The following is a 72,089-nucleotide window of genomic DNA, read 5'->3' as shown; positions in this document are numbered from 1 at the left end:
ATGTTATGTTTATTGACAGGGCTCTGTCTTACACTAGACTTAAGTTGCATGCTAAGGCTGGTTGGCCGGAACGGTCACAATGCACCTCCCATAGTCACTGCAGGGATGAGTTTCTCCTTACAGGGACTACTGGTCACATCCAGGAAGAGGGAAATATTTACTCCCCTGGATGAGAGGGGAGTGAGGACAGGCTTAAACCCCACTCAACTCTTTGGTTCATCAACACTGTTCAGTTATGTAATGACTATTTTCTTTATGTCTCTTTCCTTCTCTTTTTCTTCTTACTCTATTCTTTCTCCTAAGCATCTGATTACAGACCATTGCAAGCAGGCAAGGGAGTCTGACCATTACAGAGACGGGGGGCCCGGACTGCAGGGGAACACTGGCATCTGTCATACCTTCTGGAAAACTGGCTGGGGTAAGATACCTACCATTTTAGCGCTCTCAAACCTCACTCATCCACCACTACACAACCCGACCCTGTCCATTATTTCTCATAACGTCCAAGGGCTGAACTCCGTGGTTAAACAGAGAAAGATATTTCAACTTTACCACTCCATGAAGGCAGACATTGTCCTCCTCTAGGAGATGCACTTCCCAGCTTCATACGCTCCTACCTTCCTACACCACCAATTCTACCTGGCTAATGCTGAGAATAAAACAAGAGGGGTAGCCATCTGCTTCTTGCGCAACCTTAACTTTACAGTGACAAAGTAGACCCGGAGGGGAGGTTCCTCCTGCTTGAAGGGAACATAAACGGAGGGACGTACACTTCTGTGACATATTATGCCCCCAATAAAGGCCAGGGAACCTTTTTCAACACTATGATGTCCAAACTAGCACCACACTTGAGGGGAGCCTTCATCTTGGGGGGAGACACTAACTTGCCTTTTTATCTAGCCCTAGACAAATACAGTGGGAGATCAACTACTGCCAAACACCCACCAAAACAGAGCTTGAAAGTTGCACAATTATTAAACAAACTTCATCTAGTTGACATATGGGAGGGAACTGAACCCCCACGCCAAAGATTTCACCCATTTCTCGGCCCCACATCAGACCTATGCCAGGATAGACCACTTTTTTGTATGGGCCTTTACAATCCCCCTAACCGTCACCTCAAAGATCAGATACCCCACTTTCAGACCACTCCATGATGTCTCTATCCATGCAATATGAAGGAGATTCCAAGAGCCTTTAAATGGCGTCTCAATGAATCCATCCTGAACAACCCTGTTCACTGCACCATCCTTGAGAAATCGCTACAGGATTATTTTCTAGAGAACGATGCTGACAATATCTCCCCGTCCACACTCACACACACACTGGGCAGCACATAAATCAGTAATGAGGGACATACTACTACTTCAGGTGTCCTCTCGATTAAAGAGGGAACGCAAAGCTGAAATCGTAAGATTGAATAGAGTTGAGTAAAGCACATAAATGCAATCCCGCGCCTACCTCTTTACACACCCTGAAGGCAGCTAAAATTCAACTCAATTTGTCCCTCGCCCCAGACGCCGAGAAATTTCTCCGCTGTTCGGTGGCAAAATTCTACTACCAATCCAATAAAATAGGATCCAAACTGGCAGCAAAATTAAGCCCCAAGATGCGAACCCTAGTCCTCCCTAAAATTAAGACTGCCACGGGAGATCTGACCCAAAACCTGAATCGCATCATGGAATCTTTCCAGGCATACTACTCCAAACTATACTTGGACAATAAACCCCCAGCCACTAATGAACAGGACTCCTTTCTTCACAACATAACACTCCCTAAATTATCGGACGAGCATAGGGACCTTATGGACAGCCCGTTCTCCACGGAAGAAGTTCTGGGGGTAATAAAATCCCTGAAACTTGGCTCAGCACCAGGCCCAGATGGATTCTCCAGCGGCTATTATAAAAAATTTGGGACCACTCTGGCTCCGTACCTCACACGTTTTTTTAACTCACTGAAGGGGGGTACCCCGATTGATAGCGACTTGAACAAAGCTTTTATTTCGGTTACCCCTAAACCAGGGAAATATGGGAGTAATGTGGGAAATTATCGCCCCCCTCTCTCATCAACAATGACATTAAGAATATGACCAAAATCCTGGTGAACAGAATGTCTGACTTTATAGCGAAATACATCCAAAGATAAGGCAGGCTTTATACCAGGGAGACAGGGCCCGGAACAGGTCAGAAAGGCCATAAATGTTATTTCACTACTGAACTCCAATTGGGCTGGAGGGATCCCACAAGAAGGCTTTTTGGCATCTATTGATCTACAGAAGGCCATCAACACAGTGTCCTGGCCTTATCTCTTTGACGTAGTGAGAAGGTGGGGTTTTAGTCCCAACATTCACTCTCTATATTCCTCCCTAAGTGCACAAATACGCCTCATGGGACACTACTCAGACGGGTCCAATATACATAAAGGCACTAGACAGGGTTGTCCTCTGTCACCACTCATATTCGCAATCATCATCGAATCGCTAGCTGTAGCCATTAGATCCAACCTGGACATTAAAGGAGTTCTCTGCGGCCCCCAGGACCAACAAGTGGATCAACTTAAAAGACATTTCCCCTTTCCTTGGGCTAAGGACACTATATTATACCTGGGTATCACACTCTCCAGTAGGGTGGGCAGACTCTTTGCTGAAAACTACCCCCAGATGTTCGAAAAATTAGAGAGGGACCTCAGGGCCTGGTCTAAGTGTGGTCTTTCCTGGCTGGGTAGGGTCAATGCAGTCAAGATGACCCTGATGCCATGTATATTATATCTCTTCCCATGCCCATGCCAAAAACTCAACAGAACAAATTTCAATCACACATCATGCGCTTTATCTTGGGGAAGCAAGGACACCAATTCTCGAAGGAGGTCCTTTTTAGGCTCAAAATGCAGGGGGGACTGGGACTCCCAAATTTATGGTGGTACTACCAGGCAGCTCAACTAACCCAAATTTCTTCAGTATACTCTAAGGGGCCCAGGCCAGACTGGCTGTACATGGAGAGGCAGGCAGTCCCACTCCACACAATTGATTACTTGATGTTGTGCCTCTGGAAACAGAGACCCCCCCATACTGGCCCCGACTCTCTCACATTCGCTGGCGCTTTGTGACACACTCCACAAGCAGAAATTGCTGGTTTCCTCCATTAGACCATTAGCCCATATTTTCCACAATCAGGAACTTATACCAGATTTGAACATTACAGCCTTCAAGTGGTGGTTGAATAAAGGCATGTTCAGAATAGGACACTTCTTCACAGCGTCGGGCCCACTCACACTGACTGACTGTTCCAACAAACTTGAAAAGCCGAATGCTGAGAAATTTTGATTTAGTCAAATTAGGACCTTCTTAAACACCCTATGGGCAGACAAACCCATCCCCCCAAAGCCAACAGCTTACGAACAGTGGTGTTGTGCCCTCATGGATCAGAGGGGTGGAATTTTGCTTATATACGCCTTATTGGCGGATAAACATAACTTGCCTCCCTATGCCCAAGCTTGGGAATTGGACCTGGACCTGTCATGGGATCCGGATAACTGGCACTGCTACTTCGTAAAAATTTTCACTAGATCAGTGGTTCTCAACCTTCTAATGCTGTGACCCCTTGATAAAATTTCCCAAGTTGTGGGGACCCCTAACAGTAAAATTATTTTCGTAGCATGGGTTGTCAGCACCCAAGGCAAGACAAGTAATTTGCGCCCCTAACCCACTGAGACAGTTAGCGCTCCCTCAGTCCTTTTAATGGCAACTATAATCACAGGTAGTGTTACTCACTGTGTCTCCAGCTTCACTGTGTCTCCGACTTTGTGGTTTCTTGTAGCAGTGACACCTATGCCGAAATTAGGAGATAGGGTCTCCTCCAGCTCCTCCCACTTCACATTCCTCACCAGTCAGCTGACCTCTAGTCTCTGCCCCCCAGCCCTGCCATGAACTGAATGGGCGCCTGCGAAGAGGCTGAGTGGGTGGCTGCGGGCTCCAGGAACAGCCCAGCTGGGCGGCCACAGCCTCCAGGGACAGCCCTACTGGGCTACCACAAAAAGGCTGGGAGAACAGTGCGGGCTTCAGGAACAGCCCAGGATTCGGGGACCCCCGGCAAATGATCATTCGACCCCCAGGTTGAGAACCACTGCACTAGATGGTATTTTGTTCCCTCCAGACTTGCTAGAATTTATCCAGACGCCTCCCCCCTCTGTTTTCGGGACTGTAAGCAGGTGGGTACTATGCACCATATATGGTGGACTTGCCCACGTATCAGAGGCTTCTGGAATGGGTTCTTCCATCTGGTACGGAAAGTCACAGGAATTCGAATCCCACAAAACCCCACTATTGCTCTACTGAACCACAGAATAGACAGAGTCCCCCAAACACACCAATAATCTAATTTTCTTCATGCTCCTAGGACCAAAACTTACCGTAGCAAGGGCGTGGAAAACGAACAAGGTCTCTTTAATGGCCGCAAAGCACAACATTTCTTGGATTTTGACCCATGAACATATCACTGCAAAACGGTTAGACAGGGTGCCCAGGTGTGAAGCGACTTGGGAGCCCTGGGCACGTTACATCAAGGTTCCCCTGTATCCTGGTCATTTGACTCCTACCCGGGTACTCTTCTTCTCTAGTCATACCACAGATGCTTTCCCTCTTCCTATTATTTCCTTTTCTATTCTTCTCTTTCCTTACCACCTATTATGGCTTTAAGGTGGCCCCGCAGGGCCTATCCTGTGGAGCACAGCTTACCTACCCCCTGAATGGCTGAGTTTCATTAAGTGAAGATCACTTACGGTTTTCATCCCTTTATATATTTTTTTTTTTGTTTGTTGCCTTTGCGTTTAATATGATCAAAGTCCTCTATTACTGACTACATTTGGAGCACAGTCACAAGGCAGTTCCCACATTTACCTGACAAATGGAAATGGTTGGGAGGGGAGGGGGTGGAGTGCGGGACCGGAAATCCAGGATAGGCGGGGGAGGGGGGCACATGCAGGCCACAGCATGATCCCTTTGGGGTGGATGGTATGAGTCCCCTTGAGCCAACCAGAAGAAAAGCCAAAAGTGATCCTCCGCTTGCCAATGCTCAACCCTATAGCACTTCGGTATGCAGAGAGTCTACTGTTGCTCTAAAGCTCAGACTAGCAGTTTATATTAAGCCTTCAAGGGGCCAGGTCTCACCGATGTATGTTATACATTCATTGTTACATTTTGTATTGCTCAAACCCTACCGAAGGGCTATGTTGGCTTTCGGATGGGAATAACTGTTATAACACTACTTTGTATTATTGACAAAACTTTTCAATAAAGATATTGAACAGGAAAATCTGTGGTCAGACTTAAAGATTGCTGTTCACAAGCGCAAACCATCCAACTTGAAGGAGTGGGAGCAGTTTTGCAACCAGGAATGGGCAAAAAACCCAGTGGTAAGATGTGCAAAGCTCATAGAGACTTATCCAAAGCGACTTGGAGCTGTAATAGCCACAAAAGGTGGCTCTACAAAGTATTGACTTTAGGGGGGTGAATAGTTATGCACATTGACTTTTTCTGTTATTTTGTCCTATTTGTTGTTTGCGTCACAATAAATAAATAAAAAAAAAAAGACATCTTCCAAGTTGTGGGCATGTTCTGTAAATTAAATGATGCAAATCCTCAAAAAATCTATGTTAATTCCAGGTTGTGAGGCAATAAAACATGAAAAATGCCAAGGGGGTGAATACTTTTGCAAGGCACTTTATTTATTCTATGAAACCTTAGACCTTACTCACACTGGTACTCATACTTCTAGCTTCTCTAAATGCAGGCAAAGTTGACTGGAAAGTATACACAACTTTTATGCGTCCCGGACCACTTTTTTTCTGCACTTAGGTCCCAAGCACACTGAGAATTTAGCCCCGGTGCATTGGGCTCTGATGTTAACTACAGGCAGGGGGCACAGATGAATAGTGGACCTAGCTGTATGAACAATTAGGGCAGTTTTTGGCCAGGAACCAATGTCTGGAGTGCAGACTTATGCATTCTGAACAGTCATCCCTGGGCACACACTGCCCTAAAGACCCAGTGTGTATGGGGCCTTAGATGGTCTGTTTTGAAGCAAGTTTAATCACAGGTGTTTAGAATATTTAAAGGGATATTAAAGGCAGACACTTTTTTTTAACAATAACAAACTCTGGGGTTAATATTGTATCAACTGACACTACAGTTGGGAGATTATTGCATCCTGACACCAATGCTGGGGGTTATTGCATCCACTGAAACCAATGTTGAGGGGTAGGAGGAATACATTTCACAAGCTTTAACCACCAATGTGGGGGTGGGGGTGGTTAATAGTACTGACACCAATATTGGGGGGGGGGAGGGGGTGCTTTGTATCCGCTGACACAATGTTGGAGGTTTTTATTCTGTCCGTTGACACCAATGTTATGGGTTATTTTTGCATCGACTGACACAAATGCTAAGGTTTATTACTGTAATCACTGAGACCAATGTTGGGGAGTTATCATTGCCTCATCTGACACCAATGTTAGGGACTATTACTGCATCCACCGATATCAATGTTGGAGGTTATTATGGCATCCACTGATACCGAAGCTAAGGGTTTTTATTGCAATCACTGACACTAATGTTAGGGGGTTACCATTGCCTCCTCTCACATCAATGTTAGGGATTATTATTGCATTTACTGACACCACTGTTGGGAGTTATTATTGCATCCACTGACACCAGTGCTGGGGTTATTGTTCTCCAACTTCTTCAGTGCGTGTTGCGATACACTGCACAAAATACAACTGGACCAAAATTTTGCATCAAGGTGTAATATAGTCCATACATTTTGAATAGGTTGCCTAACCTAACACAATACACCTTAATGCATGAAAATGTACTGCTATTGGGTGGCCCTCTGCATGTGTCGAGGGCCACACTTGAGGCCCTCCATAATTTTCAAGTTGACCACCACTGTTGTAACATACTGTATGTGTTGGAATGCTCAAGATGTGTCAGTGCAGTATGCAAAGCAATAGAAATCATATCATCTGTCAATCTGTTTGCTTGATATGTGAACTGATACTTACAGTATCTAGATCAACATCGATACTTGCCATGATAATACAAGCCTCTCAAAGCACTTCATAATTATAGGAGAGCAACTGGACGATAATCATGTTACTGGTGATTATTTTTTAGGTATTGGGACAATGGTAGTAGGTTATAAAACAAGAAGGTACTACAGTTTGTCACAACAAATTAAATACAGCAGGGAAAACCCTTGCTAACTGATCTGCACATGGCCTCAATATACTGTATAGCCTGACACCCTTTCTGGTCCTGCTGCCTTTCTGATGTCAGTCTTGCTCAAACTTATTCTGACCTAATGTGTTTTAAATACCTATAAATGCTCCTCCTTTACAGGTTCTTTACTATGGGTTTCAAATCTTAGATTCTGATCCTCAAAGCGAACAAAATATTGGTTTACTGTATTGGGGAGTCCTGAGTTACAAACAGTGTATTGCTAGATTAAAAATCTACCATTGTTTAATCCTTTTTCACTACCACAGTGAATGCCGTAACAATCCCTAACATTGGTGTCAGAGGATGCAATAATAACCTCCAACATTGAGGTCAGTGGAGGCAGTAATAATCCCTAACACGTGTCAGGAGGATGCAATAATAATTCCCCCAACATTGGTGTCAGTGATTGCAATAATAACCCTCAGCATTTGTGTCATGGATGCAATAATAACCCCTAACAATTGTGTCAGCAGACACAAACAACCCCACGCCACCCCCAATATTGGTGTCAGTACTATTAACACCCCCCCCCCCATACACACACATTGGTGGCTAAAGCTTGTGAAATGTATTCCTCCTACCCCTCAACATTGGTGTCAGTGGATGCATCAATAACCCCCAGCATTGGTTTCAGTGGGTGCAATAACTCCCAGCATTGGGGTCAGGACGCAATATTAACCCCCCAACATTGGTGTCACTGGACACAATATTAACCCCTAGCATTGGCACCAGTAGGTGCAATAATAACCCTCAACAATGGTATGTCAGGGGACACAATAAAATACTCCAACATTACTGTCAATTATTGCAATAATCCCCAACATTGGTATCAGTGGATGCAGTACTAATCAAAAAAAAAAAAATTAGTGTCTATCCTGTTTAAAAACCAGGAATACACCATCTCACCCTGCTCTGCACATACTCAGTTGCTCTCTATATTTTGGCACTGTGCCAAAAATCAGAGCCACTAGAGGCCATATTACCTGTGTTTGGTATGGTCAGTTTTGCTGCTTTTATAGAAAAAATAATTCTGTACGTCGAGGATAAGATTAAAGTGGTTGTAAAGGCTCAAGCTTTTTTTCTTTTACCTACATGCATTCTCTGCATGAAGGTAAGAAAAAAAAAAAAAAAAACAACCCTTCTGGGTGCAGCACCCCCCCCCTAAAACTTACCCAAGCCCAATCCAGTGATGTGCCTGTGAGCCTCAACTCTCACAGGTCGCTTCCTCCTCATTGGCTGAGACAGCAGCTGTAGCCATTGGCTCCTGATACTGTCCATCGCAGTCAGCGAGCAAATGAGGGCAGAGCAGGGGCGGACTTGACCCACGCTCCGTGTGTGAATGGACACTCAGAGCAGCATCTCAAGAGTGAGCCTGCTTGGGTGCTCCCATAGCAAGCAAGCTGCTTGTTACTGGGGCACAAGGCAGGAGTGAGGGTCCAGGAGCACCAGTAGGGGACCCGGGAAGAGGAGGATCGGGGCTGCTCTGTGCAAAGAGCAGGTAAGTATGGCATGTTTGTTATTTAAAAAAACAAACAAAAAAAAACTGCCTTTAATATCCCTTTAAATATTCTAAACATGAACATGAATAAACTTGCTTTAAAACAGACCATCTAAGGCCCCATACACACTGGGTCTTTAGGGCAGTGTGTGCCCAGGGATGACTGTTCAGAAGAGAAAAAAAAAAAAAAAAAAGGAAGAAGGAGAAATGTCACGTTTTGTGACGCTTTCAAAGTGCTTTTAAGGCACTTTGGAAGCGCTGCCCATTCATTTCAATGGGCAGGGGCGTTTTGGGAGCGCCATTTATAGCGTTCCCAAGTCACCCCAAAGATGCTGCTTGCAGAACTTTTTGTAATGTCCCGCAAGCGCACCACCCCAGTGTGAAAGCACTCATTGCAATGAATGGGACGCAGTTTTCTGGAGCATTTTAGAGGCCATTTCTAGCGCTAAAACACCTGAAAACTGTCTCAGTGTGAAAGGGGTCTAAGTGCAGAAAAAAAGTCGTGCGGCAGGCATAAATGTTGTGTATACTTTCCAGTCAACTTTGCCTGAAAAGCTAAAAGTAGGAGTACCAGTGTAAGTGAGGCCTAAGGGTTCATGGAATAAATATGTATGCTTATATCAGCCTAGCATATGTTTATGCACTGAGCAAAAAGCCCTGGTGCCAACCTTATTGCAGAAGATCAACCTCAGGAGATCAACTCTTATGCCCTGTACACGCGGTCGGACTTTGTTCGGACATTCCGACAACAAAATCCTAGGATTTTTTCCTACGGATGTTGGCTCAAACTTGTCTTGCATACACACGGTCACACAAAGTTGTCGGAAAATCCGATCGTTCTAAACGCGGTGACGTAAAACACGTATGTCGGGACTATAAACGGGGCAGTGGCCAATAGCTTTCATCTCTTTATTTATTCTGAGCATGCGTGGCACTTTGACCGTCGGATTTGTGTACACACGATCGGAATTTCTGACAACGGATTTTGTTGTCGGAAAATTTTATCTCCTGCTCTCCAACTTTGTGTGTCGGAAAATCCGATGGAAAATGTCCGATGGAGCCCACACACGGTCGGAATTTCCGACAACACGCTCCGATCGGACATTTTCCATCGGAAAATCCGACCGTGTGTACGGGGCATTAGTCTGAGAGTGAATGGCTAGAAGGTTTCTGCGGAGCTCTAATATCTGATATGTACAGGTGCATATATTACCCATATGGACTCTTATTAACAGCGCATCTACCAAGTAGCTCTGCTGCTTCCTGCTGAGGAAATATAGCAAAAATTACTGCCCTCTTCTGTTACCACTGCAGATTCACCTAAGATAAAGTGCCCATTTCATCTCCTGGTAGAAGCACTCCCAGGGGAGGATTAGGAAAATTTGACATGGGGGGGGGGGCAAGCACAACCAACTAGCTCCTTCATGGTAGAGGGAGACATCTGTGGGCTCATAAAAAGCATACCACACAAAGTGTGCCATGATGGCACAGTGATTGGTGGACATGAAAGGTGAGTGTTCCTAAAGGAAGGGATTTATTGCAACACCTTTTTAAATCTTTTGACATCAGCTATCTTTGTGTCTGCTGGCATTCGGTCATAATAAATCTCAGAGCCACAAAGGAAGTTGGCGCTGGAAGATTTTCTGCTGTAATGGCAGGCCTGAACAGGGAGCAGGTAGCTTCTTAATGCTCAGCAAGTATCACAGAATACAGGTTCTACACTTACCAGTGTCTGAATGGTAAAGTACCTCTACTTAGGGCCACCAGTCAAACATTTATGGATTCTGGCCCTTTCCTCCCCTAAGCACACTGAATATCACTATTGTATTTTCATAGATGAAATTACAGTGCCTTGAAAAAGTATTCATACCCCTTGAAATTTTCCACATTCTGTCATGTTACAACCAAAAGCATAAATGTATTTTAATCTGGATTTTTTGTGATAGACCAACACAAAGTGGCACATAATTGTGAAGTAGAAGGAAACTGATACATGGTTTTCAACATTTTTTACAAATGAATATCTGAAAAGTGTGGCAAGAATTTGTATTCAGTCCCCTTTACTCGGATACTCCTAACTAAAATCTAGTGGAACTAATTGCCTTCACAAGTCACCAAATTAGTAAATAGAGTCCACCTTTGTGTAATTTAATCTCGGTATCAATACAGCTGTTCTGTGAAGCCCTCAGAGGTTTGTTAGAGAACATTAGTAAACAAACAGCATCTCATGGCACACTGTTCAATCCATCATCCAAAAAATGGAAAGAGTATGGCACAACTGCAAACCTACCAAGACATGGCCATCCACCTAAGCTGACAGGCCAGGCAAGGAGAGTATTAAATCAGAGAAGCAGCAAAGAGGCCCATGGTAACACTGGAGGAGTTGCAGAGATCCACAGCTCAGGTTGGAGAATCTGTCCACAGGACAACGGTTAGTTGTGCACTCTATAAATCTGGCTTTTATGGAAGAATGGCAAGAAGAAAGCTATTGTTGAAAGAAAGCCATAAGAAGTTCCGTTTGCAGTTTGTGAGAAGCCATGTGGGGGACACAGCAAACATGGAAGAAGGTGCTCTAGTCCGATGAAATGAAGATTTAACTTTTTGGCCTAAAAGCAAAATGCTATGTGTGGCAGAAAACTAACACTGCAAATCACCCTGAACACACCATCCCCATCGTAAAACATGGTGGTAGCAGCATCATTTTGTGGGGATGCTTTTCTTCAGCAGGGACAGGGAAGCTGGTCAGAGTAAATGGGAAGATGGATGGAGCCAAATACAGAACAATCTTATGCCACGTACACACAGACTTTTCAACCGGACTGGTCCGGCGGACAATTCGACCATGTGTGGGCTTCATCGGACCTGCAGCGGACTTTTTCGGAGGAAAATCTGACGGACTTTAGATTTGGAACATGTTTCAAATCTTTACATCTGAACTCCGCCGGACCCAGTTCCTATCGAAAAGTTTGCTCGTCTGTATGCGACGGACGAAAACCGATGCTAGGGCAGCTATGGGCTATCAACTTCCTTATTTTAGTCCGGTCGTACGTCATTACGTACGAATCCGTCGGACTTTGGTGTGATCATGTGTAGGCAAGTCCGTTTGTTCGGAAAGACCATCGGATAGACTGTCGGACCAGTCCGGTCGAAAAGTCTGCTCGTGTGTACGCGGCATTAGAAGAAAACCTGTTATGCCGCGTACACACGAGCGGAATTTCTGTCAGAAAAAACTTGGATGGTTTTCCCGACGAAATTCCGCTCAAGCTTGTCTTGCATACACACGGTCACACAAAAGTTCTCTGAACTTTCGACTGTCAAGAACGCGGTGACGTACAACACTACGACAAGCCGAGAAAATAAAGTTCAATGCTTCCAAGCATGCGTAGGAATTTTGCACGTCAGAATTTGTACAGGCGATCGGAATTTCTGATGAGAGGGAACTTTTTTCCGACCGAAAAAGAGAGAACATGCTCTCAATCTTTTGCTAACTGGAATTCTGCCAGCAGAAGTCTGATGGAGCATACACACAGTCAGAATTTGACCAAAAGCTCTCATCTGACTTTTGCTGGCAGAATTTCTGATCGTGTGTATGGGGCATTAGAGTCTGCAAAATACTTGAGACTGAGGCAGGGAGGTTCAACTTCCAGCAGGACAACGACCTAAACATACAGCCAGAGCTACAATGAAATGGTTTACATCAAAAGCATATTCATGTGTTAGGATGGCCCAGTCAAAGGCCAGACCTAAATCCAATTGAGAATCTGTGGCAAGACTTGAAAATTGCTGTTCACAGATGCTCTCCATTCAATTTGACAGAGCTTGAGCTATTTTGCAAAGAAGAATGGGCAAAAATGTCACTCTTTAGATGTGCAAAGCTGGAAGAGACATACCCAAAAAGACTTGCAGCTGTAATTGCAGCGAAAGGTGGTTCTACAAAGTATTGACTAAGGGAGGCTGAATACAAATGCACGCCACACTTTTCAAATATTTATTTGCAAAAAATTTTGAAACCATTTACCATTTCCTTCCACTTCACAATTATGTGCTACTTTTGTGTTGGTCTATCACATAAAATCCCAATAAAACATATATTCTATTTTTGGTTTTAACATAACAAAATGTGGAAAATTTCAAAGGGTATGAATATTTTTTCCAGGCACTGTATATAACATTGTAAATTCACAAATCACACTACACCATTTTGAACACATTTGACTACTGAATACATATAGTTAAGACAAGTGAAAGGCTTTATTAACAGCATGGTAAACCAGGTTTTATTTTAGAATATTTGTGGTCGGAAAACCATTACACTGTATATGATAGTTACAGATGTCAGGATTCATTTATTTCAAAAAAAGGTAAATAAATAACATCATTATATTAATATAATAAAACGGTTTTAACACTGGAATGGAAGACATTTGTAATTAACAATAAACCTGTTAGAAGTAGGTGCACTATTTAAAGACCATTGGTTTTCCATAATATAGAGCATATTTTAAAAATATATATATTTTTAAATATCTTTATCTAACCTGTCCCCTGACAAGAACACCTTCAAGTATTAAAGTATTGCTTACAATAACAAAATTCTTTATTTCATGTTTCTAGGATAGTTCAGAAATGAAAGAGAATGTAACTAGTTAAAAGGCTAACTTTTTTTTTTTAGACTGGGTTCACATAGAACACGCAGCAGCTAACAGCAGGAGTCCGTAGTCCGGTGCGTCCTTGTTCACCGATTTAGGTCTGATTTAAGCCCGAATTCGTACCTGAAACAGACTAAAAGACACACAGGACTCCTGTGCAAATCGCCCAGGAGTCGCTGCAGAGATATGTGAACCGGCTCCATAGAGAGCTGGTCACAATCTCCAGCTGTGCGAATTGGATGTGGAGAAATCTGCACTAGTGTGAACCCAGCCTTACATATCTAGATTAATATAAAATTATTATACAGTATATATACACACGCACTTATTAATATTGACACTATTTTCAAATTGTTACACAAGATGTTTGACATTAATTAAGTTGAGAAACACTTCATAAGTGGATGTTAAAAGAGGCTTTCTAGTGAATTTGTGGACTTATAAACCCATAATTTCATACATGAGTCTCAAACAGGGTGTGAGATAATATTGCAGATTCCAGCTCATGCCGACTTCAACATAAGGCTTTCCCATTTGCTTCATCTGTTTTTAGTAAACCGATCCATATTGTGAAAAGTCAGGACTTTCTGCAACATTTAAAGTGGCTAGTACATACAGCTCACACATTTGTTTGCTTTTCAAAGGTTAATAAACTTGATAAAGTACATTAAATAAGAGGATAAGTATTTGTCATTCACAGAAGTGTGTTTTAAAATCATAATGCTTCCATCAAGATTTTGTTACACTAGATTACCAAAATTCTCACACACTGGGCTTCAACAGACACACAGACTTTCTCCTGCTCTAATGTAATACTTAACCCTTCCCACCACCACATTGGGAAACTGCTTCAGTGTGTCCCCTACCGCCAACAGAAAAGTGCCATCAGGGCACTGTACTATGTGCTCTCACCCTATGACAGACAGCTATGATAAATAACCATGAGAGTGCAAGCTCACAATACAAGTCGCATTGCTGCATTTATGCAGGATGAGAGATATATCAAAACAGTTAGGCTTCGTTCACATCATATGTGCATAAAAAGTGATGGAGAAAACACGCAGATTTGACTTGCATAGAATATTTTGGACTTGTTCACACCGTGTGCATTCTTCTAATATAGGTCTCTGAAGGAACATAAAGAAAACAATTGTTTCCTATGTTCGCTGTTCCCACCATAATGTCGGCATCATGTGAGTTTTTTTTTCCTGTGCAGGAAAATGTAAATGCTGCACATTTCCACACAGAAAAAAAAAAAAAAAAAAAAAAGAAAAAAAAAAACCACACACACACAAAGTTGTGGAGTGAACAGGGCACATAGTGAACAATTGTTTTCTCTGTGTGCTTGCAGAGACCTACAGTGCCATGGAAAAGTATCCACCCCTGGCTTTTTACCTATTTTGTTACATTACAGCCTTTAGTTCAATGTTTTTTTTTAATCTGAATTATATGTGATGGATCAGAACACAATAGTCTAAGTTGGTGAAGTAAAATTAGAAAAATATATACATAAAACTATTTTTCAGAATTAAAAAACTGATAATTGGCATGTGCATATGTATTCACCCCCTTTGTTATGAAGCCCATAAAAAGCTCTGGTGCAACCGATTACCTTCAGAAGTCACATAATTAGTGAAATGATGTCCACCTGTGTGCAATCCTGTGCAGAAAAATGTAAATATGCTGAACATTTCCACAGAAAAACAAAAACACACACCACTAAAAGTTGTAGCGTGAACAGAGCACGTAGTGAACAATTGTTTTCTCTGTGCCCTTGCAGAGACCTACAGTACATTAGAAAACTCTGCACATGGTGTAAACAAAACCTTAAGCAGGAAGCGGATAACTCTCGGCACGTGTACCGCGGTTTGTTCAACAGAAGGCGTTCTAACGATTGGCTTCTGTCAAATGGAAGGCCAGCATTTGATCAATGCTTGCAATACAAACTACTGTATATACACAAACTGGAGTACCATAAAATGCACAAGCTATATAACAAAACTCATGTTTTCCAATTTATATACACCAAATAAATAGATGTAGAAAACCAATAGTGTCTTTGTCTGTTTCACTTCAATATGATAGAGAGGCTTATTTGATTCAAGAATGACCAAAAAGTTGCTTCAGTTATCCAATCATGTGCACACAGAAAAGATAAACAGGAATTCACTTAGGATAACTAATGTGAATCTTCAATCTTTTTTGCATAAACATTGTCAGCATCTTTAGCAAATGAGTCTCTCTATGTATTATATACTGTAAATATTTGTCAAGGGCTGGTTCACACCGTGTGATTCCCGTACAAATCTGTGTGGTGTTTTTTGGCAGCACATTCATTTGAATGGAAAAATTACACTGGACTGTGGCAAATGTAGTGATTGCAATACTTTTAAAAACACACTGGACCAAATATGCAGTACCATGCGATTTGGGGCCCGCAAACGCACTGCATTCGCGATTTGCATTGGGGTGCCATTAACAATACACTGGCAACCACATGCAGATCACATGGGCACCGTAAAAAAACAAAACGGATGGAACACGTCTTACCAGCACCACGTTCTGGTGTGAACCAGTCCTAACAGTTTTTAAGTAAACCTCCAACTCAATAGCAATACTCTAAGAAAAAAAAAATAAAAAAAAATCACAGGGCTTTCCTGGGATTAATAAGAATATTTTAATACATTTCGTATTAAAATGTCACTAGTGGATTGTATTGTGAGTCATTACCTTTTTTCTTTTAAAATTGATCCTCATGCTTTAGAAAAACAGTAGCATTTTAACAAATTGTTATAAGCAAGCAAAACAAAAGCATTTTGTTCCATTAGGCCCCTTTCACACTGGGGCAGGGGAGGCGGTAAAGCACCACTATTGTAAGCAGCGCTTTACTGGTCGTATTCGGCCGCTAGCGAGGCGGTTTTACCCCCCCGCTAGCGGCCAAGAAAAGGGTTAAATACCAACGCAAAGGGTGGTATAGCCATGCTGTCCCATAGATTTCAATGGGCAGGAGCGGTGTATACACCGCTCCAAAGATGCTGCTGGCAGGACTTTTTTTCCCGCCCTGCCAGCGCACTGCTCCAGTGTGAAAGCCCTTGGGGCTTTCACACTGGAGACAAAGCAGCGGCACTTTCGGGTCGGTTTGCAGGCTCTATTATTAGCGCAATAGCGCCTGCAAACTGCCCCAATGTGAAAGGGCCCTTAAACATAATTGAGCTAAAATACTTAAAAACGGCGATTTTCTATCATTTGATTCATAATTTTTAACCTTCAGGCAAGCCTTACAAGAAAAAGACTTGTGTTGCTAAAAATTGTGTTATTGCTGCAAGTTATGTGCTGCGGTCATACATTGAACAGAAAAATGAACTCCAAGAAGCAAAAACAAACGAATGCAGTTCTGTATCTATTAATACATTAAGGTCTTGTCCACACGATCAGCAAAATAGGTGGTTGAGAGAGTCAGTGTTTTATTGTCCCTTGATCACACCCTACTCCCCCTTAAAGGGATTGTAAGGCTTTGTTTTTTTATAATAACAAACATGTCATACTTACCTCCACTGTGTAGTTCATTTTGCACAGAGTGGCCCCGATCCTCGACTTCTGGGGTCCCCCAGCAGCACTGGTAGCTCCTCCCCACATAGTATAACCCCTTAGGAGAAGCGCTCTCCCGGGCGTTACCTTGCGGGTGAACTCCCGAGTCCAGCATTCAGCATCCATAGACGCCGAATGTAGGACTCGGCCCCAACCCCCGGCACCCGAGTCATTGGATTTGATTGACAGCAGCGGAAGCCAATGGCTGCGCTGCTATCAATCTATCCAATCAAGAGCCGAGAACCCCGGGCAGAAAGGAAGAGTGCGTCTCCAGAAGGGGAATACAGGACTCAGGTGAGTAAAATGGGGGGCTGGTCAGTGACATGTTTTTTCAGCTTAATGCATCTTATGCATTAAGCTGAAAAAACTTCTGAGGGTTTACAACCCTTTTACCTATAAACGGAAGGGGGTTGTTCACATGGCGCAACAATGTACAGACAGTCCCGGGTTACAAACAAGATAGGTTCTGTAGGTTTGTTCTTAAGTTGAACTTGTATGCATGTTGGAACAGGTACATTTTTTTTTAAGTGCAACTCCAGCCAAAAAAAAATGTTTACTTTTTTTGGATAGCATAGGGAAGGGTTATCACCCCTGTAACATGTAACATTTGTTTTGCCGTCTGCGCCCCTATTCAGAAGATTTCACCTCACTTTCTGTCTCAACGACAAGTGGATTTTGAAAATTTTGGGTTGCTGTGGAAACAAGCCTTGGTGATAAAGCTTCAGTGGAGACACTTTTACATGTGTGAATTTCCCTTCCTAGGGGTAGATTTCCTCTCACTTCCTGTTGTCTCCCTCCGTTTGTAAATATAAATTGTATGCAAGTCGAATGTATGTAACTCTGGGACTGCCTGTACTACTAAATGCCATAAAAGCTGGATAAATTAGGGTCCATAGAGAACATGCCTAATGGAAACCAGGTTTCTATATAACCTGTATGTCCACAAAACCAAGATGTCTGGCCCATCTGCAGACATCGGAAACAAAGGTAGCGAAAATAACCTTCTGCAAAGCAAAGTCTATGTGTATTAGAAAACCAAGAGGACACAAAGAACAAATGCTAACATACATTGACTTTCAAGGGAAATCAGAAAACTGTAGTTGCAGAGGTTCAGTGGAAACATATTAAAACAAAATAATAGTATGAATAATTATGGAGTTAAACTAAAACTGGATAGTGCAAAATCTGGTGCCGCTGTGCGTGGTAGCCAGTCAGCTTCTTCAATTAATTTTTGACAAAAAAAGCGGATTGATTTCTATGCAGAGCTGCACCAGATTTTGCACTCTCCGTTTTAGTAAATTACCCTGTGTTTCCATTAGACATCTACAACAGCATTACCAAGCAAATTAAAGGAGAATAATTAGTGGAAGGGTGCCTTGGCTTGCAAAACCCAGACTGTGGAGCAAATCTACTTTGCAGTGTACAGCTGGAACACAGACTCTTGCTCTGAAAGCGGATGTCCTTGGATACTTCTCTTAATAAATAGATCTGAAATGCCAGACTACTGCGAGGACAAAAATCGCTCTCATTTACTCTGGTTACCAGTAATTAAAGTGGTTCTAAAGTCAAAGTTTTTTTTTTTTTTTTTTACCTTAATGCACTCTATGCAATAAGGTAAACAACTTTAACCACTTCAGCCCTGGAAGGATTTACCCCCTTCCTGACCAGAGCACTTTTTGTAATTCAGCACTGCGTCGCTTTAACCGACAACTGCACGGTCGTGCGACGTTGCACCCAAACAAAATTGACTTCCTTTTTTTCCCACAAATAGAGCTTTCTTTGATCACCTCTGAGGTTTTTATTTTTTTTTAAACAACAAAAAAAAAAAAAAAAAAAATAGTATTATTTTTTTACATGTGGTATAATAAATATCCCCAAACAATAAAAAAACCTTTTTTTTTCCCCTCAGTTTAGGCCGATACGTATTCTACATATTTTTGGTAAAACCGCAATAAGCGTTTATTGATTGGTTTGCACAAAAGTTATAGCGTCTACAAAATAGGGGATAGTTTTATGGCATTTTTAATAATTTTTTTTTTTTTTTTTTTACTAGTAATGGCGACGATCTGCGATTTTTACCGTGACTGCGACATTATGGCGGACACATCGGACAATTTTGACACATTTTTGGGACCATTGTCATTTATACAGCAATCAGTGCTATAAAATTGCACTGATTACTGTAAAAATGACACTGGCAGTGAAAGGGTTAAGCACTAGATGGCGCTGTAGGGGTTAAGTGTGTTCTAGGGAGGGATTCTAACTGTTAGGGGGCGTGGCTACGAGTAACACGTCACTGATCACCGCTCCCGATCACAGCTCCCGTCACTGGGCAGAACGGGGAGATGCTTGTTTACATTAGCATGTCCCCGTTCTTCCTCACCGTGAGACGATCGCGGTCACGGAGCTCCGAGCGGGCGTGCGAGCCGCCTCTTAACCACTTGCCGACCGCCTAACGTAGATATACGTCGGCAGAATGGCACAGGCAGGCAGAATCACGTATATATACGTGATCTGCCTCCCGCGGGCGGGGGGTCCGATCGGACCCCCCCCCGGTGCCAGCGGCGGTCGGCATTTGACTGGGAGCGTCGGGAGGCGAGGGGGAGACCATCCGATCGTGGCCCCCCCCTCGCGATCGCTCCCAGCCAATGGGAATCCTCCTCTGCCTGTGTGTAGTTTCACACAGGCAGAGGATGTGATGTCATCTCTCCTCGGTCTGGCAGTTTCCGTCCAGCGCCGAGGAGAGAAGACATGTAAGTGCACACAACACAAACACACACAGTAGAACATGCCAGGCATACCTTACACCCCCGATCGCCCCCCGATCCCCCCCCAATCACCCCCCCCCCGTCACAAACTGACATTAGCAGTATTTTTTTTTTTTTTTTTTTCTGATTACTGCATAGTGTCAGTTTGTGACAGTTACAGTGTTAGGGCAGTGAGTGTTAGGCCCCCTTTAGGTCTAGGATACCCCCCTAACCCCCCCTAATAAAGTTTTAACCCCTTGATCACCCCCTGTCACCAGTGTCACTAAGCGATCATTTTTCTGATCGCTGTATTAGTGTCGCTGGTGACGCTAGTTAGTGAGGTAAATATTTAGGTTCGCCGTCAGCGTTTTATAGCGACAGGGACCCCCATATACTACCTAATAAATGTTTTAACCCCTTGATTGCCCCCTAGTTAACCCTTTCACCACTGATCACCGTATAACTGTTACGAGTGACGCTGGTTAGTTCGTTTATTTTTTATAGTGTCAGGGCACCCGCCGTTTATTACCGAATAAAAGTTTAGCCCCCTGATCGCCCGGCGGTGATATGCGTCGCCCCAGGCAGCGTCAGATTAGCGCCAGTACCGCTAACACCCACGCACGCAGCATACGCCTCCCTTAGTGGTGTAGTATCTGTACGGATCAATATCTGATCCGATCAGATCTATACTAGCGTCCCCAGCAGTTTAGGGTTCCCAAAAACGCAGTGTTAGCGGGATCAGCCCAGATACCCGCTAGCACCTGCGTTTTGCCCCTCTGCCCGGCCCACCCAAGTGCAGTATCGATCGATCACTGTCACTTACAAAACACTAAACGCATAACTGCAGCGTTCGCATAGTCAGGCCTGATCCCTGCGATCGCTAACAGTTTTTTTGGTAGCGTTTTGGTGAACTGGCAAGCACCAGCCCCAAGCAGTGTCGGGTTAGCGCCAGTACCGCTAACACCCACGCACGCAGCATACGCCTCCCTTAGTGGTATAGTATCTGATCGGATCAATATCTGATCCGATCAGATCTATACTAGCGTCCCCAGCAGTTTAGGGTTCCCACAAACGCAGTGTTAGCGGGATCAGCCCAGATACCTGCTAGCACCTGCGTTTTGCCCCTCCGCCCGGCCCAGCCCAGCCCACCCAAGTGCAGTATCGATCGATCACTGACACTTACAAAACACTAAACGCATAACTGCAGCGTTCGCAGAGTCAGGCCTGATCCCTGCGATCGCTAACAGTTTTTTTGGTAGCGTTTTGGTGAACTGGCAAGCACCAGCGGCCTAGTACACCCCGGTCGTAGTCAAACCAGCACTGCAGTAACACTTGGTGACGTGGCGAGTCCCATAAGTGCAGTTCAAGCTGGTGAGGTGGCAAGCACAAGTAGTGTCCCGCTGCCACCAAGAAGACAAACACAGGCCCGTCGTGCCCATAGTGCCCTTCCTGCTGCATTCGCCAATCCTAATTGGGAACCCACCACTTCTGCAGCACCCGTACTTCCCCCATTCACATCCCCAACCAAATGCAGTCGGCTGCATGAGAGGCATTTTCTTTATGTCCTCCCGAGTACCCCTACCCAACGAACCCCCCCAAAAAAGATGTCGTGTCTGCAGCAAGCGCGGATATAGGCGTGACACCCGCTATTATTGTCCCTCCTGTCCTGACAATCCTGGTCTTTGCATTGGTGAATGTTTTGAACGCTACCATTCACTAGTTGAGTATTAGCGTAGGGTACAGCATTGCACAGACTAGGCACACTTTCACAGGGTCTCCCAAGATGCCATCGCATTTTGAGAGACCCGAACCTGGAACCGGTTACAGTTATAAAAGTTAGTTACAAAAAAAAGTGTAAAAAAAAAAAAAAAAAAAAAACACATACAAAAATATAAAATAAAAAAAAATAGTTGTCGTTTTACTGTTCTCTCTCTCTCTATTCTCTCTCTATTGTTCTGCTCTTTTTTACTGTATTCTATTCTGCAATGTTTTATTGTTATTATGTTTTATCATGTTTGCTTTTCAGGTATGCAATTTTTTATACCTTACCGTTTACTGTGCTTTATTGTTAACCATTTTTTTGTCTTCAGGTACGCCATTCACGACTTTGAGTGGTTATACCAGAATGATGCCTGCAGGTTTAGGTATCATCTTGGTATCATTCTTTTCAGCCAGCGGTCGGCTTTCATGTAAAAGCAATCCTAGCGGCTAATTAGCCTCTAGACTGCTTTTACAAGCAGTGGGAGGGAATGCCCCTCCCCCCCCAACGTCTTCCGTGTTTTTCTCTGGCTCTCCTGTCTCAACAGGGAACCTGAAAATGCAGCCGGTGATTCAGCCAGCTGACCATAGAGCTGATCAGAGACCAGAGTGGCTCCAAACATCTCTATGGCCTAAGAAACCGGAAGCTACGAGCATTTTATGACTTAGATTTCGCCGGATGTAAACAGCGCCATTGGGAAATTGGGAAAGCATTTTATCACACCGATCTTGGTGTGGTCAGATGCTTTGAGGGCAGAGGAGAAATCTAGGGTCTAATAGACCCCAATTTTTGCAAAAAAGAGTACCTGTCACTACCTATTGCTATGATAGGGGATATTTACATTCCCTGAGATAACAATAAAAATGATTAAAAAAAAAAAAAAATGAAAGGAACAGTTTAAAAATAAGATAAAAAAATAATAATAATAAAGAAAAAAAAAAAAAAAAAAAAAAAAAAAAAAAAAAAAAAAAGCACCCCTGTCCCCCCTGCTCTCGCGCTAAGGCGAACGCAAGCGTCGGTCTGGCGTCAAATGTAAACAGCAATTGCACCATGCATGTGAGGTATCGCCGCGAAGGTCAGATCGAGGGCAGTAAGTTTAGCAGTAGACCTCCTCTGTAAATCTAAAGTGGTAACCTGTAAAGGCTTTTAAAGGCTTTTAAAAATGTATTTAGTTTGTCGCCACTGCACGTTTGTGCGCAATTTTAAAGCATGTCATGTTTGGTATCCATGTACTCGGCCTAAGATCATCTTTTTTATTTCATCAAACATTTGGGCAATATAGTGTGTTTTAGTGCATTAAAATGTAAAAAAGTGTGTTTTTTCCCCAAAAAATGCGTTTGAAAAATCGCTGCGCAAATACTGTGTGAAAAAAAAAAATGAAACACCCACCATTTTAATCTGTAGGGCATTTGCTTTAAAAAAAATATATAATGTTTGGGGGTTCAAAGTAATTTTCTTGCAAAAAAAAATTATTTTTTTATGTAAACAATAAGTGTCAGAAAGGGCTTTGTCTTCAAGTGGTTAGAAGTGTGGGTGATGTGTGACATAAGCTTCTAGATGTTGTGCATAAAATGCCAGGACAGTTCAAAACCCCCCCAAATGACCCCATTTTGGAAAGTAGACACCCCAAGCTATTTGCTGAGAGTCATGTTGAGTCCATGGAATAATTTATATTGTGACACAAGTTGCGGGAAAGAGACAATTTTTTATTTTTTTTATTTTTTTTTGCGCAAAGTTGTCACTAAATGATATATTGCTCAAACATGCCATGGGAATATGTGAAATTACACCACAAAATACATTCAGCTGCTTCTCCTGAGTATGGGGATACCACATGTGTGAGACTTTTTGGGAGCCTAGCCGCGTACGGGACCCCGAAAACCAAGCACCGCCTTCAGGCTTTCTAAGGCCGTAAATTTTTGATTTCACTCTTCACTGCCTATCACAGTTTCGGAGGCCATGGAATGCCCAGGTGGCAAAAAAACCCCCCAAATGACCCCATTTTGGAAAGTAGACACCCCAAGCTATTTGATGAGAGGTATAGTGAGTATTTTGCAGACCTCACTTTTTGTCACAAAGTTTTGAAAATTGAAAAAAGAAAAAAAAAAAATTTTTTTCTCGTCTTTCTTTATTTTCAAAAACAAATGAGAGCTGCAAAATACTCACCATGCCTCTCAGCAAATAGCTTGGGGTGTCTACTTTCCAAAATGGGGTCATTTGGGGGGGGTTTGTGCCACCTGGGCATTCCATGGCCTCCGAAACTGTGATAGGCAGTGAGGAGTAAAATCAAAAATGTACGCCCTTAGAAATCCTGAAGGCAGTGATTGGTTTTCGGGGCCCCGTACGCGGCTAGGCTCCCAAAAAGTCCCACACATGTGGTATCCCCATACTCAGGAGAAGCAGCTAAATGTATTTTGGGGTGCAATTCCACATATGCCCATGGCCTGTGTGAGCAATATATCATTTAGTGACAACTTTGTGCAAAAAAAAAAAAAAAATTTGTCACTTTCCCGCAACTTGTGTCAAAATATAAAACATTCCATGGACTCAACATGCCTCAAAGCAAATAGCTTGGGGTGTCTACTTTCCAAAATGGGGTCATTTGGGGGGGTTTTATGTCATCTGGGCATTTTATGGCCTTCAAAACTGTGATAGGTAGTGAGGAGTAAAATCAAAAATGTACGCCCTTAGAAATCCTGAAGGCAGTGATTGGTTTTCGGGGCCCCGTACGCGGCTAGGCTCCCAAAAAGTCCCACACATGTGGTATCCCCGTACTCAGGAGAAGCAGCTGAATGTATTTTGGGGTGCAATTCCACATATGCCCATGGCCTGTGTGAGCAATATATCATTTAGTGACAACTTTTTGTAATTTTTTTTTTTTTTTGTCATTGTTCAATCACTTGGGACAAAAAAAATGAATATTCAATGGGCTCAACATGCCTCTCAGCAAATTCCTTGGGGTGTCTACTTTCCAAAATGGGGTCATTTGTGGGGGTTTTGTACTGCCCTCCCATTTTAGCACCTCAAGAAACGACATAGGCAGTCATAAATTAAAGGCTGTGTAAATTCCAGAAAATGTACCCTAGTTTGTAGACGCTATAACTTTTGCGCAAACCAATAAATATACACTTATTGACATTTTTTTTACCAAAGACATGTGGCCGAATACATTTTGGCCTAAATGTATGACTAAAATTGAGTTTATTGGATTTTTTTTAGAACAAAAAGTAGAAAATATCATTTTTTTTCAAAATTTTCGGTCTTTTTCCGTGTATAGCGCAAAAAATAAAAACGGCAGAGGTGATCAAATACTATCAAAAGAAAGCTCTATTTGTGGGAAGAAAAGGACGCAAATTTCGTTTGGGTACAGCATTGCATGACCGCGCAATTAGCAGTTAAAGCGACGCAGTGCCGAATTGTAAAAAGTGCTCTGGTCAGGAAGGGGGTAAAACCTTCCGGGGCTGAAGTGGTTAAAGGACAACGTACAGGTACGTGATTCTGCCTGTACGTGCCCCTCTGCGTGAGGCGGTCAGGAAGCAGTTAAAGTGATACTAAAGTCTTGTTTATTTTCGTTTAAAAATAACAAACATGTTATATTCACCTGCTCTGTGCAGTGGTTTTGCACAGAGCAGCCCAGATCCTCCTCTTCTCAGGTCCCTCCCTCCTGCCGAGTGTCACCCACAGCAAGCAGCTTGCTATGGGGGTACCTGAGCCAAGCCGCTGCTCTGTGTCCATTTAGACATGGAGCCGTGGCTCGGCCCCGCCCCCTCTCTCCCCTCATGGGCTCACTGATTGACAGCAGCGGGAGTCAATGGCGCCCGCTGCTGTCTCAGCCAATGAGGGAGCGTCCCAGACAGCCGAGACACTCATGCAACATTGCTGGATCAGGTAAGCATTAAGGCTGCTGCACACAGTTTTTTTTTTTTTTTTTTAACTCCATGCATAGAACGCATGCAGATAAAAAAAAAAAAAAAAAAAACACCTTCTGCCTTTAGAACCACTTTAAGTCTCTGTCCCCCCCCCCCCCCCAAATACTTGGCTGAGAGTAGCAGGAGCCATTGGCTTCTGCCCGTCATCACAAATCCAATAAGCAGAGAGTGCGTGACAGGGCCGAGCTGCTTTGCATGTCAATAGGCACACACAGACTGGCTCGAAAACCAAGCCCACACCACAGAGGAAGAAGAGACTATAGTGCTGGTGGGGGTCCCCAGAAGAGCAGGTGCCAAGCTGCTTTGTGCAAGCTGCTTTGAGAACATTTTTATATAACTATATATAAATTAGTAATATAATCACAACAAAGTCCAAGCTTTCCTTAGGCTATAAGAGCTGTCAGCTCACAAAGCTTGTTACAGAAAAAAATGAACATTCGTGCACATGACGTGACAAACAATGCTTTTGGCTTTGGGATTTATAGCACTAGAATCTTTAACTGAATTAACCACCCCATCAGTCAAGTTGTTAGATATAAAAACCCTCATATTTGTTTTTACCTGCTGGGGACAAAAGTGTTTCTTATCAATTAAACCTCTACCCCTAGTTGAAAGACCGCTATCTAATCCAGACTTCATTAACGTGATGATGCCATAGGAACCACCTGACATTCTGCCTGTGTGTACTGGAGGCGGTTCGATAGAATCCAGCTTCTGTCGAAGGGTCATGACTGAAAAAGGTCTGCCGACTGGTTCCCGCTCAGCGCTCTCAGCCAATGGCTAAGAGCACTGACTGGAGTGTTCTGGTGTGGGGGGCGACAGTCTCCCTGTCAGAACACAAAAGCACAGCAGGGGAGATTGCTGTACTAACATCGGATCGTTATTACAGCAGCTCTGACCTGAGCTGTGACTTGGGCTGAATGAAAGACTAGTATATGGTGTAAAAGGCTTTAGTCACCAACCTCATAATGCTGTTTGGATTTCAAAATTAGATGAACTGAATAAGAATTAAGTGTAGTACGTGCAACAGTTCACATATATTCATTTTATCTTTGTGCTTAGCCGTTTCCCTGGAGTTCAGTTTTAAAATTAAAATAATTGTTAAAAGTTTCCCCCCCCCCCCCCCTTCTATATTTTAGATAGAATAAGGAAGAATTATAAACAGTCAGATTTTTTTTTCTTGCCATCTTGAGGAGATCACGCTTCACTTCCTGTTTTATAGCCAAAACAGGAAGCAAGAGGAAATCCCTCCAAAGTGATGGAATCCCTGGTTGTCACCAGAACTAACTAATGTCCCCTTTAAAAAATTCTACTGTTCTGGGGACAACCCAAAATATGGGATTTTCCTTTATCATGATAATAATAATAAACAGGTCAAATAGAGAGGGTGAATCTCCCTAACCAGGACACAGACAGCAATAAAAACTGACAGGGGGGCTAAACGTCAAAAAAAAAAAAAAAAAAAAGGAAAAAGAAAGAAGGATGAAGGCTTTGCCTTTAGTTATACTTTCACTGCGTTTGTACCATACAAAAACCTTTTCAGGCACTGTAAACTTTATTAAAAAAAACCCAAATGGGTATGTACCTGAAAACAGGGTGACACTGTAGGTACTATTAAAAATTGTGTGCCAACGTCCCTGTGATATATATGTAAAGTATGGGAACTTGCATAGATTAGGCATGAGCTACAAAGCATTTGAGATCACAACATTGTAGCTGTAGTCTCATAAAGTTAGTAATTTGGGAAATGATGCACTATTATATTTCCCATAAGATCCTGAATGCTCTTTTTTTAATTTTTTTTTTATTATTAATGACAGATGTCTGAGCTGCACCAAGCAATCATATGCCTCTTACGTTCTCTGAAAGGATCCGATTTGTTGCAGTGAGAAAAATAACAGAGGAAGACAGCTACAAACATCTACTGTAGAAGACAATATTAGGAATAATTTCCTAAAAGCATTCAAGCAACTATGTGTCATAACGCATGCGTTACAACAAATCAAAGCGCATATTATATGACATCTCATTGTTTTTAATGGATCTAGTTCACATATATGTTTTGCAATAGGCCATAAAGAATAGTTCAAGTATGTTGTTTTTCATCACTCAATGTACATCAAGGGGCCAATAGAGTTTATCGAGAGTACATGAAAATACATATTACCCTGACCCCTCCCTGTACTCTTGGCCTAGACAAATTCAGAAAAAACGGAAGTCTATTCCTACATCTCCATCTATGCTGAGCACATAATCTGAGAAAACTCAGAAAACACTCATTGGAGAAAAAAAAAAAAAAAAATCACCATGGCTTGATTTTTTAGTTAGTATATCTTTTTAAAATGAAAATTCTCTGTCAATGCAGTTATAAATACCTAGGCTGTGTTTATGCAAATGAATACGAATAAAAGGTTTAAAAACACTGAATGTGTTAAACCACAGTGCAGTTTCTGTAGTAACTGATAAGCATGGAATAAATACCATATGGTCACACACATACATTTTGAATACCAATACTAACAATATGTTCCATCATAGTACTACATTAAAACTGTGGTCTTTGTAATATCATACAAATTTGCTTTGTGGTTTATTACTTATTCTTCTTTAAAGTAACTCCACTATTAGCGATCACCTTTGCCTTTGACGACACTGGTACAAAGTTCCAGTCAACAGGAGTCAACAGTTGGTGGGTCTTTTTGTAGGTCCAATATGGATTCAGAACAAGAGTCACTAAAGCTAAGCCAGTAAAGAAAAAAACAATATATGCCAATGGTACTGAAGTCACCAAGCGATCCCAGTTATAAAGCAATACCCACCAGAGGTGATAAGTAAGGACCATACGGCAGTGGAACATGTGAATCATAAGCCACTGATTTGCCTTCCAAAATAAGGTATATGACCAGCCCGCCTAGAACCGCAAAGTTGCATAAAGAGAAGAGAATTAAATTAGCACCAAGAATTTCACCTGATTAAACGAAAATAAATATTATCACTTTGAAAAGTTGACATGAAATCCATAAACATTTAAAACTATTTTTTTGTAATGAATATCTTTTAATGGTTTGAATATGAAATATAAATGAAAAAAATGCTGCTTCATCAAACCTGAAGGTGAAGTTGTCAGCTATTTACATGTTAAAGTGGATGTAAACCCCATCCATGAAATCTGAGCAAAGCACATATATCTGTAGTGGTTACTTATCCCTCTCCAAAGCTCCAAGTGTTGTTTCTCTCTGGAACAAAACACAAGTAGAGAGGCGCCTCTGAGTGCAGTATTTTAGAAATAACGCATTTAATAATAGATGTAGATCAACTCACATATTGTAGGAATAAACAGGCATGGTATGAATACAGTGACGCATCCCCAGGTCCTAAGCAGTGCGGATTTCTTGCTGACAACTGTGAGATCTTCCAGCAGATGGAGGACGCCGGCTCCGGAGAGAGTCCTCAGAGCGAGGCATGGAACACACAGGACAGTTTGCTGCGGACGGATGACGCCATCAAAGCTGGACGCGTTTCGAGAGCGTGCGCACTTGGCGATGTAAGCAAGTTGCGCTCCTTTGTCAACAGATTCAAATAGAAATATCATGACTAGACTTTATAGAGGGCCGACGTGGGAATGTGGGCGGGGTCATGTAACAAGCAAGATAAAAGGGGCGTGTATATAAAACAAACAACACAATGAAGCATTGTGTTGTTTGTTCCCCCCCTTTATATCTTGCTTGTTACATGACCCCGCCCACGTTTCCATGTCAGCCCTCTATAAAGTCTAGTCATGGTATTTTTATTTGAATCTGTTGACAAAGGAGTGCTACTTGCTTACATCGCCAAGTGCGCACGCTCTCGAAACGCGTCCAGCTTTGATGGCGTCATCCGTCCGCAGCAAGCTATCCTGTGTGTGCCACGCCTCGCTCTGAGGACGCTCTCCGGAGCCGGCGTCCTCCATCTGCCGGAAGATCTCACAGTTGTCAGCAAGAAATCCACACTGCTTAGGGGATGCATCACTGTATTAATACCATGCCTGTTTATTCCTACAAAACGTGAGTTGATCTACATCTATTATTAAAAGCGTTATTTCTAAAAAAAAAAAAAAAAAATGCACTCAGAGGCGCCTCTCTACTTGTGTTTTGTTGCAGCTGAGGAATTGGTTTCTACCCTATCATGATGGCAGCCCTGTTTGCATTTTTTGGATGCTTTTTTTCCCCCCATTTTCACCATTCCTAAATAGACTCTTTTAGCCATTATTTTTATGGACTGACCAGACTCTATTTTTATCATTATTTCCTTTTTTTTTTAGCATATTTGTATCAGAATGTGTATGATGACTGACTTCTTGTTATATTGTTTCTCTCTGGTGCTTGGTTGCTCTGTTATCAGCATGAGCCACTTCTGAGAAGCTTTCCTGACACATGAGATAACTTTTACAGGAGGGAGAGCTCAGAACTTAATAAGGTCCTCCAGTCCCCATATTAATTTTGTTGCCCTTCTCTGGACTCTCTCTAGCTCCAGCACATCCCTTCTGAGAATTGGTGACCAGAACTGAACAGAATATTCCATCCAGATGTGGCCGAACCAAAGTCTTATATGCTTGGCCTTTATGTAATACCGGACTCTATAAATGGAGGAGCTTGGGTGTAAAGGGCAGGCACTCTTGATTAGTGCCTTTCACAGCTCCCTCAGTTTTATTAACCCACACGGCACTGGAAGATTATGGTGGCAGGGGTAAAGGGGCATCAGAGGTGGCAGATTTTTGCTAAATCAAGAAGGCACATATCATATGGAAGGCGAGCAACAGGCTAAACGAAAAACAAACCTAGAGATCATACTAACACAAGCGTTGTTATTGTGGCGATCTTCCACTCTGAGCTATTGTAGTCTGACGGGGGACTGCCCCCCGCCAGAACACACTGATTGGATGCTGGTTTTCCAGCATGCTCTTTTACAACCTGCTTCTGTAATGCAAAGGGCTGTACACACAGGCCATAGACGTTTCGAATCCTGCTGAACCGACAGAGATTCGAACCATGTATGGGCAGGCTGAATGTATCCAAGTTTATCGATCAACTTGGATACACCCAGCCTGCCGGATTTTACATGTGATTATTGCTAGGGGCTGGTAGCAATTATTATAGTGTTCTCTGTGAACACAATAGCTCCACAGGAAGGGATTCCTGTTAACAGTCTGTGTTGATGGGGGAATTGTAGCTGCAGGAAAGAAATTTGCTTTATCTATGGTTGGCCCCAAGATTCTAATTTAATACAACATCATCAATATGCAACACAATGCAGCTAATTAATCTGTAGTGTCCTGGTCCTGCCGATGATAACAAATCACGACCGCTGGAGGTGATGTATAGGCAGGTCTGCCCCCCAAGCTGACATCACTTCCACCCTATAACCACAGGGATCCCAGAACTTTGCCTCCAGCGGCCATGATTTTCTATCATCCGGGGGACCGGGACACTAGGCAGATTTTGCATTTGACCAGATATGTACTTAATTTGAGCTCTAACATTTCTTATTAAACTGCCCACTAGATGGTGCTTCCCTTTCTATACACACACACGAGAGCAGAGGAGGAAATCACACGCAATTCTTTGCAGTGCGATTTGCGCCCATTTATTTTGTATTGACGCAAATCGCACTGCAAAGTATCAGTACTCGGTATCGGTGAGTACTTGACCAAAAGTAAAAATCTAGTATCTGTGCAACCCTAGTTTAAAGGCTCTCAAGAAATACAGATTAAATCAGAGGGGTCACAAACACTAAAACAAAACAATAATAAAAGGGGTTTAATAATTTAGTGGTGCACTGCTCCTTTAAAAAAAATAAATAAAATTTGCAGGTGGGTTTTTTTTTTAAAGTAGCAGTGTACTGCTAAATTTACTAAACACTTTTTGCTCAGCAAGTGTGGTAGTACACTTTCAAGTGATAGCAGCAGTTCCACACGCATATATATTCATATTATAGGTAATTAAAGGGTGGCACCGCAGGAGTAATTTTAGATTAATAAAATGTGAACTTTTGAAAGTTAACATAGTAGCCCACATGATTAAAGGGCTTTACTCATTCTAATTAGTCTTAGCTCTGAATGTTTACCTTTAGCAGCATCCATGAAACGCAGGTAAAAGGAGTGCTCATTTCCAACAATAAAGTAACCATGGCCAAATAATGTCCAGCTGTTGTGCAAAAGATCACACCAAAATAGCCCAGAAAAGCAAACAAGTGGTGGGTAGCCAAAAAAGCATCAAACGTCCAAAACACAAGATTAGAGACATGCAGGGCTATGTTCTCAAACAGGAAGAATCCAATTGCTGTTAAAATGGTGAACCAAGCCCATCCCCTCTGTGCTGTGATCTGGTCAGATGCAAGAACAGGATCAATGAGTAACGCAGTGAGGCCGGCAATGATACACTGTACTCCAAAAACTGCCCGGGTAGCCGCAAGATCCCAAAAGACTTTCTCCTGGGTAGAGAGTGCTCTGTAGGTGGCGAAGAGAAGTACTGACACAAGGTGGCAAAAAAGAAAACAACTTAAGTAAACTAGAAAACCGCCAAATATTAGCTTTAAGCAAATGTTCCATGATGAATATTCTAAATCAAAATCAAAACTATTCATAGTAGCCAAAGAGGAGCACAGTCCACTTCTCCAGCCAGCACAGTCCACTTCTCGTGCAGAAAGTTTAGGATAATTTTTTAAGTATTTGTTTGTTATACAATAAGCATCTTCACCTACAAGAATAAGAAACAAAAAATTAAGCAAATCTACACACCTATTTTGCTTCTGCTCTAGATTTTCATGTTATTTTCAGACCATCTATACCTTGGTATATACCTGTGAATGTTCTAAAGCAAAGCATGCAAAAAAAGAAGAACAAACCAAGCAAGGTAACAGTTTATATCCAGCAGTGGGAGGAGCTGTTCACCATTTGCATTAAACCATTTCACCAGTAATTAGTTTTGCCAGCCAGCTGGCAGAAATACATGTTCATTTAAAACAATAAAAGCATTTAAGATATTTGACGTTGGTTTACACAGGTTTAAGTGATAAACTCCAAACGGCTAAGTACACAGTAAGGAGTTTGTACTTTTGACCAGCCACTTACACAGTCCTGCTACATAGAACAGTTGTGCATGGCAGCTGATACCCCACTGAAGTTTTCAAATGAACAAATGGGAAACCGTGCCCTGCACTGTAAAAACGCAAGGCACCACTCCCCAGCTGCGATCACTACCCTTAAGGCCTCATGCACACTGGACGTTTTTACAGCTGCTGTTTTTGGCTTCAGGCGTTTATAAGTCCTTATACTCACCTCTGCAGCAGCCTGCGTCTCCTACTAGGGATGAGCTTGGGTTTGATTTGAACTCGTTTTTGAACCAAAACCAGAAAGAAGCTGTCACTTCTGAACAAACAACTGCAGCCAGTGTGTCTGACTACCCATGTACTGACCCTGGCTTCATTTAACATCTGTGCTTGTTCGCTACCCTCCCTGACCTCGGCTTGTCTCCTGGATCTCCTTTTGTCTGCTGCTTGTACTCTGCACACGTGAGTGGTCTCCGCATCCTCAGCTGGGCGTACCTGGGGGCCGCGACCTGGTCCCAGCTTGCTGCAAGTCCATCCCCACCATCAGGGGCTCTGGTGAAGAAGCAGGCTGGGGCTCACTACCACAGACGATTGACAAAGTGATACTAAAAACACACAACAGCCTTTGGAATACAGTGTAAAAATAATATCAATAAATTGCTTTAAAATTGTCAAATATATATTTGAAATCAAATCTATTATTTTTTCACAATAACATGAAGGGATTTCTGCCAGCCACAGGATGTGTCACACCCCTCCAGCCTGTGCCTTAGAATAAGAGGGAGGTGAAGCCTTCAGCAATCTACATGTAATATCCCACCCCCATTGTGTTTAGATGGTTAGTGGGCATGGAGGAGGGAGGGAGTGGGCTGTCATTTACCACTGTGTATACACCCTCATATGCAACTCTATAGTCACATGGGCTGCTGAGATGTGATAGAAAGGAAATGCTCAGGGTAGGAATACTCTGAAAACTGAGCATGTGCAGAGTTGCCACCACTGCTCTGCAAAATCCTTAGCTGCATTGGGGACATGGATAGAAGGGGGAGATAAAGAACAGCAGGATCAACCAGGTTTTTGCAGAATACAGAAGACAAATCTCATGGTGACTGAGGGACTATGTACAGCATATAATACACCATTTATTGATAGTTTTGTTATGATGTGGGTTTATTGACACTTTAATACAGCCTGTCTCAGACTCTTCAGCACTTGATGCTCTCAGGTACATGACTCCCTCTACCATGCTATGGTTTCTTCCTCTGGCCCCATGTCATTATAGTACACATCAGTGATTGAGGGGTTGCTGGATGGAACCGCATCACGTGGTCAAGATCCCAAGCATCTAACATTCCTGAAGTGTCAAATAAAGATGATTCTGAAGGAGCTGCAGCACTTCAATGTAGTGAAAACAGGAGACATAGGATGCTTAAAAGATGAGATTAAACTATGTATTGAAAGAAAGTTCCATTAGGGTGTTTTTTTTTGTTTTTTTTTACTGACTGACATGGTCACTTCAATCATTTTCGAACCACCACATGTACTTTTATTGCGGCAGGGCAGTCTGTCAGCGTGAAGTCACGTACCTGTGTGTCGCGGCTTCTTCCGGGTCTGGGGCGTGCATGCACGCCGCCGATGACCAGCTCTGATTGGCTTCTGCTGTGTCCAATCAGTGGGTCTGGTGAACGCGATGTTCGCCAGCACCTGGCGATCTCTGCCAAGATAGGCAGAATGGCTGTCTGCCTATCTAAAAAAAGGCAGATTTCCGTTCTGCCAGAGGGGAGGATGGAGATCTTGTGTTTCTGGAAAGCAGGAACACGGATTTCTCTCTTCCTCCAGTCAAAGAATCCCCCACACAGTTAGCAAACACTCCCTAGGGGAACATTTAACCCTTTGATCACTGCAAGTGCAGTCACTGTAGATCTGAGGGGGACATGCAAGGAAACTAAAAAAACGAAGATGCATTGCACTTTGCATCAGGAACAGTCGCTTCAGGTCTATTAGGGTGTCTCTAGTAAACTTTAGGGGTATTCATTTAAAAATGTCACACAGGAAAAAAAAAACCTGAAAGACAACATGCAAATATTTCATAGGATAACTGCACTTCAATGTGTAACAAATGTATCATATTTAAAGTTTACTACACTACAGGCGACTATTAACTGGAAGACCAGATAACAACTTTGTTTATATTCCTATAAAAACCCCAGGTACAGCACTACAAGTCATTTAACAGAACACTGTGACTTCCATGTGTTAAAGTGGTACGAGGCAGAGAAATAAAATCTCAAAACGCCTGTAAAAGCAGCTTTTTTTGAGCTGCAGGGTGCATGAGTCCTTAAAGGGGTTGTAAACCCTCATGGTTTTTCACCTTAATGCATTCTATGCATTAAAGGTGAAAAACCTTGTAGTGCTGCAGCCCCCCGTTTTACCTACCTGAACGCTGTCATCCTCCGTCCGGGAACGAGTACATCAGATCTAGCTGATGTCTCCTTTTCTGATTGGATAGATTGATGGCAGCGCAGCCATTGGTTCCCGCTGCTGTTAATCAAATCCAATGATGCGAATGGACACAGATGCGGGACTCGGGAGTGCGCCCACATAGGTGTCCATCAAGGAGAGCGCTTTTCCAACCTAGACACTCGATGCGGGGAGGAGCCACCGGCACCGCTGAGGGACCCCAGAAGAGGAGGACTGGGGCCACTCTGTGCAAAACAAACTGCACAGTGGAGGGAAGTATGACGTTTGTTATTTTAACAAAAAAAAACAAGGGTTTACAACCCCCTTTAACGCTAGGTTCACACATGTGCAAATTTCCCTTCCGTTTCCACTGCAAATTTTCAAAGCAGCTGTTCAGCGGTTTAGATGCAAGCAAAAAAATTATGGAAAAAAGCGTAGGAGTCTTCCCCCCCAATCCATACCAGGCCCTTTTGGGTGTTGTACAGATTTTAAGGGAAATCCCACGCTATATTACAACCCCCCCCCCCCCCCCCCAAATCCTTAGGTACACCCACACCAAAATTAGAAAAAAAAACAAACAAAAAAAAAAAAAAAAAAAAACGGTGAGCCAGCCTAAAGCACTTTGTCCCCATGTTGATGCGAGCGGGGGGGGCTTATCGGAATTTAGACGCCCCCTTTAACAAGGCCCCCAGATCCTGCCCCCCCCCCCCCCATGTGAATGAGTATGGGGTAAATGTGTCAAAAAGAAATAAATACACAGAGTTTGACAATTCCTTTATTAGGAATGAAAAAACAAAAAACAAACAAAAAAAAAAACAAACAATGTCCCTGGAGTAGATCCATTGTCAAGCACGACGCCTGCTACCACCGACCCGAAAAAAAAAGGAAGAAACAAAGAAAACAAAAGTTCAGTTTTTGCCGTCTGACAGTTCTTAAATAGTTAAGGGGTGGGGCCACCTGACACCTGGTGGCACGCCCCTTAGCTATTTAAGAAATGTCCAACAGCAGGAGCCTTTGTTGCGAGCAGGGCTTTTTTTTTCCCCCTGGGTCGGTGGTGGTGGCGGGCATCATGATTGACGATGGATCTACACTGGGGGACATTGGTTTGTATTTTTAAAAAAGGAATTGGGCACTATATAAAGCCACGTTTAATGTGGCCTTTAAAAATTAATGGCACCCAAACATGCATGGTGCGCTTTACCACTATTGCAGTGCGATTTGGAATGATGGGCAGAATCCTGGCGATTCTGCCCGCAATCCTAAATCAACAGCTCTGAACCGTTGTGTGTAACAGATATAAAGTAGACATTATTCCAATTTGGTTGCAAGAGTGGAAATACACTTTACAGTGGCTCTAAAGGAGAGGGTTTCTTACCTTAAACAGGAGCTCCAGACTCCCCCTGTACTGTATACTGTAGCCGTTGACTATTAATATTAGGGCACTTACCTGTCCAGGCATCCAGCCGACTTTTTAACCAGCTATCAGGTGCTGGTGCCGCCATCTTGACGAAAGGAAGCCTTGTATCCAGCTTCCTACTGCGCCATGCTTTGTGAATGGGCCGCAGTCTTCTGGGACCTGTGAAGTGTCCTAGAAGGCTGAGGGGGGCAGAGCTGAAAGTGGGAGTGGGTACCAGACCCAGGTACCCGCTCCCCCTTCCCCCCCAAAAAGGTGCCAAATGTGGCTGTGGAGGAGGCTGACAAGCGGAGCTTCTCCTTTTGGGTGGAGCTCTGCTTAAATTCATTCTATGCATTAAGGTAAAAAAACTTTCTGGATGCAGCTGCCCCCCCCCCCCCCTTATACCTACCTGAGCTCTATCTTGATCCAGCAATGTGCATGAGAGCAGTGGCTTTCCCGGGTCTCTCTCACACAGCAGTGGGAACCATTGGCTCATGTTGCTGTAAATCACAGCCAGTGAGGATAGAGTGGGGGCAAGCCGCGATGTGTGTGTGAATGGACTATGTCCATTCACAGGTAGGTGCGCAGCTCGGGTGGGAGCCTGCTCGAGTGCCCCCATAGCAAGAGACATGCTATTGGGGGCACTCAGCAGGTTGAAGGGGCCAGGAGCACTGGTGGGGACCCAAAAAGATGATTGGGGCTGTTCTGTGCAAAACCATTACACAGAGCAGGTAAATATAACATATTTGTTATTTTTTTTAAAAGAGAACTTTTAGAAACACTTTAAGGGCCCTTTCACATTAATGTTCAGCCTGGATGCATGCGACAGTTTTTTCAATGGGTCCAGACTGAATCACAAGGTATGCCTATGAGTAGGTGGATGTAAGTGGACTTGGATTCTTGCATGCACGCTAACATCCAAGTCCTTGTTAGGGTGACAACACTCTGCTGAAGTCTTCTAACTGTATCCTGTGATGTCACACAGGTTCCCAAAGGAGTCTACATTTTAAAGACCCATCCACAGTTGTCACTATCAGAAAACCCTCTGGACAGGGGCGTTGCTAGGTGGCAAAAAGACCAGGGGCTTCAGCCCAAAGTCCAAGGCCGGCACGGGGGGGGGGGGGGGGGGCCTCTAGTGGCACTGGGTTTTTTTGGTTGGGCAGAGGGGTTGTGTGGTGACCACATGCTGACCACTAAACTGACCTACCTACCTGACATACACACACTGACCTACCTGACATACACACACTGACCTACCCGACACACACTTACATACCTGACGGTCATACACTGACCTACCTGACACACACCGACCTACATACACTGACCTACCCGACCGTCATATACACTGACCTACCCGACATACACTGACCTACCCGACCGTCATACACTGACCTACCCGACACACACTGACCTACCTGACCTACATACACTGACCTACACACACTGACCTACCTGACATACACTGACCTACATACACTGATCTACCCTACACACACTGACCTACCTGACCATCACACACTGACCTACCCGACACACAATGACCTACATACACTGACCTACCTGACTGACACACACTGACCTACCTAACCGTCATACACTGACCTACCTGACCTACATACACTGACCTACATACACTGACCTACCCGGCACACACTGACCTACCTGACCATCATACACTGACCTACCCGACCTACATACACTGACCTACCTGACTGACCCACCTGACCGTCATACACTGACCTACCCGACACACACTGACCTACCTGACCGTCATACACTGACCTACCCAACATACACTGACCAACCCGACCTACATACACTGACCTACCTACACTGACCAGGTACCTGACATACACACACTGACTGACCTACCTGACCAGAAGGAAACAGACTTCAGACTTCATGTGTCCAGGTCCTACAGCAGCAGCTCAGCCGTGGTGCTGGTGTGTGAGGCAGCCAGAGTAGAGGAGGAGAGCCGCCCGCCCGAGCGCCGATCGATCCCGCCTTCTTCCTGATTCCTGTCACAGCACGCTGATAGGTGGAGTGCAGGCTCTGGGAGACGCTGGGGATGCTGCTCAGGGTGGCGGTGTCTTCTCTCTCTCCCTCCTGGGCTCTTCCCGGCTGCCGAGGTATCCCCATCCCTGCTGCTCTGCACTGACGCCGCCACCGAAGGGACGCTCAAGTCGCAGGCCCCATGAGCACTATCGCGGAGGAGGAGGAAGTGCAATCCTCCTCCGCTTTGACTGCTGGGCAGTGACGTCACTGGTTGCTAGCCGCTAGGTGGCTATAGCAACCAGTGACCAAAAGTAGAGTCAGGCGGGGGCGGAGCTGGAGCCGGAGCCAGCGCTACCACGGCTCAGTCCGCCCCGTCCCCTGCATTCTGGACCAGGACAAGAGACTCGGGGCTATTGGCCCCAGGCTTGGGGCTGTAGCCCCAATAGCCACCCCCTGGTGATGCCTCTGCCTCTGGAGTTGATTTACTAAGAAGGGAAGTGTGCAGAATCTGGCATGTTAGCCAATCGGCTTCTAACTTCAGCTTGTGCAATTAAGGGATTTGTTATCCCATCCATGTCTTACTTTATATAATTTGCACTGTCTTCTAAGGATATATTCCCCCTGTGTGTGTTGTATAAAAAAAAAAAAAAAAAAAAAAAAAAGCCGTATATACACCTTATTTGTGAGTGTTTATCAGCAGTCACGTGACGCACTGTTCCTCTCCTCTCCCTGTCTGACAGATGCAGTGGGAGGGGCCGAGATTCCCCTGCTGACGTCAGTGGGAGGGGCCGAGATTCCCCTGCTGACGTCAGTCTGGAGGGGAGGAGGAAAGAGCTGGCATGTCACATGACCGCTGATCAGCGCTCACAAATAAGGTATAGACAGCTTTTTTTTTTATACAACACACACACGGGAACATATCCTTAGAAGACAGAGCAGATTATATAAAGGAAGACATGTTATTACAGCAGCAGCACAGGAGCCAACAGACAGGGAGGGGAGGGGGACACAGGAGCAGAGGGGAGAGACAGCAGGGCAGCAGATGATGGAGGCACGTACTCTGACCAGTGTCAGGGCTCAGCAGCCATGATTACCTTGGTCAATTTACAGGGGGGAGGGCAGAAACTGTCAGGATCAGTCAGGTATTTTAGGTGTTACAGGGGGCCAAATTACACAGTGCCAGCACTGTGCTGTATAACATGCTTTAACCACTTCAATCCCCCCTTCCTGCCCAAGACAATTTTCAGCGCTGTTGCACTTTGAATGACAATTGTACCCAAACTAAATTGTTTTCATTTTCTTCCCACAAATAGAGCTTTTTTTGGTGGTATTTGATCACCATGGGTTTTTATTTTTTGCTAAACAAACTAAAGACTGACATTTTTGAAAAAAAAAATATTTTTCTTAGTTTATGTTATAAAATGTTGTTTTCTCCTTCACTAATGGGCACTGATGAGGCGGCACTAATGGACACTAATAGATGGCATTGATGATGAGGTACTAATAGGTGTTACTGATGGGCATGGTTGTGGCACCTCTCATGGGGGCTGCGCTGATAATCAATGTGCTGATCGGCTCTCCCTGTCAGCGTGAACCGAGGAAAGCGGTTTAACCATATATACTGGTTCACACTGTGATTGGTCACAGCTGATCGTGTGGTAAGGCGCCTCCGTCAGAGGCGCGTTACCAGGATCGGAGATGCGGTGAGTGTCAGTGTGACACACAGCACCACTGATCGCTGCATGCCCCCCGCGGGCTGGCATGTTGTCCTGCTGGATGTCATATGACGCCCAGTCAGGATAACTGAACCACCGCCCGGCCGTCATTCTGCTATAGGCCGGGAAGTGGTTAAAGGAGCAGGATGTATGTTTTTGGGTTAACATACGCTTTAAGCTTTGGCAGTTAGCCCCTGTTCACATCGGAGCGATTTGACATATCAAATCGCATGCCAAATCGCAGCCTATTTCCAGCAACAGCACTGTCCCAATGGATGCGACGCCAACTTTGCGGTGCCGCCCCAATTCTCAAAAAGTAGTTCCTGCACTATTTTTGGAGACTTTCGGGGGTGATTTCATCTGTGACATCTGTGCATGAACCCACACATATCTGTCAAACCGCCCCCAAACTCCCTTCAACTTGCACAATTTCAAACCCACCTTCAGTGTGAATGAGGGCTAAATCTGAAAGCTGGTTGGTTTCTATGCAGAGCTGCACCAGATTTTGCACTCTCCAGTTTTAGTAAATAAGCCCTCTGTGACTAATGGTATGGCTGGAGTGCATGCACTGTAAAGTTCTAGCAGTCGTTTAGCAGAACATGTGTTCTAATAATACTCATAATGGAGTAATCTGTAAACCAATGAGATTACAGTGTACAGAGCACATACCTGAGAAGTAGCAGACACTCCGCCGTATACAGGCAGCCCTTATCCTGCACTCAGCATCCTACAAACACAACAGTGAGACCACATGACACTGTCTCAGTTCTCCCTAGCACCAGCCACTTCCTGCTTCTCCAGGAACGTACTATATCACACGGGACAGTGGGGGGAGGAGGACCGTACCACTGTGCAGCAGTTCAGCCTGGCGGGGCGGGGGGAGGGGAGAGGAGCACGTGGTGCACGTGTTGCACTTCTCACTGCAGATAGAAGGGAAGACGAACATGAATCTTGTTCTGCTTCCCACGGGTTATGTTACAATGTGGGTTGTGGTACATTGTTTCCTTCTGTCTTGTTTAGTGTTACATATGTGTCAGCAATGACCTTTGTGCTATTGTATAGAGTTCATTATCACATGAGCTGCCCCTCTGAGAAGCAATTCTCTAGAGTGGATCACTTTTGAGAAGGCAGTTGACTGGTTTTAACCCTAAAAAAAGCAAACCACTGCATAGCTCCCAACTGTCCCTGATTTGGAGCAATGTCCCTCTGCCCTCATTTTGTTCTGATCTCTATAGTATATAAAATGCACTATTTTTCAAAAAGAGTTTCCAAGTGCTAAAGCTTTTATCCAATTTCTAAATTGCTGCATTTTGTAAAATCCATAAGCCAATATAAAGGAATAGTAGTAAAAAAAGCACTTGGGTTTAACCAATCTTGTTTTTTTGTACAATTCTCCTTTAAGGGGGCGTGACAAGGGGCGTGTCCTGTGCCTGTATACTTTTGCTGATAGGTGTCCCTCATTCCCATCTCAGAAAGATGTGAGGTGTGGCACTGTGCTACAACCATGCTCAAGAACAGCGCAGCGTACATTTGTGGCACAGCACTTGTGTGGTAGGCAGGGCTGGTGCAAGGATTTTTGACACCCTAGGTGAAACCTCATTTTGCCACTCCACCCCTTTTGCCCTGCCCGTGTATACCCCACCTTTTTAATGACTGCTACTGTTTTGCATGCAACACTTTGCCATAGCTCCCAACTGTCCCTGATTTGGAGCAATGTCCCTCTGTCCCTCGTTCCTCCTCATTTGTCCCTCATTTTGGTCTGATCTATAGAGTTGTATTTAAAATACACTATTTATCTATCAAAAGGTGTTTTCCCAGTGCTAAACCTTTCATATGATTTCTAAATCGCAGCATTTGTAAATTCCAAAAGCCAATATGAAGGAATAGTAATGGTAAAAAAAGCACTTGTGGGTTTGACCAATCTTGTTTTTTTTTTGTACAATTCTCCTTTAAGGGGGCGTGGCAAGAGGTGTGTCCTATGCCTGCATACTTTTGCTGATAGGTGACCCTCATTCCCATCTCAAAAAGTTGGGAGGTATGCTTTGCTAGACCTGCTAATGCAGCCTGATCAGTGCCCACAAATACAGCCTCACCAATGCCCATCAAATACAGCCTCAGCAGAGTCAATGAATGCAGTCTTACCAGAGCCAATGAATGCAGCCTCACCAGCCCCCATCAAATGCAGCCTCACCAGGGGGAGGGCCCTCAGTACACACACACACACACACACACATCAGCTTGATTGGCATTTGGCCCATCTCACAGGCAAGCCCGTAGAAGGAGGGCGGCTGGAATGGGGGGACATCCCCTCCCACCACCTGTAAGAACAATCAAGTGGTAGAACATCGGCTACCTGTATAATAATAATAATAATTTAGCATGAACAGTACTGTGTTTGTTCATGGATTGCCTAACAACTATACCCACAAGGTACACCTATACACGCTTAGTTAGATATAGGCACGGCTAGGAAGAGAAATCCACAAACACTACAGTGATATGCAAACAGGAGCTGTTACTGATTGTAATATACTCCATCACATCATCTTTTTTTTTTTACTTTTGGGGCTGCTGCAGTGCTTTATGTGACCCAGGTTTTGATAAAGTATTTACACACTGGCCAAAATATTAATTGTGTATGCATGATTCAGTTGCTATAATAATAAGCTATCTGTAGAAGCCAAGCTTGCAAATGTAAATGACAAGATGAGCAGTGGGGGATTACTGTTCACATATGAGATTAGTGCTGGTTTATCAGAATGGAAGTTAAGATAGGGACTAGTTTTTATCCCATATGATCAGCTGGTATCATAAGTGGCAACGGATCTGGGGATCCACCCCCTCTCTCCTGACACCGTTCTATCACCATAAATAGATTCATACATTGCATGAATCTATCTATGGTTGCCGCTGACACCTCCTATTCAGGTGTCTGGCCCCTTTTCGGGCACCGGGCACCTGAATTACAGCGGCGGGGGTGTTTTTGGGAAGCACCTGATTAGAGCCGTGGGCTCTACTAGGCGCCCAAAAAGGTGAACAGCGAGCGCAATGCTATGCGTTCGCTGTTCACTCAGCTGTTCCTTCGTTTTGCTAACACTGAACCTCCTCTCAGCCAATCAGGTGCACAGGTCTGTTACCTGTCACCTGATTGGCTGAAACATCAGGTGCTGTGATTGGACGCTTGATAGAGAGGACGGAAGAAGACATAGAGGAGTGTGCAGGACACCGCCGCTGAGTGGCTGCGAGACAGGTAAGTGCCGGGGTGATGCATACTGGCAGCATTTGATGGGGCACAATAGCAGCAATTGATGGGCACACTGGCAGCATTTGATGGGGCACAGTAGCGGCAATTGATGGGTACAGTAGCTGCGTTTGATGGCACAATGGCTGCGTTTGATGGCACAGTGGCTGTGTTTGATGGCACTGTGGCTGTGTTTGATGGCACTGTGGCTGTGTTTGATGGGCACAGTGGCTGTGTTTGATGGGCACAGTGGCTGCGTTTGATGGCACAGTGGCTGCCAGTCAAAGATCCTCTCAGACATCGGAAGCCGGAAACCGGAACGGGTTGGAAACCAGCGTGAAGCGCACAATACACTGGACTGAAGGCAGCGGAAATGACGTCTGGACGTGCCTTCACTCCAGTGTAGTGTGCGCTTCACGCTGGTTTTCATCCCTTTCCGGCTTCCGATGTCTGAGAGGATCCCTGCACTACCTTGCTGACACCAGGGCTCTCCTGCTCCCTCCATGGTATGGTTGCACTACTTTGGGACCTTTCACTATGAGCCGCCGCGGTTTTGCCTATGGGCTATCCACATGTTATTGCATGCCTTATCCCACTGCACCTTTGTGAGTAGCCATTTGGCCATTCTTTTTTACATTTATTAAATAAAGTTGTACTGGATACTGCACTTAGATTGGCGCACCTTGCTTTTTCTCCAAGATTTAGAACATGTTCTCTATCTAAGTCTGTTGGAAATGTCGACAGAAAAAGTCTGATGGGGCATACACACGGTCAGAATATCCGACCAAAAGCTCCCATCTGACTTTTTCTGTCGGAAATTCCGACCGTGTGTACGCGGCATAATAGTTGTCCTGTGGGCAGATTCTCTCACCTGATCTGTGGATCTTTGCATCTCCTCCAGAGTTACCATGGGCCTCTTGGCTGCTTCTCTGATTAATGTTCTCCTTGCCTGGCCTGTCAGTTTAGGTGGATGGTCATGTCTTGGTAGGTTAGTTGTGCCATACTGTTTCCATTTTTGGGGGATGGATTGAACAGTGCTCTGTGAGATGTTTAAAGCTTGGGATATTTTTGTAGAACCTAACCCTGCTTTAAACTTCTCCACAACTTTATCATTGACCTGTCTTGTGTGTTCCCTGGCTTTCATAATGCTGTTTGTTCACTAAGGCTCTCAAATAAACCTCTGAGGGCTTCACAGAACAGCTGTACTTCAAAGTTGCGCGATTTTGCCACGATTTTACGGCGATTTAGATTTGATTCTAGCCATGATTTTGACACGATTTTTGCCGCAATTTCAGGGAATGCCTGTGTAAAGTTGAGCTCCACGGACCTCAACTCGCATCAAAGTCAGACCAAATTAGTACAGGGACTACTTTGAAGTCGCACAGATATGAATGGTGCTCATTGAAAATCATGGGGTACGACTTGTCATGCGACTTTGCAGTCCCAAGTTGATGGACAAGTTGCACAAGTGTGAAAGGGGTCTAAAGGGGGCTGAATACAAATGCACACCAAAGTTTTCAGATATTTATTTGTAAAACATTATCATTTTCCTTTCACTTCACAATTATGTACCACTTTGTGTTGGTCTATCACATAAAATCCCAATAAAATACATTTACGTTTTTGGTTATGACATGACAAAATGTGGAAAATTTCAAGGGGTATGAATACTTTTTCAAGGCACTGTATATGTCTGTTGATACTTACAGTATATTTTAAATCATGTGTGAAATAAAAATGGGTGTTGCATACATTACTACCACTTTTTTTTTTACTTTTTAACACATTTCTTAATAGACACAGAAAGTAGAGTTGGTTCCTCAAGGAGGTCTCCTAAACAGAAGAGCAATCAGTCTCTTAATACTGGTCCTCCAATATTAGAGCTTTTAAACCCTGATTTGCAAACGTTTATTGTGTACCTTTATAACTGTCAGCTTTCCCTGCTGCTTTGACTTAGATCAGGTGTTTGATATTTTTGATATTATGTTATGTATAACTAGGTATTGTTTCTTAACTTTTATTAAAGTGTCTGTAAAGCCTAAACATTTTCTACTTTAATGCATTCCCTGCATTAAGGGAAATAATATTTTGTTATGTGTATCACCCCCTCATCCCTGTTATACTTGAACCTGATCTTGATCCAGTGCTGTGCCCATCTGCAGCGGCTCTCTCCTCTTCTTCCCGCTCTCACAGGCTTTGCTGAGAGTAGCAGGAGTCATTGGCTCCTCTGCTGTCAGTCAAATCCTGTGACAAGGGAGCAGGGCCAAACCTCACTGTCTGTGTCTATGGGTTTTGCATACCCATACAAGTTTACAGGAAAGTAAAATGTGCTTGAAGCTTAACTGCAGGACAAATGCACATGTCAATGAATTCTAACTGATCTTGAAAGCCTCATAAACTGATGCCATCATCACAGGTCCAAAGTGCATCGACACAGACTCTTAGGGCTCGTTCACATGAGCTGTGGCCGATGAAGAGTGATCCACGTTTAGATCACTCTTCACAGCATTTGACAGGTGGTAAGGAGGAATGGCATCACCTCTTCACTGCCTGCTTTTACCCCACTAGTGCACTACAACTTGAATGGGTCTTGTTTGGCAGGCACACATCCACTGAAAGTGACAGGAGATATAATTCCTGCTGCGGCCATGGCATGTGTACACCATTAGCTGCTGCCTCTGCAGCTAAAGAAGATAGTGTTTGGGGGATGGTAAAAGTGTGACTCAACCTCCCACAACCACTAGTGTGATTGAGCCAACCCATATTATTACCTAATAGAAGTTACAGAATAGACCTAATTTTATAACATCAGCATTCTAATAAAAATACAAACGATAGTTATATTTAAAAATCCAGTATAAGCGTACTTGAAAATATATTAAAACCAAACCATACGATGATGGGACTCTGATTTGTGCCTCAAAATGATAAACCACACAATTTAAAAATTATCAAAACTTTATTCCAACATGTTAAAATACCACCACTTAAAAACAATTTACAAAACTTTTGATTGTAGGGTTCACTGCATCAGACAATTATTGTGTACAAAGCATAGAAGCCAGTCAATGTCAGGGTCGATACATTTTGCGGGATCCCCTGCTTCCTCAGGACGTACTTGAAAAATCTCCTTTCATGTTCTGAGCGCTGCCTGTCTGCTGGCCATCTTTCCACAACTTCCTGGAGTCCCTGAGTGCTTTGCAGCTTCTCCTCTTCTGTTTATGTTCAATTTCCAAGGACTACACGTCCCATGGTACCTTGCTGTCTGCAAGCAGTGATTCCTGTAACTTCTCCTCTCAGCCCCTCTATGGATTAGAAGGCAGGCTCTGTGAAATATGTGACACAGCAGTGCCTACACATAGGGTATAGTGATTACGTGTCACAGAATTCAAATAAGCAACTGTGTGGGGATCTTGACAAACTAAGTTTACAAACTTCAAGAGCATTCAGATTGATAGGAGTAGGCTAGAAATAATTGAAATGCAATGTGGAAATTAATAAATGATTGTACATTTTGGCCATAGATACACTTTAGCAATAAAGTTTTATATGGTCGAATTTATCTTTGCATTACCATTCTTGAAAATATAACCTTGATTTTGCATTAAAAAAAAATATAAACTTCATTGCCAAATCAATTTTGCATAGCAAGTAAAATGTTAAAAAAAAATACCTGTTCTAATTTATTGAGTAAAAATGTTGCTCTGCAAGCTCAGTTCAACAGTCAGAGAATGCCTGTCAGTTAGCTCTTTTGCCCAGAGGTCATTGACACCTAGGCACCTAGTTAAACTTTAACAACTTCAGTGAGCACCAATTAACATGGCAATAATTCTGTGACTAATTAGCATTTTTATAAGGGCATATTAGGCTTTTATTTGGTACGTTGTTTTAATAAAAATCAATTATTTTAAATATATGATGACAAATGGCTAAAAACATTAAGGGTTCTATTTTTAAAAAAATTGCTATGTAAATGTTCTAGCATTTGCGTGAAAGTCACAAATAAGAACATTTCATCGATCAGAAGACGTAAAGAACATTTCACCAATATAGAAAGTAACCTAACACTATAGGCTAAGAACATTCCACCAGACAAGGAAGCAATATGGATAAAGAATAACTCCACTTTTGTTAAAAAAAAAATTCAATCCACTCTGGGTGATCAATGTACATTGCAAGTATTTTAACAAACTGTGTTGCAGATTCCTACCTGTTTCTGCTCTGTTGGTGGTTTGTTCCACTCCGTGTATTTAAATACTGATTTTGAATAGGAGTGAATAATTCATTTTAATCCGTTGGTGCACTTTCTATATTCTGATGAGAAAAGCTGCAGTGCCAGCATTCCCTAAAGCCTCGTACACACGATCGGATTTTCGGCAGGGAATTGTGTGATGTCAGACTGTTGGCCTAAAATCCGACCGTAAGTACGCTCCATCAGACAATTGTTATTAAACTTTCTGCCAACAAATGTTGGATGGCAGGCTAGTAAATTTTCAGCGGACAACGGTCTGCTGTCAGATTTTCCTATCGTCAGTACACAAGTTCATCACACAAAAGTTAAAAGTACAAACACGCATGCTCAGAATCAATGCTCACCAAACACGACATTAGCAGAAGGTGCCCAAAGGGTTGCCCTCAAGAGCTGAAATTCCTCGTAGTACGTCACTACGTTCGTGTTTGTTGGCCGACAATTGTGTACCGTTTGTATGCAAGACAAGTTCCTGGCACACGCCCTTCAGAAAAAAGTCTGACGCTTTGTTGGCCAACAATCCGATCGTGTGCACGAGGCTTTAGAAGTGATTAACCATTGGGGTGCTTCTATATGAGCAATCCGATCAGGTCCGCCTGTCAGTTTTTCAGGCAGACTTGATTGAATGATCCATGCATGCCTATGGACAAACCTGTGTCTGTTTACACCCACCTTTACCTGGGTCTGATCAGACCTCATAAAAAAAATGAAGGAGGACTGTATCCTCTTCCATTTGGGCGGATCGGATTGGAGGCAGCCGAGTGTAAATTTACTCTCGGCCGCCCATAGAGCAGATCTGTCCATGTATGCTATGCATAAACTGAGCGGACATGGACCTGTCACTCCCCCGCTCTGATATCAGCAGGGGATCTGTGAGTGATTTTCTTGCTGATCGGAAAGCAAACCACTCATGTGAAAGGACCCTGAGGGAAAATCTCTCCTAAAGCCAGACTTCTACCTTTAGTGCAGCGTGCTTCTGTACACCAACTGTGTACAGAGTGTCTTCAAGCTGCCATATTGCATTGAAATAATGGCAATGCTGCAGTTTGAAAACTGAAGGTAATTTTTAATAACATTAACTCCCCCCACATGCTGACATAATGTAAATATGTGTCCTTCGGCTTCAAGGGGTTGTACCGGGGGGATGCCTGCAGCTGCAGGCATCATCCCCGTACTGTAGAAAAAATGATCCCCACTCCGAATGTTGCTCTTAAAATTTTTTCATTTTATTTTAATAGCCACAGTGAACAAATGCAGATTAAATCAGTTGACGCATTTCAGCCTATAAGGCCTTAGTCCTAACCCCAGTACTGTTTTTCTAGAGCCGATGGTCAGCTTTCTGGTAATAACAACTGATGCAGCTAATCAGACGTTGTTATTACAAGCAGCGGGCGGCCCCCCTCACCTGCCGCCTTCCGCCACTCCACCCGGGCTCTCCCGTCCCACTGGTTGGCCCGAGCAACCAGCAAGCACGTCCGCCGGCTGGTCGGAGACCCGAACAAAAGCGCAATCGGCTTTGAACGGGTCTCGGATCTAGTAACCCAGAAGCGATGTTATGACATCGCTTCTGGTTTACTGAAGCCTTTAAGGTGCCATTTAAAAATAAAAAATGACAGTATTCAAAACAGCCAACCTTGACATTTTGAATGCGTTTAAGTGCAAAGGAGAGATTTGGGGATCCCTCAATAAAAAGTACTTGTCACTGCCTATTCCTGTCACAAGGGATGTTTACATTCCTTGTGACAGCAATAAAAGTGATTTAAAAAAAAATGAAAGGGAAAGTGTAAAATAAATAAATAAATAAATAAAATTAATAAGAATTTTTTTTTTTACAGCGTCTCATCCCTCAGTGCTCGTGCGCAGAAGCGAATCATTACGTAAGTCACGAACAAAAATGTAAACAGTGTTCACACCACACATGTGAGGTATCGCCAGGATCGTTAGAGTGAGAGCAATAATTCTAGCACTGGACCGCCTCTGTAACTCTAAACTGGTAACCATTAAAAAAATTTAAAGCATCGCCTATGGAGATTTTTAAGTACTGTAGTTTGTCAAAATACCACGAGTGTTCGCAATTATAAAGCGTGAAATGTTAAGTATCTATTTACTCGGTGTAACATCATCTTTCACATTATACAAAAATAGTGGGCTAACTTTACTGTTTTGATTTTTTTTTTAAAAAAAGGGTATTTCTTCGAATAAAATTGCATTTGAGAGACCGCTGCGCAAATACAGTGTGACATAAAATATTGCACCGATTGTTATTCTCTAGGGTCTCTGCTAAAAAGATGTATATAATGTTGGGGGTTCTAAGTAATTTTCTAGCAAAAAAAAGATTTATACTGCCCTCGGTGCATGCAGCATCTATCCGATGCTGCATCTGTCCCCCGGTGCCTCTGCACTGAAAACCAAGCGATCGAACACAGCCGATCGCTCAGTTCTCACAGCTCCATGAGCAGAGAGCTGTAGACTGTCAGTCACATCTCACTGCTCATCTCCCTCCGCGCTCATTGGAGTGCTGAGCTGTGGAGGGTGCGGAACGGATGTCTCAGGCTCTCAGTGGCTTGATGAGAGCCTGCGATGGGTATCAGTCCAGGCACCTGTCGGATCCAGACTTCCATTGTCCGGATAACACAGTGCCTGGACCAATATCCATGACGTCAGCAGAGAGCGGACTTTAGTTCACTCTCTGCTGAAAACGGGTCACAGGAGTGCAAAGCGTATTGCACTCCTGTGATTCATAGGAGAAGCCCAGCCAAACAAGCTTTGGCTGGACTTCTCCTTTAAGTGTACAGTATATGCTGACTATTGATAGTGTAATTAATCAGCTGCAGATGGGGAACTGTCATAGGGAGCTGATTCAATGTTGCAAAAATAACTCTCTTGTTTACCTTATGAGATATGTAAAGAGTTTCAATCCAGTATATTTGTCAAAAAGGAGTTTTGTCTCTGCAACATTGTATCAATTCCATATAGTAGTTTACTGTCTGCACTAACTGATTCATTAGGCTACATTCACACCTGCATTTTTGTCTGACAGCGTGTAGATGCCAAAAGATCACTCGCAGGTAAGCACTGCATAGTGATTACATGCAAGTGGCTGTAATTAGCTGCATTGCTTTCAAGGGGGCTGTCTCCCGAAGCTAATCACTGGGACCCCCCGCTGATTTTCTCGCATCAAGAGCAACTGAAATTCTTCTTTAACCACCTCAACCCTGGACACTTTCACCCCCTTCCTGCCCAGGCCATTTTTCAGCTTTCACCATTGTCACACTTTAACCAGTTGACATCCGCGCTATAGCCAAATGACGGCTACAGCGCGGACCTTAATTCCTGGGAGGCCGTCACATGACGGCCTCCCGTGTGCAGGCGCGCGTGGAGCGCACTATGATCACCGAGTCACTGAGACTCGGGTGATCACCGATCCGAGTAAGGGGCCGGTCCCGGCCCCTTACCATGTGATCAGCTGTCAGCCAATGACAGCTGATCACATGATCAAAACAAAAGCTCTGTGATCGTTTTTTTTCTCCTCGTGCTGACAGCGCGAGGAGAAAAAAAAGCCGATCACCGGCTCATCAGCAAGGGACATCGGTCCCGAAGAGGAAGAGGCAATAATGCCTCATATGTGCCACCAGTACCCCCTGCCAGTGCCACCTGCCATTGCCACCTGACAGTGCCACCTATCAATGCCCACGAGTGCCACCTATGAATGCCCACGAGTGCCACCTATGAATGCCTACAAGTGTCACCTATCAATGCCCACAAGTGCCACCTATCAATGCCCACCAGTGGTGCCAATCAGTGCCACCCAGCAGTGCTGCCTATCAGCGTAACAGATCAGTGCCCTTTTTTGCCACCCATAAGTGCCCATCACTGCCACCCATCAGTGCCCATCACTGCCACCTATCAGTGCCCATCAGTGCCGCCTCATCAGCGTACATCAATGAAGGACAAAAATTACCTTTTTTAAAATTTTATATCAAAATATAATTTTTTTTTTTTTTTTTTTTAAATTCAGTCTTTTTACATTTTTTTAACAAAAAATAAAAACCGCGAAGGTGATCAAATACCACCAAAAGAAAGCTCTATTTGTGGGGAAAAAAATGATAAAAATTTCATTTGGGTACAGTGTTGTATGACTGCACAATTGTCATTCAAAATGCGTCAGCGCTAAAAGCTGAAAATTGGTCTGGATAGGAGGGGGTTTTAAGTGCCCAGTAAGCAAGTGGTTAAATAACAATTACTCAGGCATACAAAACTATAGCCAAATGAAATTGTATCATTTTTGAAACAGATAGAGCTTTCTTTTGGTAGTATGTAATCATCACAGTTTTTTTATTTTTGCTAAAATACATTAAAAAATACCAAAAACTTAAAAAATATTTTTCTAGGTTTCTGTTATAAAATGTTGCAAATAAATATCTTCATACATTTAGGCCAAAATGTATTCTGCCACATTTCTTTGGCAAATATAACTCAAATCAGTGTATATTATATTATTGATTGCTGCTGAATGGCCAAAGCATGCACCTGACCTGTATGCTTTGGCCAATCACAGGGCGATGTACTGTGAGATCCATGATTGGCCAAAGGCAGGGTCCACGCCCCACACTATATAAGACTGCTAACACGGCAGCTATGTATAGTGTGTATTCATGGAGATTAGGCAGGTTAGTTTGGGTATTGTGTGGTCAGTCAGTTTAGTGTATATAACACAGTGTAGTGTATATAATACAGTGTAGTGCAGTGTGTGTAATACAATGTAGCGTAGTGTATATATAACACAGTGTAGTGCAGTGTGTGTAATACAATGTAGCGTAGTGTATATATAACACAGTGTAGTGCAGTGTGTGTAATACAATGTAGCGTAGTGTATATATAACACAGTGTAGTGCAGTGTGTGTAATACAATGTAGCGTAGTGTATATATAACACAGTGTAGTGCAGTGTGTGTAATACAATGTAGCGTAGTGTATGTATAACACAGTGTAGTGCAGTTTATATATAACAGTGTAGTGCAGTGTATATAACACAATGCAGCATAGTGACACTGCACTTGCTTTTTTTATTTATAGGTAGAACACTGCACTTTGCGCTTTGGTGACCGTATGTCAACGTAAACGGGGGGGAGGGTTGTTGATTAGGATTTTTTTTTTGTAGATCACTGTATAAGCAGTCTGTCTTTACCTGTGTTTGGCATCTGTGGCATTTGTGATGCCATTGTTTACTATTGTACAAAAAGGGAAGCCACTGCCCCCACCTATAACTGGCCATTGCAGCAAGCAGCGATGGAAGGCAACATATGTAAGGATAAATCCAAGGAAAACTCCAAGCTCACTTACTGACCAGCCGTGGACAATCAAATTAACCTGTCTAACAGTATGCTTTAAAAACAGGGGTTTAGTTTGCACACATTTGCAAATACATGTAAAGCGCCTGAAAAATTCCTCCCCTGCATACCCAGTGTGAAAGCCTAAGTGCTTTCACACTGGAGCGGTGCACTTGCAGGACGTTAGAAAAAGTCCTGCAAGCAGCATCTTTCGGGGGGGTGGAGGAGCGGTTTATACACTGCTCCTCCACTGCTCCTGCCCATTGAAATGAATGGGCACCGCTGCCGAAGCGCCTGCAAAACACTTTGGCAGCGGCGCTACACGTTTAACACATCTAACCCTTTATTCGGCCGCTAGCGGGGGTTAAAAGCACCCCACTAGCGGCTGAATAGTGTCGCTAAAACGGCAGTAAAGCTCCGCTAAAACTAGCAGCGTTTTACCGTCAACGCCCACCTGCTCTTTCAGTGTGAAACAGCCTTAGAAAAGATATTTTGTATTCAGAAACAATTTCCCTTTACTTCCTGCTATGTCTCTGGGGCAGGAAGTAAATGTAAATCAACTCAATTAAGACACAAACAAAAAAAAATAACAACACTGGTTTTAATCATTTCTTACTCTACTGTTTGCAGCTTATGCTGTTATGCAAGATCATAGTTACATAGTTACATAGTTACATAGTAGGTGAGGTTGAAAAAAGACACAAGTCCATCAAGTCCAACCTATGTGTGTGATTATGTGTCAGTATTACATTATATATCCCTATATGTTGCGGTCATTCAGGTGCTTATCTAATAGATTCTTGAAGCTATCGATGCTCCCCGCTGAGACCACCACCTGTGGAAGGGAATTCCACATCCTTGCCGCTCTTACAGTAAAGAACCCTCTACGTAGTTTAAGGTTAAACCTCTTTTCTTCTAATTTTAATGAGTGGCCACGAGTCTTGTTAAACTCTCTTCTGCGAAAAAGTTTTATCCCTATTGTGGGGTCAACAGTACGGTATTTGTATATTGAAATCATATCCCCTCTCAAGCGTCTCTTCTCCAGAGAGAATAAGTTCAGTGCTCGCAACCTTTCCTCATAACTAAGATCCTCCAGACCCTTTATTAGCTTTGTTGCCCTTCTTTGTACTCGCTCCATTTCCAGTACATCCTTCCTGAGGACTGGTGCCCAGAACTGGACAGCATACTCCAGGTGCGGCCAGACCAGAGGCTTGTAGAGTGGGAGAATTATCGTTTTATCTCTGGAGTTGATCCCCTTTTTAATGCATGCCAATATTCTGTTTGCTTTGTTAGCAGCAGCTTGGCATTGCATGCCATTGCTGAGCCTATCATCTACTAGGACCCCCAGGTCCTTTTCCATCCTAGATTCCCCCAGAGGTTCTCCCCCCAGTGTATAGATTGCATTCAGATTTTTGCCACCCAAATGCATTATTTTACATTTTTCTATATTGAACCTCATTTGCCATGTAGTCGCCCACACCATTAATTTGTTCAGGTCTTTTTGCAAGGTTTCCACATCCTGCGGAGAAGTTATTGCCCTGCTTAGCTTAGTATCGTCTGCAAATACAGAGATTGAACTGTTTATCCCATCCTCCAGATCGTTTATGAACAAATTAAATAGGATTGGTCCCAGCACAGAACCCTGGGGAACCCCACTACCCACCCCTGACCATTCTGAGTACTCCCCATTTATCACCACCCTCTGAACTCGCCCTTGTAGCCAGTTTTCAATCCATGTACTCACCCTATGGTCCATGCCAACGGACCTTATTTTGTACAGTAAACGTTTATGGGGAACTGTGTCAAATGCTTTTGCAAAATCCAGATACACCACGTCTACGGGCCTTCCTTTATCTAGATGGCAACTCACCTCCTCATAGAAGGTTAATAGATTGGTTTGGCAAGAAGGATTCTTCATGAATCCATGCTGATTACTGCTAATGATACCGTTCTTATTACTAAAATCTTGTATATAGTCCCTTATCATCCCCTCCAAGAGTTTACATACTATTGATGTTAGGCTAACTGGTCTGTAATTCTCAGGGATGTATTTTGGGCCCTTTTTAAATATTGGTGCTACATTGGCTTTTCTCCAATCAGCTGGTACCATTCCAGTCAGTAGACTATCTGTAAAAATTAGGAACAACGGTCTGGCAATCACTTGACTGAGTTCCCTTAGTACCCTCGGATGCAAGCCATCTGGTCCCGGTGATTTATTAATGTTAAGTTTCTCAAGTCTAATTTTAATTCTGTCCTCTGTCAACCATGGAGGTGCTTCCTCATGAGGATAAACACTGCAGTTTTGGTTACCGAAGCCCCCCAATTCACTCGTGAAGACTGAGGAGAAGAATAAATTCAATACCTTTGCCATCTCCCCATCCTTTGTAACCAGATGTCCTTCCTCATTCTTTATGGGGCCAATATGGTCTGTCCTCCCTTTTTAACTGTTTACATACTTAAAGAATTTCTTGGGATTTTTTTTGCTCTCCTCCGCTATGTGTCTTTCATGTTCTATCTTAGCTGTCCTAATTGCACCCTTACATTTCTTGTTGCATTCTTTATAAAGTCTGAATGCTGAGGATGATCCCTCAACCTTGTATTTTTTGAAGGCCTTCTCCTTTGCTTTGGAGTTAAGCCATCCAGGACTTTTGTTCGCTCTTTTAAATTTATTACCCAATGGGATACATTGGCTAATGCCCTTATTTAATATGCTCTTAAAGCAAACCCATCTCTCCTCCGTATTCTTTGTTCCTAATATTTTATCCCAATTTATGCCTTTTAGCAAGGTTTGTAGTTTAGGGAAGTTGGCTCTTTTTTTCAATTCAGTGTCTTTGTATTCCCTTTATGTTTCCTATTTGTGTGATTTATACTGAAACTAATTGACTTGTGATCGCTGTTACCTAAATTGCCCCCTATTTCCACATCTGTGATCATGTCTGTTCTGTTTGTAATCAGTAGATCCAGTAATGTTTTATTTCTAGTTGGTGTGCCTACCATCTGACCCATAAAATTGTCCTGCAAGACATTAAGGAACTGGCGAGCCTTAAATGAATGTGCAGTTCCCTCCGCCCAGTCTATGTCTGGATAATTAAAATCCCCCATTATGATAACACTTCCCATCCTTGCTGCTAATCCAAATTGTGATAGGAGGTCTGTCTCCACTTCCTCCCTCAGGTTAGGGGGCCTATAGCATACTCCCAGTATTATTTTCCCCTTAGCTTCATCACTTTGGAGCTTTACCCATAAGGATTCCACCTCCTCTCTAGCTCCCTCAGTGATGTCATCTCTCACATTCACTTGTACATTATTCTTGATGTATAGGCATACCCCTCCCCCTTTTTTACCCTCTCTATCCTTGCGGTATAGGGTATACCCTTGAATGTTTGCCAGCCAATCATGAGAGCTGTTGAACCAGGTCTCTGGTTCCCCCACAAAAAAATCCAAATCCTCCTCGTACAACAGTATCTCTAGTTCACCCCTCTTGTCCACCATGCTCCTGGCATTGGTGAACATGCCACATAGTTTAGACCGGTCGCATATTGTCCTCGCATTGGGTGTTTCGAGATTGCAACTAGGACTTGCTACTATACTCACCTTGTGTTTTTGTGCTTTGGTTAACCTACCACTAATGCCCCCAATACTACCCTCTGGAATATCTTTCGCGCTGGCTATCTCTGCCTCTGGACCCCCCCCCCCCATCGCCTAGTTTAAAAACCCCTCTAACTTTTTGGCCATCTTCATTCACAGCAGATCTGCACCCTCCTCATTTAGGTGCAGTCCATCCCTTCTGTAGTACCAGTTATCGACTGAGAAGTCGGCCCAGTCCTCCAGGAACCCAAACCCCTCCTTACTACACCGGCTCTTCAGCCACTTGTTTACTTCCCTAATCTCCCTCTGCCTTTCTGGTGTGGCTCGATGTACCAGTAGTATTCCTGAGAATACTACCTTGGAGGTCCTTTTCCTCAATTTAGCTCCTAAGTCCCTAAAATAGTTCTTTAGGACACTCCCTCTGCACCATGACAGCCGGGTCTTCCCCATCTTTATTTAAATTTTTTCTATGTACACTTCAATTCAATTCTACAGGTTATTGCAACAACATACGTTCATTACAAGAGGAGCATTTTAAAGGAAGGACACCTATACAGACACCTATAAACCTATTGTACTGATTAACCATTGTACCTTTTTAGTGTTTGTTTTTATTTGAATGGCTTTTCAATCTCAGGTGTAAGTAGGTCAAGCTAGTTTTGCTATGTTGAAAGAATGTAGCTGACTCTCCTTGGCATTGTGCTGGAGTTGTTTTCCCAGAAGATGGCAAAGTGGTGTGTTTCATAACATGGTTAAGTAATGCACAATCAATATCTGGCTTTGGGTAATTTGTTCTTACAGAATATAGTTCCTTTTAACCATTTGTTCTAGATGATTTTACTGTATGTTCAGAATGCAAGCTTTAAGACTGGTAGTAAATAAATCTTGGCTGAATTTATTAAAGCTGCATCCCGGGTACAAAACCTTTCATTGAAATGTATTCCTCAATAGCCGCAAAGGTTTTACATCCTTTTTGTATGTACCTAATGCCTTTGAAAACCCAGATATTACCTTGTAATGACATCATCAGCCTGCTGTACATAGTCTGTGCAGGGAGGAGAGCTGTGGGAGGGGCCACCAACTACAGACCGCATGCAGAAAACTACATGAGAGGGCAAAGACAAGACCAGTACCCCTGCACAGGGAGAGAAAGCAACAGTAAATGGTCTTTATTACAGGCTTTGCCTTGCACAGAGGCAATGTCACACTGGATTACTGCACAGATCTAGAAGGAATACACAAAGCACACCAAGATTCAAGGACTAATACACATGACTCTTGTGTTTAGACAATGTTTGCCTATCCTGGAGTTCAGCTTAATTGCATTTTAAAGGGAGCACAGAGGTCAGGAGTATAATGTACAGCACAGCAAATGTAGTTCAAGGGTCAAGAGTATAATGTAAAACAAAGCATAAACAGTGCAGGGGTCAGGAGAATAGCATACACAGTGCAGGGATCAGGAATATGATACAAAACATAGCATATGCAGTACAGGGATCAGGGGTATAATGTACAACACAGCTTATATACTGCAGATGTCTGGACTTTAATGTAAAACATCCCGTGCAGTGGTTAGGAGTATAATATACAACATAGTGAATGCAGTGCAGTTAGGAGTATAATGTAGAACATAGCATATACAATGCAGGGGTCAGGAGTATAATGAGAAACATAGCATGTATAGTTCAGGGGTCATGACTATAATGTAGAACTCAATATACAGTGAAGGAGTTTAAAGGATAATATTAGGATATAGTGCAGGGATTAGGAATATAATGTACAACATAGTAAATGCAGTAAAGGGTCAGGAGTATAAATTGAAAGCATATACAGTGCAGGGGTCAGGACTACCATGTAGAACATAGTGAATATAGTGCAGGGGTTTTGTCAGAGAACTCACACAGCAAGTACCCGTCTCCATGCAGCAGCTGCCAATCCTCATTCCGCTAATGCCAATGTGCATGCACGGAACCGTAGCCAGAGACAAATGAGATCCAGGGTGGGCATGCACAATGGCACCTCTATGCGAGTGCCAAAGCGCTAATGTGCTAACGCGCATGCGCCAATGTGACAGGTTTGGACTATAATGTAGAACATGGTGTATAAAGTGCAGGAGTCAGGAGTATTATGTACACTATTAGGGCTGATTTACTAAAGGTGAATAGATTGTGCACTTTGCAAGTGCAGTTGCAAAAATGCTGTTTTTTGTTTTGCATGTATTTCCTTGTATGTGATTGGGCATCCTTTGGTAAATCAACTCTAATTCGTACAGTGCAGTGGTTAGGACTTTTTACGATACAGCTCTGTGTACAGAGTGCAGTGGTCAGTAACATTGTGCCAATTACTACTTGTCAGTTCAGCAGGGTCAACTTTCTGATAAGCTGATTTCCATACTGTGCATCCCCACATATAGCACGTTCAATGGCAGCGATAGTCCACTCCATGTGGGAAATCGGCGTTCTCCACATGGGGAGCATTCAAGGACAGTGACGGTGGGTGAGACTTTCAAAGGGGTGTGCACTTAAAAACTGCTTGTCGCCTAAATCCCACACAAGTCCATTGGTCCTTGTTCTTCTTTTGAATTGTTTTGTGATCACATTCAAGCCCAGGACTGCCAACTTAAGAGCTGATGCACGCTCATGCTGCTTAAGTTCTCAAGATTCTAAAGCTCCAGCTGAGCCAGAATTAATTTGTCCTTTGCATCCTGCCTCTGACTTTTATCCAGGAAACCGCTAATTCTCTAGGCAAGACTAGCACCTCCAAATCTAAGAACAAAACTTCTGTGCTGGACCCATGACTCCAGGCTTTCAGGATATCCTAGTATCCACAGAACACTGGAGTTTCTTTTCCTGTCTATACTGGTGGCAGTGCCTCTGATGTAATGTAGAAGACTCTGTAAATGTATAAGTGTCCTACCCACTTATCAGTTGGTCCTCTTCTTCCATTAACCCTTACAAGAGAACCTTGATGTCACCTTTCTAATGACTTTATTACCATTACCTACCCACTTATCAGTTGGTCCTCTTCTTCTATTAACCATTACTAGAGAACCTTGGTGTCACCTTGACTTAATTACCAATCTCCCTCATTGTAAGGGCTGTATGGTTATTTGGTTACTGATAGCCTGCATTTAAAAAAATGGCACATTTTTTACCCCTCTATTGCTGCCCTTGGTAGCAGTTTTCCTGCTTGCATTTATCCAGGAAATGTTCAGGTTTAATGGCATTCCAATCCACATTGTTTTCCAACTGTGGGGTCCAATTAACCTTCTGCTTCTGGAAAGGTCTCTGTAAATCCTTTGATAATCAGCCCATTATGTAAATATGCATTCAATTGTGACTTTTGACTGTTGCTTTGTGCACCCTTTAGACTATAAGTGACTGACAAAAACATGTAGATGATAGTTCAACTATTGCAAAGAATATATTAGAAACTTCATTACTTGTGAAAAAAGCTGTAAAATGCAAATACTTTTGGCTCTGTATGCCACCAGAATAAAATTAAAGCAAAACAATCCAAATGAATTTAAAGTGCAGACTTTCAGCTTTAATTCAAGGGTTTGAACATAAATATCAAGTGCAAATTTCAGGCACTGCAACCATTTTTATACACAGTCTCCCCATTTTCAGGAGCTCAAACGTAATTGGACAAATGAATATAATCATAATAAAAATGTTAATTTTTATTATTTTGTTGAGAATGATTGCCTGAAGTCTGGAACCCATGGACATTACTGAAGACTGGGTTTCCTCCTTTCTGATGCTTTCCCAGGCTCTAACTGCAACTGTCTTCAGTTGTTTTCTGTTTGTGGGTCTTTCTGCCTTTAATTTGCCTTCAGCAAGTGAAATGCATGCACAATTGGGTTAAGATCAGGTGATTGAGTTGGCCATTGCAGAATATTCCACTCTTTTCCTTCAAAAACTCCTGGGTTGCTTTTGCAGTGTGTTTTGGATCATTGTCCATCTGTACTGTGACGCGCCATCCAATCAACTCTGCTGTATTTGGCTGAAACTGGGCTGACAGTATATCTCTAAACACAGCAGAATTTATCCAGCTGCTTCTGTCTCATGTCACATCATCAATAAACACCAATGACCCAGTGCCAATGGAAGCCATGTATACCCATGTCATCACACTGCAAGCTCCACCATGTTTTACAGATGACAATATGTGCTTTGGATCATGAGCTGTTCCAAGCCTTCTCCACACTTTTTTTTCTTTCTGTCATTCTTGTACAGATTAATCTTAGTTTCATCCATCCAAAGAATGCTTTTCCAGAACTGGTCTGGCTTTTTTTAGATGTTTTTTGGCAAAGTCTAATCTGGCTTTTCTATTCTTCAGGCTTATGAATGGTTTGCACCTTGTGGTTGAACCCTCTGTATTTGCTCTCAGGAAGTCTTCTCTTGATTGTAGACTTTGGCAATGATACGCCCCCCTCCTAGAAAGTGTCCTTCACTTGCCTGGATGCTGTAAATGGGTTTTTCTTTACCATAGAGAGGATCCTACGATCATCCACCACTATTGTATTCTGTGGACTTCCAGGCCTTTTTATGTTGCTGAGCTCACCAGTGTGTTCTTCTTTCCTCAGAATGTACCAAACTGTTGCTTTGGCCACTCCTAATGTTGCTGCTATCTCTCCCATGGATTTGTTTCGTTTTTGAAGCCTTACAATGGCCTTTTTCTCTTGCATGGACAGCTCCCTTGAACTCATGATGTAGGTTCACAGCAATAGATTCCAAATGCAAATACCACACTTAAAATGAACTCCAGACCTTTTACTTGCCTAATTGATGAAGAAATAATAAAGGAGTAGCCCACACCTGGCCAATATACCGTTTTTTGATTCAATTGTCCAATTACTTTTTGTCCCCTGAAAAGGGGGTGGCTATTCTTGAGAGCTGTAATTCCAAACCCTTCCTCCGAGTTGGATGTACATACACTCAAAATAAACCTGAGAGTGTGCACTTTCAGCACATGTGCATTATATAACTACAGCTTGAATATATTTTGGTAAATACCTGAAAAAAACAAAAATGATGCCTGTGTCCACGGTGTATATATATATGTGTATATATGTATGTGAGTGTGTATGTATGTATATATATATATATGTATGTGTGTGTGTACGTATATATATATATATATGTATATATATATATATATGTATATATATATATATATATATATATATATATATATATATATATATATATATATATATATATATATATATATATATATATATATATATATATATGTGTGTGTGTGTGTGTGTGTATATGTATATATATATATATATATATATATATATATATATATATATATATGTGTGTATATATATATGTGTGTGTGTGTGTATATATATATATATATATATATATATATAATTGTTGCTCTACATAAAGATGGCCTTAGGCTATAAGAAGATTGCCAAGACCCTGAAACTGAGCTTCAGCACGGCAGCCAAAACCATACAGCGGTTTAACAGGACAGGCTCCACTCAGAACAGGTCTCACTATGGTCGACCAAAGAAGTTGCGTGCACGTGCTCAGTGTCATATGCAGAGGTTGTCTTTGGGAAATAGATGTATAAGTGCTGCCAGCGTTGCTGCAGAGGTTGAAGGGGTGGGGGGTCAGCCTGTCATTGCTCAGACCATACTCCACACACTGCATGAAATTGGTCTGCATGACTGTCGTCTCAGAGGGAAGCCTCTTCTTAAGCAGATGCACAAGAAAGCCCGCAAACAGTTTGCTGAAGACAAGCAGACTAAGGACATGAATTACTGGAACCATGCCCTGTGGTCTGATGAGACCTAGATAATCTTATTTGGTTCAAATGGTGTCAAGCGTGTGTGGAGGCAACCAGGTGAGGAGTACAAAGACAAGTGTGTCTTGCCTACAGTCAAGCATGGTGGTGGGATTGTCATGGTCTGGGGCTGCATGAGTGCTGCTGGCACTGGGAAGCTACAGTTCATTGAGGGAACCATGAATGCCAACATGTACTGTGACATACTGAAGCAGAGCATGACCCCCCCTTCGGAGACTGGGCCACAGGGCAGTATTCCAACATGATAGCAACCCCAAACACACCTCCAAGACGACCACTGCCTTGCTAAAGAAGCTAAGGGTAAATGTAATGGACTGGCCAAGCATGTCTCCAGACCTAAACACTATTGAGCATATGTGGGGTATCATCAAATGGAAGGTGGAGGAGTGCAAGGTCTCTAACATCCACCAGCTCCGTGATGTTGTCATGGAGGAGTGGAAGAGCACTCCAGTGGCAACCTGTGAAGCTCTGGTGAACTCCATGCCCAAGATGGTTAAGGCAGTGCTGGGAAATAATGGTGGCCACACAAAATATTGACACTTTGGGCCCAATTTGGAGATTTTCACTTAGGGGCGTACTCACTTTTGTTGCCAGCAGTTTAGACACTAATGGCTGTGTGTTGAGTCATTTTGAGGGGACAGCAAATTTACACTGTTATACAAGCTGTACAGTCACTACTTTACATTGTAAATAAAAAATATTATACCGCGCTACCTGGTGAAATATAAAGCAGCAGCTCAAAATAAGTGGGATATACACAAAACAATAAATATGAACAAGCATATAGAGTGATATATATGTAAACAAAAAAGCCCTGAAGGACTCGGAAATAGCATATATAAAACACAATTAAGGTCACAGAAAAAAAAAAAAGGGGGGTAAAAATATATCCAAATAGTGAAAAAATGTGAGTAAATGGATATTCAGTCCAGATAGAAGGGGGAAAGGAGTCCAACCAAAGATGTACGGATAAAAATAATTCAATCACAAAACACCAGCATGTGAGGGCATCCACCACTGTGTGTATTATGCTCTTACCAGATGGCAAGCTTTAGTAAGCTTGTACAGCAACCTGATGGTCAATACAGGAACCATCACACCACGGCTTTCAATGAAGGACCAGGACTCACACCACGGCTTCCAATGAGGGACCAGGACTCAAAACAAGGCAGCTCAATCCAACCCGACATTCAATAGGCAGGACCCAGAAATATAAAACAACGGCTCCCCATAGTGTGAAATCGTTAAGACCAAGATTTAATGTAAATAAAGATTGCACTTACATGTGAACCAGATATAAAAGCATATAAAAACACTGCAGCTGGCCGGCTAATGGACACCCGTTCAGGACGAGGTACGGGATATACTGTGATGACGTCAGTGCGTCTACCATCCGACGTACGTTTCGTCTCACTAAGACATCGTCAAGGGAAAGGGCGACGCACTGACTCATCGCACATTTATAACAAGAGAAAACAAAACCAAGCCTCGTTGTGAGACATCGGTGGCAAAGCTCAACTTCCTGGTAAAAACAGGAAGTGATTGAAAGATGTTAATGTCTATATCTGGCTCTAAATTCAAAATAGAAATCAGATTAAAGTGATGAAATACATTATATTAAAATGGATGTTATTCCCAATTTTGACAAGGAACTGAACATGGAAACAGATTACAAAAGTAATGTACAAAACTATGTTAAATATTCCTTACGCCATCTAGTGGAGAAAAAAGGGGGAGGAAATCCAGGAAACCTTAAAAAGGGGCCAAATGTGTTATTTAGGTGTTGAATGACTAAACAACTGAAAAGAGGAGATAAAATTAAAATAAAAAAATGGAAAATGGAAATAAAAATAATAATAATAAAAATGAAATAAAAATAAAATAAAAATACAAATAAAAATAAAATTAAAATTAAAATAAAAATTAAATTAAAATAAAAATAAAATTAGAAAAAAAAATAATATAAATAAAAATAAAAATAAAAATAATTAATGTAGGCAGGAAAAATTCCTTAAACCCTCTCTTATACTAAAAATGAATAAGGCAAAAAATATAAAAATTAAAAGCCATAAGAGCTGAGGCAGATAGTAAGAAATCACACCGAAATTAAGTTGGGCTAAGCCACCGAGGACTCACACCAAGTGTACATATTGAATAGATAATAATTAAGAGTTGTCAATGAATGCATTAAGGTCCACATCTACATTAAGTCCAAAGAGGGTGTAACATCTCAATTTATGTATCCATGACATCTCAAGCCTCGAGATCCCACGTATCAGAGATCCACCCCTCCAATGGGTGGTATACTTATCAATCCCCAAAAAGATGGTTTTAGTGGGATTCCGATTGTGGGCCTCAAGGTAATGTCTGGATACTGGGTGTTTAGGGAACCCAGTCAAAATATTTGTCACATGCTCATTGAGCCTAACAGAGAGGGGACGCTTGGTCCTGCCTACATATTGCAGTCCGCAAGGACATTGAAGCAGATAAACGACCCTCTCTGTTGAGCATGTCACGAATGGTTTGATCTCAAACTCCTCTGAAGTGCTGGTAGAAACAAACTTATGCGTTCTTCTATGTATACAACCACTCAGGAAGCATACCCTGCACTTCCTACATTGGTAAATACCTGTCAGATTCTCAAAGAATTCTTTCTTAACAGAAGGAGGGTCGAGAATATTAGGGGCCACTCTACTTCTAAGGGAAGGAGCTCCCTTATAAATAACTTGTGGCTTAGCAGGGAGCACACTCCCTAAAACTGGATCATTGGTGAGAATATGCCAGTGTTTCTTAATGAGCCTAGCCACATTAGCTTGTTGTATTGAATAGGTGGTTATGAAAGGGACAGAAGGTACTTTGTCACGACTAGGTGTTTTAGCCCTCAGAAGATCACCTCTGTCTAATAATGATACCTCTTCTAAGGTCTTCATAAAAGAGGCCTCTAGGTACCCCTTTTCCAGGAAACGTTTGATGAGAATGTCTGCCTGAAAAAGAAACTCGTCATGATTGGAGCAATTTCTTTTCAGGCGTATAAGTTGACTTTTTGGTACTGATCTCAGCCATGCCTCATGGTGGCAGCTATCGGTAGGTATATAAGAGTTACGGTCAGTACTCTTAAAATAAGTAGCCATACTAAATTGACCGTCTACAACCCCAATTCTTAGATCAAAAAAAATGATTTCAGTCTGACTGGCCTCATAATTAAGGAAAATACCTCTATTATTGGTGTTTAGTTCACCTATAAAGGTATCCAAATCCTCTCGGCTACCATCCCATATGAGGAGGATGTCATCTATATATCTTGCCCACATCACCCCCTGTGGCTGGCGGCAGGCATAGACGACATCCTCCTCCCACAGGGCCATAAAGAGGTTAGCTAAACTAGGGTCATATTTAGCCCCCATAGCAACTCCTCGGTCCTATCTATAAAATTGGCCCCCAAACCAGAAATAGCTCCGGGTGGCTGCAAAATGAAGTAACTCCATAATAAAACAAATTTGTTTGTCAAATAATTCGGAGTGATGCCTTAAGAAATATTCAACTGCAAATAATCCCAAACTGTGCGGTATCACTGTATATAAAGATGTGACATCCGCTGTCACTAGCCAGCACCCTGAAATAGGGGTGTAATTGGTTAATAGATTTATCACTTGTCGAGAGTCCTTGATATATGAGGGCATTTTGGCGACCAAAGGTTGTAAGTAAAAATCTATATACCTGCCCACCCGGGATGTGATAGAATCTGTGCCACTGACAATAGGGCGTCCCGGGGGGCAGGTAGGATGTTTATGAATCTTTGGTAGGTAATATACCACCGGAGTGCGTGGGGCTTTTGGGATCAGATGTAGTTTCTCTTTATTATTAAGGATACCCTGTTCAAAACCACATCTAAGTGCAATCTTTATTTACATTAAATCTTGGTCTTAACGATTTCACACTATGGAGAGCCGTTGTTTTATATTTCTGGGTCTTGCCTATTGAATGTCGGGTTGGATTGAGCTGCCTTGTTTTGAGTTCTGGTCCCTCATTGGAATCCGTGGTGTGAGTCCTGGTCCTTCATTGAAAGCCGTGGTGTGACGGTTCCTGTATTGACCACCAGGTTGCTATACAAGCTTACTAAAGCTTGCCATCTGGTAAGCGCATAATACACACGGTGGTGGATCCCCTCACATGCTGGTGTTTTGTGATTGAATTATTTTTATCCGTACATCTTTGGTTGGACTCCTTTCCCCCTTCTATCTGGACTGAATATCCATTTACTCACATTTTTTCACTATTTGGACTTATTTTTACCCCCTCCCTTTTTTTTTTCTTTTTTTTTTCTGTGACCTTAATTGTGTTTCATATATGCTATTTTCGAGTCCTTCAGGGCTCTGTTTACATATATATCACTCTATATGCCTGTTCACTTATTTTTAGCGCTGCTAACGTTTTATAATATTTACTTTACATTGTAGCAAAGTGTCATTTCTTCAGTGTTGTCATGTGAAAAGATATAATAAAATATTTACAAAAATGTGGTGAGGGGTGTACTCACTTTTGTGAGTGTGAGATACTGTATATATATATGTGTGTGTGTGTGTGTATATATATATATATATATATATATATATATATATATATATATATATATATATATATATATATATATATATACACACACACACACACACACACACACACACACACACACACACACACACACACACACAGTGCATTTAATTTACTAAAAGCAAATCCACTTTGCACTGCAAGTGCACTTGGAAGTGCAGTCACTGTAGATCTGAGGGGGACGTGCAAGGAAAATAGAAAACAGCATTTTTGTTTGCACATGATTGGATGATAGAAATCAGCAGAGCTTCCACTCATTTCAGGTCTTCCCCTCAGATCTACAGCGACTGCACTTCCAAGTGCACCTGTAGTGCAAAGTGGATTTTCCTTTAGTAAACAACCCCCATTATCTCACAAATGTGAGTACACTCCGCACATTTTTGTAAATATTTTATTATATATTTCATGTGACAACTCTGAACAAATTTCCACTTTTTTGCCTCCTCCTCCCTTCCCCTTCAATTTTCTGCCCTTTACCTCTGCCCACAGAGTCTTGGAACACGTCCAAGGTCCAGGAGGCTGTGGGACCATTCACAGGGAACATCATGGCTTTAAAAAGTGCAGTGGGGAGCCAGCTGTAAAGCCATAAGGAGTCACAGCTGGCTTATCACAGTTAGCATGGCGGTGCAGAACCGGCCCAGGTGAGAGAAGCTGAATCACTGGAGGTGATTCTGCTATTCAAAATGCATATTTATTTCTGAGATGAGCTGAATTAGTCACAATTCTTTTTGCACTCAGAATCATGTACAGTATCTCACAAAAGTGAGTACATCCCTCACATTTTTGTAAATATTTTATTAGATCTTTTCATGTGACAACACTGAAGAAATGACACTTTGCTACAATGTAAATTAGTGAGGGTACAGCTTGTATAACAGTGTAAATTTGCTGTCCCCTCAAAATAACTCAAAACACAGCCATTAATGTCTAAACCGCTGGCAACAAAAGTGAGCACACCCCTAAGTGAAAATGTCCCAGTTGGGCCCAATTAGCCATTTTCCCTCACTGGTGTCATGTGACTCATTAGTGTTAAAAAGTCTCAGCTGTGAATGGGGAGCAGGTGTGTTAAATTTGGTGTTATCGCTCTCACTCTCTCTTACTGGTCACTGGACGTTCAACATGGCACCTCATGGCAAAGCACTTTCTGAGGATCTAAAAAAAATAATTGTTGCTCTACATAAAGATGGCCTAGGCCAGTGATGGCAAACCTTGGCACCCCAGGTGTTTTGGAACTACGTTTACATGATGCTCATGCGCTCTGCAGTGTAGTTGAGCATCATGGGAAATGTAGTTCCAAAACATCTGGGGTGCCAAGGTTCGCCATCACTGGCCTAGGCTATAAGAAGATTGCCAAGACCCTGAAACTGAGCTGCAGCACGGTGGCCAAGACCATACAGAGGTTTAACAGGAAAGGTTCCACTCAGAACAGGCCTTGCCATGGTCGACCAAAGAAGTTGAGTGCACGTGCTCAGCGTCATATCAAGAGGTTGCATTTGAGAAATAGACGTATGAGTGCTGCCAGCATTGCTGCAGAGGTTGAAAGGGGTGGGGGGGGGTCAGCCTGTCAGTGTTCAGACCATACGCCACACACTCCATCAAATTGGTCTGCATGGCTGTGGTTCCAGAAGGAAGCCTCTTCTAAAGAAAATTCACAAAAAGTCAGCAAACAGTTTGCTGAAGACAAGCACACTAAGGACATGGATTATTGGAACCATGTCCTGTGGTCTAATGAGACCAAGATAAAGGTATTTGGTTCAGATGGTGTCAAGCGTCTGTGGCGGCACCCAAGTGAGAAGTACAAAGACAAGTGTGTCTTGCCTACAATCAAGCATGATGGTGGGATTGTCATGGTCTAGGGCTGCATGAGTGCTGCTGGCACTGGGGAGCTACGGTTCATTGAGGGAACCATGAACGCCAACATGTACTGTGACATACTGAAGCAGAGCATGATCCCCTCCTTTCGGAGACTGGGCAGTATTCCAACATGATAATAACCACAAACACACCTCCAAGATGACCACTGCCTTGCTAAAGAAGCTGAGGGTAAATGTAATGGACTGGCCAAGCATGTCTCCCCAGACCTAAACACTATTGAGCATCTGTGGGGCATCCTCAAACAGAAGGTGGAGGAGCGCAAGGACTCTAACATCCACCAACTTTGTGATGTCGTCATGAAGGAGTGGAAAAGAACTCCAGTGGCAACCTGTGAAGCTCTGGTGAACTCCATGCCCAAGAGGGTTTAGGCAGTGCTGGAAATGAATGGTGGCTACACAAAATATTGACATATTGGGCCCAATTTGGACATTTTCACTTAGGGGTTTACTCACTTTTGTTGCCAGTGGTTTAGACATTAATGGCTGTGTGTTGAGTTATTTTGAAGGGGAAGCAAATTTACACTGTTATACAAGCTGTACACTCACTACTTTACATTGTAGCAAAGTGTAATTTCTTCAGTGTTGTCACATGAAAAGATATAATAAAATATTTACAAAAATGTGAGGGGTGTACTCACTTTTGTGAGATACTGTATGTATGTATATATATATATGTAGCGGGCACCTACTTTTAAGTATGTGATTTTTTTTGCTAGTTTACAATGTCAGGTAAATTTAGACATATATATATATATATATATATATATATATATATATATATATATATATATATATATATATATACACTGTATACATTGTGCAATTTATATTTCTTTATGGCGTTGGTTATACAGTATGTTTGGGGTCGTTATCCTGTGGCAGAATGAATTTGGGACCAAATGTCTCTCAAATATAACTATACAAATTAAGGTGCGCTGACCTTTTAAGAATAAATACAAAGCCCAGCAAAGTGGTTAATACATATTATAGTAAATGTGAAGCAAACAAAAGTGAATTAATTAATAATAAAATTAAACAAAAAAAGTGCTATTGTAATGCCGCGTACACACTACCAGACTTTCCGTCAGAGTAGACTCTGACAGTCTTTCCGACGAAGTTCCGCTGAAACGGACTTGCCTACACACGATCACACCAAAGTCCGTTCGTTAAGAATGTGATGAAGTATGACGGGGCTAGAAAAAGGAAGTTCAATAGCCAGTAGCCAATAGCTGCCCTTGCATCGACTTTGGTCCGTCGGACTAGCATACAGACGAATGGTTTTCCCGATAGGGATTGAGTCCGTCAGAAAGATTTGAAACGTTCTATTTCTAGGTCTGTCAGAATTTTAGAAAGAAAAAGTCAGATGAAGCCCACACACGATCTGAATATCCGATGGAATGATTCCGTCGTACCTTTTCTGCCAGAAAGTCCGGTTGTGTGTACGCGGCATAAGAGTCCCAGAAGAGACGATAGTATCCTGGCGTGACAACTACGACCAGCTGGGTTCCTCAGAAAAGGCAAAAGTGCTCCAAAAATAAAAATGTATTTTATTTATTATTATTATTATTATTATTATTATTATTTCTCTTTTGACTTCTAGGATACCCCTATCCTTGAGGGCAGCATGGCCTGAGGCGTTGTGCACTACAAACTCTAGCACACCTTGTTGGCTCACTTGTGTGCAGGAGTATTTATTTTTTGCCTCCCTAATACTTACCTGAGCCCATCTCTATCTTTTTTTTTTTTTAAGCTGTATTCACACATCCACGGAGAGCCGCAGCAGCGATTCACCTCTCTGGCAGCTGTCAGTTGCTAGCTGCGATAGGGGACAGTGTGGTGTGCAGTTCAAAGCATCACTTGGCTCCCTTTTTTTTGTATTAACTTTATTTGGAATGGACAAAACATTGTTGTACATTGCTGTGCGAATTTAGCATGGTGCGCTACAATAAAATGCAGCATATCTGCATTTTATCTCACCATGCTGCAGCGCAGCCCTAGGCTGTGTTGCAGTGTGAATGTGACATATGTTTCTTGTGTGTCCCTGTGGTGTCACTGTGCAATACAGGACTTTCTTTAGCGGTCCATCTGACATGTCACAATCTTTGTAGGGACACTTTTTTTAATAATAATAAAAAAAAACCCATAATGCATAACCCATTTTTTTGGGGTTAAAATATAAAAGATGATGTTACAATGAGTAAATAGATACCAAACATGTCACACTTTAAAATTGCACACACCTGTGCAACTGCTACAAACAACGTACATTTTACTATCCATAGGTGACGCTTTAAAAGCCTTTACAAGTTACTACTAGATTTACACGGGAGGTCTGGTACTAGAATTGCTGCCCATGATCTGATGTTAGTGGTGATACCTCACATGTGTGGGACAATCACTGTTTGCATGCCTATGAGAGCGACATGTGGTTCGCTTTTGCGAGCAGGACGGGGAGATGGGGGCATTTTCAATTTTTTTTAAATTAATTCATTTATTTTTTACAATATCACTTAAATTTTTTACAACTATAAGACCTCAAATGCCTCCTCTGCCCTTAAAAGCATTTGATCACACCGAGATTGGTGTGTTTGACTGCTTTGGATTTTTAAAAATGGCGCCATTGACATCTGGGTAAACCAGAAGTGATGTCAGGTCTTCTCTTCCGGGTTACCATAGCCGGGAGTCAAACAAAGCTGATCTGGTCTTTGTTCAGCTCTTCGATCAGCTGGCGAAAGCGCTAGCTGGTTAATCAGGACACCCGGTGGGACGGGTGATCCCTGTAAAGCTGCAGAAGATGGCAGGAGGGGAGGGACGTTCCAAACAGTAGTTCTTAAATACCCTACAACGAAAATATCCATGTGTGTCATGGTGCCCTTTAAATCCCTGCCACCCGCTATATTCTTTTTTTTACATATGAATACATTTCTGGGATGGGTACAGATATAGTCTCAAATCTGCTTTCCTCCATCCTCTGGCAAATCTGACACAAACACATTGGACTTCTCTGGTTTGGTCAGAATTCCTCTGCAATTCTTTGAGCAACAACATCTTTTTGGATTGATTCTAAATACTATTTATCTAGGACTCTGCCCCTTTCACGCGGGGCTGTCCGTTTTGACGGACTCCGCTTGCTTAGCGGGGATCGCTCCATTGATCCCTGCTGAGCCGATGGATAATAGGTCCATCTCTGGTCACTGTGCAGGGATGGACCTGTCAGAGCTCTGCTCTCCTCTATGGGGGATCGGATGAAAACAGACCACCTGTCTGTTTTCA

At 42.8% G+C, this 72,089-nt stretch overlaps 1 protein-coding gene across 1 annotated transcript; it reads right to left on the bottom strand.

Annotated features, from left to right (window-relative positions):
• Positions 1 to 24,092: 24,092 nt before the first annotated feature.
• Positions 24,093 to 40,902, bottom strand: CLN8 (CLN8 transmembrane ER and ERGIC protein). Its single transcript, XM_073626636.1, has 3 exons — positions 40,768 to 40,902; positions 31,546 to 32,177; positions 24,093 to 28,354 (listed from the first exon to the last, which is right to left on the bottom strand). The coding sequence occupies exons 2-3, from the start codon at positions 32,062 to 32,064 to the stop codon at positions 28,037 to 28,039; spliced, it is 837 nt and encodes a 278-aa protein (XP_073482737.1). The 5' UTR covers positions 32,065 to 32,177; positions 40,768 to 40,902; the 3' UTR covers positions 24,093 to 28,036.
• Positions 40,903 to 72,089: the final 31,187 nt, after the last annotated feature.

The sequence above is a fragment of the Aquarana catesbeiana genome, linkage group LG04 (assembly GCF_042186555.1).
Source record: "Aquarana catesbeiana isolate 2022-GZ linkage group LG04, ASM4218655v1, whole genome shotgun sequence".
NCBI lineage: Eukaryota > Metazoa > Chordata > Amphibia > Anura > Ranidae > Aquarana > Aquarana catesbeiana.
Note: the sequence above shows the minus strand (reverse complement) of the source record. Positions and strands in the feature narration are given on the sequence as shown.

Coding starts and splice junctions, on each gene's coding strand:
- CLN8 (XM_073626636.1), bottom strand. CDS start 32,064: ATGAATAGTTTTGATTTTGATTTAGAATATTCATCATGGAACATTTGC. Junction 28,355..31,545: donor TTTCATGGATGCTGCTAAAG/GTAAACATTCAG, acceptor TTGCGGTTCTAG/GCGGGCTGGTCATATACCTT.